The 72,089-nt window shown below is 34.4% G+C and overlaps 1 protein-coding gene across 1 annotated transcript; it reads right to left on the reverse strand.

Moving 5' to 3' along the window:
- Nucleotides 1-36,776: 36,776 nt before the first annotated feature.
- On the reverse strand, nt 36,777-38,746 carry LOC139841947 (uncharacterized). The gene is made up of 3 exons (XM_071832132.1): nt 37,979-38,746; nt 37,642-37,891; nt 36,777-37,525 (listed from the first exon to the last, which is right to left on the reverse strand). Exons 1-3 carry the CDS (start codon nt 38,744-38,746, stop codon nt 36,777-36,779), a joined length of 1,767 nt encoding a protein of 588 aa, XP_071688233.1.
- Nucleotides 38,747-72,089: the final 33,343 nt, after the last annotated feature.

Raw genomic sequence — 72,089 nt, forward strand, 5'->3', positions numbered from 1 at the left:
TTGATAAAAAGACAAGGTATGGGTGTAGCATGTTGAGAGGTGACGCTAAATTGTGGTGGGATGCGAAAATCCAAGTTTATGGTGAAGAACAATGTATGGATTTTACTTGGGACGAGTTTAAGGTGGAATTTTTCTAAGAGTACTGAACTTCGGCCGATCTTACTAGACTTAAGGACGAGTTGCGTTCCTTGAGGCAAGGGTCGATGGATTTGAACACTCTCAAATCCGTTTTCTTGTCAAAAACCCAGTTTTGCCCGGAGTATGTTGGGAATGATAAAATGTTGATGGAAGATTTCTATCGAATCTTGAATGACAAATACCAAGAGAAGATTAGTGTGAACGTGGTAAAGAGTTTTGATGAGTTGCATGATATGGCCAAAGGTTTCGAGTCGCTCATCTTGAGAAAGAGTGGCTTTACCTTAGGCAAAAATAAGTTTGAAACCACTAGTCATTCGAACTTTTCTAACAAGAAACACAAGAGGGGTTCCGAGAGTGTTGCAGTAAAACATGTCTAGACTTATGAATGATAAGCAGGTAATTTCCTAAGGATGATAAGCAGATGATTTCCGACTAGAAATGATAAGCAAAACTTTTGACATGTAGACACGGTCGAAGTCCAGACTCATTAATGCATCCTAACAACTACTAGTTAGACACACTAATGCAAGACCTGGTTCGCTACGACCACCGCTCTGATACCAACTGAAAGGACCCGTCCTAATCCACCTGGACGAAGTCATCAACATTTGGTCCCATTGCGATGATCGGCTCCAAGTAATGTCCTTATATTGAGCAAATGCACAGCGGAAGATTTAATTCATACCTGAGAATAAACATGCTTTAAAGTGTCAACCAAAAGGTTGGTGAGGTCATAGGTTTATCATAACAATCATTTCAATATGTTAATAGACCACAAGATTTCATAATCATAAACATAATACACTCGCAAGTGTATGTAAAGCATTCTAAGTGGTTGAGCACTTGGTAACCATACTTAACATTTAATCAACGTCGCATATTCCCTTTATTATGAAATCTCACTACACCGTACCAAGTGTAGTCACCAAAACGAAGTACTGTGCAACCGTTGAATACTGGTCGTCCAGTCCGGTTGGGGTTGTCAGGCCCGATAGATCTATCAACAGGATTCGCGTTTACAATAACCATGTAAATAGTAGTTACCAAGCTATAGGGAAATATGCCAGTGGTACAACTCAACGTAGAATATATTTTTAAGTACTTGTGTCTATTTTGTAATCATTTATAAAAGCAGCGCATGTATTCTCAGCCCAAAAATATATATTGCAAAAGCAATTAAAAAGGGAGCAAATGAAACTCACTTTTGCCTTGAAGGTATTTAATTCGACTTGGTCTCCGATAGATATCACGAACCTAACCATATATATAATATATCAACATATTTCCTTTTTAAGTAATCGTTACATATATATATATATATATATATATATATATATATATATATACTTTTAATACTTTTAATATTTTCTTAGTACGTAGTTAGCAGTCCGATGTTAGTGGTCCACAATTAGTTGCTTAAATAAAATAAATAAAGACCCCATCGTATTCATATTGATCAGAATTAATCTCGACCCATGGTACCATGTTTTCAAATGACGTGTTGCGTACATAAAGTACCGTATTGTCAAATGACGTGTTGCGTACAATCATGAGGTCTTATGATTAATCTTCTCGTGTTGTTTACGGGTGGTCCTGAAATATATAAAATCAAATCATAAGTAATTATATATAAAATATCATATTAATTAGAAAAGATATGATTAATTTACTTTTTCTCCAAATATTTTCGTAGCTAAACTAGCTTCGGATACCCAATCTTATTTTAGTCGTAGTTTCTTCATTACAACTCCGTTTTTGTTGGTTCAACTTGCCACTTCCTTGGATCGAGTCAAATTTTAAGAATATGAACTGAAAATACCTTAGTTTATATTCGAAATCATAGGTTATAGGTTAAACTTTGGTGAAACTTATGAAAGTGATCATTTTCCATCATAAAAACAACATTTAATGATCATTTTTCTAAAAATACTTACACTTTGAGTTAAACCATGAAATTTTTATTTGTTAACATATTCATAAGAAATATCATTTTTCCAGAACATGAACTTCCAATTCAAAGTTCAAGATGGTTTTTAATTATCCAACCCAAAACAGCCCCGGTTGCACTCCGACGACGTAGATTCAGTTTTTAAGATGTTCTTTGTAAAACCAAGTTATATCTTGTTAGGTTAGTATATCATTATGATATATTACAGGTCTTGAAGTGTTTTAAAAGTCAAGTTAGAAGGATCTATTTAGTTTGCGAACAAGTTTGAAATCATTCAAACTATGTTCTTGTTGTTAAAATTTTATACCACAAAATAAGATAGCTATATGAATATGAATTGAATAAGATTATGAACAAGGTTACTACCTCAAGTTACTTGGACAAAGTTACTGCAAAAGATAAGAAATAATCTTGGAATCAAAGAGTGGTGGAGTTAGATCAAAAGGTTGGAAGTAAACTTCTTCAAATGGGTGGTTATTTTGATGTGTTCTTGAAAGAGTTTTATTATGGTGTTTAAGGCTTGTAATTGAAGCTAAATGATGGGGAAAATGCTTGGAGATGATCAAGTATGAAGTTAGGAGTATTTTGAGAGAGAAATGAGGGTGTAGGTATGAGAAAATGGAGTGAAGAAATGGTGTTCATTTATTAAAACGTTTTTAGTTTATAAAGAAAGAAAATGATTCCTAATTTTGTTTTCTTACTAATAATTTATACTACTTGACAAATTCTAGTTACCTCATATCTAGGGCAGTAATAATGTTGATTAGGATGTTGATTTGATGTGTATATACCAATAGTAAATACGTATAGAAGCTGGGTATGATACGGGTACATATACCCTAGATATACGTATAGAAATCTTGAGGAAACGGAACGAGAATTCAAATATAGCTATCTTTTGTGAATATACTTATATTGTTTTATGTATTTAAGTCCTTAAAAAGTGATTAAATACATTATATATACGATACATGTATAAGCATTATAGATTATAAGTATATATATCAAAGAATATTACGTATAGTTATCGTTTTGAAAACTTAAGTTAGTAGTTTCAAAATATACTTATAACTCATTGTCATTAGTACACAATGAGATGTTAAACTATCCTTAGATCATGTTAAATATAAATAAATACACATATATACACAAACGTATAATTATCGTATGTTATATAGTTCGTGATATCATCGGTCATATTGGACGGTCAAACGTTGTGTAAAACTCTTTTCAAAAACACAAGTCTCAACAATTTGGATTGCTTATCATGTTGGTATGGTTTAATTTATGTAAATATTAATCTTATAAGTATAATTTGGTCAGAAAATTCCGGGTCATTACAGTACCTACCCGTTAAAGAAATTTCGTCCCCGAAATTTGATAGAGGTTGTTATGGATAACAATAAGAAGGTTTTCATGACAAATATAAGGTGATAATGGAGTTTTATCATCATTGATTAATGTAGATAAAACAATTCGATTATGCGAAGAATATAAATGAGACTATCGTAAAAGAGTGAGATGAGTAAAATATATTCGTCTTAACCGATGACGTAGTTATGATTGATTTTCGGGATTTAAGGGATTTAAAGAGAATCTTACGTAATAAGATTTGGTTCTTTGGTGATTAAGAAAATCAGGATCTTCTTTGATTATATGCAATAATCTGTTTCGATTGCTCTGTGAGGATATTTCACTATAAATTCACCCCTTCGTTTCCTTATTTTCCACGACTCACACCTTTTATTCTTTCTCCCTTGATTCTTACTTTAAAGCATTCATCAATATGCTCCATCCAGTCCTAATTCTTGATATACTCCTAACTTTTATATCTGTCATTCTTCTTTTTCATCTACCACCAGAAGAATCTATTTACTTCTACTATACTCTTATGTTTATAGTGTTTCTAATTTTCCCGTGTCTCTATATTGCTATCTGCATCGATATACACGGTTTGTAATTTTGGGGTTATTATCGAAGTTTATATTCTTCATTATTTTTCGGAGCTTCATGCTTTCGTTTTCTCTTCCCGACTTCGAGTCAAGCGAGTAATGGTCCGGAATTCGTAGATATGAAATTCAGAATGAACATAGCTAATGCTCTAAGAAGAAAATGGTAAAAGAACGATTTTAATTTGTTAAATTACCAGAATACCCTGGAGAAGACCGAGTCATCCAGAAAAATATTCTCTTGATATGTTTAGAGATTAGATAGAATGTAAGAGTCGTGTAAATGGCACATGATGATGGTACTGTGAATCATCATGCTTCATTAGAAACTCAGCATGACTTACTGTAATATAATGACGTTGATCAAGTGTCATTATATTATACTAATCCATGCTTTAGTTCCCAACACTACTTCAAAACATTCATATTTTAAACTCGAAGGTTTTAGAATTTAGAAAATAACACAGTTTCTTTTATGTTGCAGATATTACGGAGAGATAAATGATCTCATATAAGAATAGTTGTGAAAATATCGCCAGAAATATGGAGGATATTTATAATAGAATATACGAGAATATCTTAGAATTTCTAATATCAATGGATGATGAAGAAGATTTGTCTGTGAAGGTTTAGAATGAGAAATAAGATGTTTGCTAACGATTTCAGCTGGCACAGAATCATTTGGATTCTTTGAAGGCAAACTTATTCTTTGTGATTTGTCCACGGCTTTCTTCATAGTTTCACATAATCCGCTTTTCGGTACTAAATTTTCTATCGAGTGTTCCTAACACTCCTTTCTTTATCATCAAACTTTTGGCCATTAAGATCATCTACAACATGCTGCTTCGTCAGCATTTTCAAAGTTAACTGATCTGGGTCATCGGTTATCAAACCGAGGTAGTTTCAGGAGAATTGTGTTTTTAGAGTGATTAATCGCTGATGGTAATATTGTGGAATATAAAAGGTTCCCCATTAACAATAAAGAGTACGCATATATATCGCGGTTATAATAAAGTTGTTTCGGATGAAAAGTCGGAGTTGACTTGCTGGAGCTGTGACAAAATTAGCTACTTTGGAAAGGGATTGCAAAACGATCTTCGGTAATAACAATGTCAAAGGAACTAGAACAGATACGTGTCAAACGTTTACTCAGTTTTCGATGGTTTTTTTTTTCCAGGTGCATAACTATATGCATCAATCTTTTCTTCCGTAGATGAAGTGCGGTTGGTTTATCCTCTTGATTGAGGTGTTTTTAAGAATCATGATAGATTTGAACGCTGATTGTAATCGTCGAGATACAATGAGGTTTAAGATGAAATCAAGTGGCAATCTTGAAGAAATGTTTAGTTTCATATGTTATAATCAATATTTTAATTCATTTTAATTGTCCAATGTCATTAGTCCACAGTCGATAGTCCACAGTAACAGTCCAATAATTCATATATAGTTTAATATATAATATACGAATTAATTAATACGTGTCGTAACCCGTATACCTCTCAGACTCGATCACAACTCAAACTATATATATTATTGTAGAATCAACCTCAACCCTGTATAGAGAACTCGATCATTACTGCATATAGAGTGTCTATGGTGATTCCAAATAATATATATAGATGCGTCGATATGATATGTCAAAACATTGTATACGTGTCCCGATATTTAAAGTGCGTAAAATAATTACAGAAATTAAATGACGATAAATAAAAGTGCGATAATTAAATTGCGATAAATAAACTACGATAAATAAAATGTAATCAGTTAGCTAGGAACAGTTAGCTGGAACAGTTAGCGTGGATTCTTAACAAAATTTTTCATAGTTAATTTGTTTGTTTCTAACAGATTTTATTTTGTCATATGTTTTCTTCATATGCCACTTGTTGGATTCTGGGAAGTCAAAATCCAAATATGAAATTGAATGAAAATGGTTATTCTGCGGTGAACGGATACGTATATCGGTGGTTGTAAGTAGGATAGTAAATGACTGTTGAATCAGCTTCGACGAATGTACAATGTAACTTATTAAGATGAAATCTAATTATTCCTCGGGTATTACCTACCCGTTAAAAAAAATTTCACAATTAATATTTTGTACAAAAGACCTTTTAATTACAATCTTTATGAAAACATATATACATATATATTTTCTTCAGGTGAAATCATGAATTTAATGAGTTAATATGATATTAATCTCATTTGCTTTTCGGTTTGAGCTAGAATAAGAAATCTCTAAAACTTTTTGAAACCACATATTCTTCGCAGAATATCAATGAAGTTATGGATCAATACTTCATCGTTCATTATTGTTGGTACTCCTTGGTATCTATGGTGCGTATGATGTTGATGTTTGTGGGACAGATGTTGATGTCGAGACGTGTGATGCGGATGTTGTTTGTTAGTGGTGATGATGGTATTGTTGATGTTATTGATGGTGGTGCTGATTATGCTGCTGGTGCTGCTGCTGGTGTTTGGAACCTTCGCACCAAGTTCTCCAAAGCCGTCAAGCGAGCGCGAAGTTCGTTAACTTCTGCTAGTACACCGGGATGATTGGCGGTTGGATCGAGCGAATGAACAAGATTTATAATATGGGATAGTATATAATCATGACGAGATACTCTAGAAATGAGAGAGAAAATGGTGTTTCGAATAGGTTCGCCGGTAAGTGCTTCAGGTTCATCGCCAAGAGGGCAATTTGGTGGATGGAATGGATCACCTTCTTCTTGTCTCCAGCGATTTAGTATATTACGAACCCATCCCCAATTCATCCAGAATAGATGATGGGAAATTGGTTGATCCATTCCGGTGACGCTGCTTTCGGAGCCCGAATGGAAATCCATATCGGCATAACTGTCGGAATCTGAAGAATTCGAACTAGATGCGGAATCCATCTTGTATAATGGGGAAAATGAATTTTTGGTATGGAATAGATTATAGGAGTTAGATTTGGTACTCTTAAATACATAATTTACATATGTATATATAATACCAAAATCTCGTAAATTACGGAGAATCTTTGAAAAGATATCAGTCAAAGTTCGCAATAACGGATATGCTAAGATAAGAATTCGTCTATACACTATCAATACAGTAAATGCAGTAAAACATGTCTAGACTTATGAATGATAAGCAGGTAATTTCCTAAGGATGATAAGCAGATGATTTCCGACTAGAAATGATAAGCAAAACTTTTGACATGTAGACACGGTCGAAGTCCAGACTCATTAATGCATCCTAACAACTACTAGTTAGACACACTAATGCAAGACCTGGTTCGCTACGACCACCGCTCTGTTACCAACTGAAAGGACCCGTCCTAATCCACCTGGACGAAGTCATCAACATTTGGTCCCATTGCGATGATCGGCTCCAAGTAATGTCCTTATATTGAGCAAATGCACAGCGGAAGATTTAATTCATACCTGAGAATAAACATGCTTTAAAGTGTCAACCAAAAGGTTGGTGAGGTCATAGGTTTATCATAACAATCATTTCAATATGTTAATAGACCACAAGATTTCATAATCATAAACATAATACACTCGCAAGTGTATGTAAAGCATTCTAAGTGGTTGAGCACTTGGTAACCATACTTAACATTTAATCAACGTCGCATATTCCCTTTATTATGAAATCTCACTACACCGTACCAAGTGTAGTCACCAAAACGAAGTACTGTGCAACCGTTGAATACTGGTCGTCCAGTCCGGTTGGGGTTGTCAGGCCCGATAGATCTATCAACAGGATTCGCGTTTACAATAACCATGTAAATAGTAGTTACCAAGCTACAGGGAAATATGCCAGTGGTACAACTCAACGTAGAATATATTTTTAAGTACTTGTGTCTATTTTGTAATCATTTATAAAAGCAGCGCATGTATTCTCAGCCCAAAAATATATATTGCAAAAGCAATTAAAAAGGGAGCAAATGAAACTCACTTTTGCCTTGAAGGTATTTAATTCGACTTGGTCTCCGATAGATATCACGAACCTAACCATATATATAATATATCAACATATTTCCTTTTTAAGTAATCGTTACATATATATATATATATATATATATATATATATATATATATATATATATATATATATATATATATACTTTTAATACTTTTAATATTTTCTTAGTACGTAGTTAGCAGTCCGATGTTAGTGGTCCACAATTAGTTGCTTAAATAAAATAAATAAAGACCCCATCGTATTCGTATTGATCAGAATTAATCTCGACCCATGGTACCATGTTTTCAAATGACGTGTTGCGTACATAAAGTACCGTATTGTCAAATGACGTGTTGCGTACAATCATGAGGTCTTATGATTAATCTTCTCGTGTTGTTTACGGGTGGTCCTGAAATATATAAAATCAAATCATAAGTAATTATATATAAAATATCATATTAATTAGAAAAGATATGATTAATTTACTTTTTCTCCAAATATTTTCGTAGCTAAACTAGCTTCGGATACCCAATCTTGTTTTAGTCGTAGTTTCTTCATTACAACTCCGTTTTTGTTGGTTCAACTTGCCACTTCCTTGGATCGAGTCAAATTTTAAGAATATGAACTGAAAATACCTTAGTTTATATTCGAAATCATAGGTTATAGGTTAAACTTTGGTGAAACTTATGAAAGTGATCATTTTCCATCATAAAAACAACATTTAATGATCATTTTTCTAAAAATACTTACACTTTGAGTTAAACCATGAAATTTTTATTTGTTAACATATTCATAAGAAATATCATTTTTCCAGAACATGAACTTCCAATTCAAAGTTCAAGATGGTTTTTAATTATCCAACCCAAAACAGCCCCGGTTGCACTCCGACGACGTAGATTCAGTTTTTAAGATGTTCTTTGTAAAACCAAGTTATATCTTGTTAGGTTAGTATATCATTATGATATATTACAGGTCTTGAAGTGTTTTAAAAGTCAAGTTAGAAGGATCTATTTAGTTTGCGAACAAGTTTGAAATCATTCAAACTATGTTCTTGTTGTTAAAATTTTATACCACAAAATAAGATAGCTATATGAATATGAATTGAATAAGATTATGAACAAGGTTACTACCTCAAGTTACTTGGACAAAGTTACTGCAAAAGATAAGAAATAATCTTGGAATCAAAGAGTGGTGGAGTTAGATCAAAAGGTTGGAAGTAAACTTCTTCAAATGGGTGGTTATTTTGATGTGTTCTTGAAAGAGTTTTATTATGGTGTTTAAGGCTTGTAATTGAAGCTAAATGATGGGGAAAATGCTTGGAGATGATCAAGTATGAAGTTAGGAGTATTTTGAGAGAGAAATGAGGGTGTAGGTATGAGAAAATGGAGTGAAGAAATGGTGTTCATTTATAAAAACGTTTTTAGTTTATAAAGAAAGAAAATGATTCCTAATTTTGTTTTCTTACTAATAATTTATACTACTTGACAAATTCTAGTTACCTCATATCTAGGGCAGTAATAATGTTGATTAGGATGTTGATTTGATGTGTATATACCAATAGTAAATACGTATAGAAGCTGGGTATGATACGGGTACATATACCCTAGATATACGTATAGAAATCTTGAGGAAACGGAACGAGAATTCAAATATAGCTATCTTTTGTGAATATACTTATATTGTTTTATGTATTTAAGTCCTTAAAAAGTGATTAAATACATTATATATACGATACATGTATAAGCATTATAGATTATAAGTATATATATCAAAGAATATTACGTATAGTTATCGTTTTGAAAACTTAAGTTAGTAGTTTCAAAATATACTTATAACTCATTGTCATTAGTACACAATGAGATGTTAAACCATCCTTAGATCATGTTAAATATAAATAAATACACATATATACACAAACGTATAATTATCGTATGTTATATAGTTCGTGATATCATCGGTCATATTGGACGGTCAAACGTTGTGTAAAACTCTTTTCAAAAACACAAGTCTCAACAATTTGGATTGCTTATGATGTTGGTATGGTTTAATTTATGTAAATATTAATCTTATAAGTATAATTTGGTCGGAAAATTCCGGGTCATTACAGTTGATACCAATTGAAAGGACCCGTCCTAATCCACCTGGACGAAGTCATCAACATTTGGTCCCATTGCGATGATCGGCTCCAAGTAATGTCCTTATATTGAGCAAATGCACAGCGGAAGATTTAATTCATACCTGAGAATAAACATGCTTTAAAGTGTCAACCAAAAGGTTGGTGAGGTCATAGGTTTATCATAACAATCATTTCAATATGTTAATAGACCACAAGATTTCATAATCATAAACATAATACACTCGCAAGTGTATGTAAAGCATTCTAAGTGGTTGAGCACTTGGTAACCATACTTAACATTTAATCAACGTCGCATATTCCCTTTATTATGAAATCTCACTACACCGTACCAAGTGTAGTCACCAAAACGAAGTACTGTGCAACCGTTGAATACTGGTCGTCCAGTCCGGTTGGGGTTGTCAGGCCCGATAGATCTATCAACAGGATTCGCGTTTACAATAACCATGTAAATAGTAGTTACCAAGCTACAGGGAAATATGCCAGTGGTACAACTCAACGTAGAATATATTTTTAAGTACTTGTGTCTATTTTGTAATCATTTATAAAAGCAGCGCATGTATTCTCAGCCCAAAAATATATATTGCAAAAGCAATTAAAAAGGGAGCAAATGAAACTCACTTTTGCCTTGAAGGTATTTAATTCGACTTGGTCTCCGATAGATATCACGAACCTAACCATATATATAATATATCAACATATTTCCTTTTTAAGTAATCGTTACATATATATATATATATATATATATATATATATATATATATATATATATATATATACTTTTAATACTTTTAATATTTTCTTAGTACGTAGTTAGCAGTCCGATGTTAGTAGTCCACAATTAGTTGTTTAAATAAAATAAATAAAGACCCCATCGTATTTGTATTGATCAGAATTAATCTCGACCCATGGTACCATGTTTTCAAATGACGTGTTGCGTACATAAAGTACCGTATTGTCAAATGACGTGTTGCGTACAATCATGAGGTCTTATGATTAATCTTCTCGTGTTGTTTACGGGTGGTCCTGAAATATATAAAATCAAATCATAAGTAATTATATATAAAATATCATATTAATTAGAAAAGATATGATTAATTTACTTTTTCTCCAAATATTTTCGTAGCTAAACTAGCTTCGGATACCCAATCTTGTTTTAGTCGTAGTTTCTTCATTACAACTCCGTTTTTGTTGGTTCAACTTGCCACTTCCTTGGATCGAGTCAAATTTTAAGAATATGAACTGAAAATACCTTAGTTTATATTCGAAATCATAGGTTATAGGTTAAACTTTGGTGAAACTTATGAAAGTGATCATTTTCCATCATAAAAACAACATTTAATGATCATTTTTCTAAAAATACTTACACTTTGAGTTAAACCATGAAATTTTTATTTGTTAACATATTCATAAGAAATATCATTTTTCCAGAACATGAACTTCCAATTCAAAGTTCAAGATGGTTTTTAATTATCCAACCCAAAACAGCCCCGGTTGCACTCCGACGACGTAGATTCAGTTTTTAAGATGTTCTTTGTAAAACCAAGTTATATCTTGTTAGGTTAGTATATCATTATGATATATTACAGGTCTTGAAGTGTTTTAAAAGTCAAGTTAGAAGGATCTATTTAGTTTGCGAACAAGTTTGAAATCATTCAAACTATGTTCTTGTTGTTAAAATTTTATACCACAAAATAAGATAGCTATATGAATATGAATTGAATAAGATTATGAACAAGGTTACTACCTCAAGTTACTTGGACAAAGTTACTGCAAAAGATAAGAAATAATCTTGGAATCAAAGAGTGGTGGAGTTAGATCAAAAGGTTGGAAGTAAACTTCTTCAAATGGGTGGTTATTTTGATGTGTTCTTGAAAGAGTTTTATTATGGTGTTTAAGGCTTGTAATTGAAGCTAAATGATGGGGAAAATGCTTGGAGATGATCAAGTATGAAGTTAGGAGTATTTTGAGAGAGAAATTAGGGTGTAGGTATGAGAAAATGGAGTGAAGAAATGGTGTTCATTTATAAAAACGTTTTTAGTTTATAAAGAAAGAAAATGATTCCTAATTTTGTTTTCTTACTAATAATTTATACTACTTGACAAATTCTAGTTACCTCATATCTAGGGCAGTAATAATGTTGATTAGGATGTTGATTTGATGTGTATATACCAATAGTAAATACGTATAGAAGCTGGGTATGATACGGGTACATATACCCTAGATATACGTATAGAAATCTTGAGGAAACGGAACGAGAATTCAAATATAGCTATCTTTTGTGAATATACTTATATTGTTTTATGTATTTAAGTCCTTAAAAAGTGATTAAATACATTATATATACGATACATGTATAAGCATTATAGATTATAAGTATATATATCAAAGAATATTACGTATAGTTATCGTTTTGAAAACTTAAGTTAGTAGTTTCAAAATATACTTATAACTCATTGTCATTAGTACACAATGAGATGTTAAACCATCCTTAGATCATGTTAAATATAAATAAATACACATATATACACAAACGTATAATTATCGTATGTTATATAGTTCGTGATATCATCGGTCATATTGGACGGTCAAACGTTGTGTAAAACTCTTTTCAAAAACACAAGTCTCAACAATTTGGATTGCTTATCATGTTGGTATGGTTTAATTTATGTAAATATTAATCTTATAAGTATAATTTGGTCGGAAAATTCCGGGTCATTACAGTTGATACCAAAATTTGTCGTTTGTGTCTCCAAAATTTGTGCCTAAACTTAATAAACCGTTAGCTAAGTTAAGTCATCTGGTAGAAGTCGAAATAGCGGATGGCAAGACGGTGCTAGTGGTTGATGTGTATAAAAATTGTGATGTTGTGTTTGGTGCCGAAAACTTTAAAATTGATCTCATCCCGATGACTTTGGGTGATTTTAATATTGTTGTTGGTATGGATTGGCTCGATCGTTATAGAGCCGATATTGCATGCCATGATAAATTCATTCGTGTGAAGACCCCAGGTGGGGGAGAGTTAATTATTCATGGTGATAAGCGAAGAAGACTTGTGCCGATATGCACTTATGCACGGGCACGTCATTTCCTTGTTAGTGGTGGCATAGCTTTTCTTGCCCATGTAGTTGATACTCGTGATGAGCCACCACCCATTCGTGAAATTCCGGTGGTTAACGAATTTGAAGACGTTTTTCTGGATGAGTTACCGGGCGTTCCGGCGGAAAGACAAGTTGAATTTCGCATTGAGTTGGTTTCGGGGGATACCCCATTGCTAAAACTCCATATCGTTTAACACCGACAGAAATGCAAGAGTTGTTAAATCAAACCCAAGAGTTGCTTGAAAAGGGTTTTATTCGACCGAGTTCCTCGCCATGGGGTGCTCCGGTTTTATTTGTGAAGAAGAAGGATGGTAGTACGCGGATGTGCATCGACTATCCGGAGTTGAACAAAGTGACGATCAAAAATCGTTATCCATTACCTCGGATTGACGATTTGTTTGACCAACACCAAGGTGCAACGTATTTTCTAAGAATGACTTACGGTCCGGCTATCACCAAGTGCGGGTCCGTGAGGAGGATATAGAGAAAACGGCTTTTCGAACTCGTTACGGGCATTTTGAGTTTGTAGTTATGCGTTTTGGTCTCACGAATGCACCGGTGGCATTCATGGATCTAATGAACCGAGTGTGCCAACCTATGTTGGACAAGTCGGTAATCGTGTTCATTGACGACATACTTGTTTATTCTAAGAGTATGAAGGAACATGAACACCATTTGCGTGTAGTGTTGAAGACGTTGCGGAAGGAGATGTTGTATGCTAAATTCTCCAAATGTGAATTTTGGCTAAGGGAAGTTCAATTCCTTGGCCACATTGTGAACAAAGATGGTATTCAAGTAGATCCGGGGAAGATAGAGACGGTGAAGAGTTGGGGACGACCTACTACGCCTACGGAAATCCGAAGTTTTCTCGGATTGGCCGATTATTATCGTCGGTTTATCCAAGACTTTTCTAAGATTGCTTCTCCATTGACGAAGTTGACGAGGAAGAACACGAGATTTAATTGGGAGAACGAGCAAGAAATTGCTTTTCAATTGTTAAAAGAGAAATTGCGTCAAGCTCCGGTGTTAGTGTTGCCGGAAGGGGTAGAAGACATGACAGTTTATTGTGATGCTTCTTTAAATGGTCTCGGGTGTGTTCTAATGCAAAGGGGTAAAGTCATCGCTTACGCCTCTCGACAATTAAAGGAACACGAAAAGAGATACCCGACTCATGATCTTGAATTGGCGGCGGTGGTACATGCATTGAAAATCTGGCACCACTACTTGTATGGTGTCAAGTGTACGATTTATTCAGATCATAAGAGTTTGAAACATCTCTTTGATCAACGAGATTTGAATTATCGTCAACGTAGGTGGATGGATGTGGTAAAGGATTATGATTGTGAAATACTTTATCATCCGGGGAAGGCGAACGTGGTCGCGGATGCGCTAAGTCGAAAGAGTCAACATCCGGCAATATGAGTAGAATCGTTACGCATGATCATTACTAACGATTTCCTTGTAAAGCTTGGTGAGATTCAAATAGAAGTGTATTAACTGCAACTAAAGTTTTAAAATCGACAAACCGGTCATTAAACGGTAAAAACCCCCCTTGTTCACAACAAGCATAAGGAACGAATCGTGGGGCAAACGGAGTTCATTACTTTAGGCCCGCATGGTTTGTTATCTTTTCAAGGAAGAGTGTGGGTGCCTAAGATGGGTGATTACCGACGGGTGCTACTTGATGAAGCACATAAGTCAAAGTATTCCATTCATCCGGGCGCAACGAAAATGTACCTTGATTTAAAGAAGGAGTATTGGTGGCCGGGCATGAACCGTGATGTTGTTAAGTATGTTGAACAATGCGTCACATGTTTGCAAGTTAAAGCCGAACACCAAAAGCCGTACGGTAAGTTACAACCATTGGAAGTCCCGAAGTGAAAATGGGAGCACATTACCATGGACTTCATTACAAAGTTACCAAAGATGGCGAGAACCCAATATGATACGATTTGGGTGATAGTCGATAGATTGACGAAGAGTGCTTTGTTTCTTCCCATTCGGGAAATGATATCGTCGGAGACTTTGTCTAAGTTGTTTATCAGGGAGGTGATATCGAGACATGGGGTTCCTATATCTATTGTTTCGGATCGAGATACTCGTTTCACGTCTCGGTTTTGGAATAAGTTTCATGAAGATATGGGTACTCAATTGAAAATGAGCACGGCGTATCATCCTCAAACGGACGGTCAAACCGAGTGTATGAACCAAACGTTGGAGGATATGTTAAGGGCATATATTATTGATTTTGGTGGAAGTTGGGACGAGCACTTACCATTGGTGGAATTCTCGTACAATAATAGTTACCACACTAGTATTGGAATGCTACCTTATGAGATGCTTTATGGGCGTAGGTGTCGAACTCCTATTTGTTGGGGTGAAGTGGGGCAACGAGAAATCGGGAGTATCGATTTGGTCCAAGAGATGAATAGTAAGATTGAGATGATTCGGGCTCGACTTAAGGCGGCACAAGATAGACAAAAATCTTATGCCGATAAAGGTAGACGAACGATTGAATTTCAAGAAGGTAGTATGGTGATGCTTAAGGTATCGCCATGGAAGGGTGTTATTCGGTTTCGAAAGCGAGGAAAGTTAGCTCCTCGGTTTATTAGTCCTTTCAAGGTTTTGGCACGCGTTGGTGAGGTTGCTTATAGACTAGAGTTACCCGAAGAGCTTGCGGGGATCCATAACACGTTTCATGTTTCCCATGTCCGTAGGTGTCTTACGGATGACTCGACTTGGGTGTCGTTAGATGAGATTGCGTTGAACAACAAAATAGAGTATGTTGAAGAGCCGATTACAATTCTTGATGAGAAGGTTAAGATGTTGCGAAACAAGGAAGTTAGAACTTTCAAAGTGTAATGGCGACATCGAAAGGGTTCCGAATTTACGTGGGAATCCGAAGAGTTTGTTTTGGTCTATCTTCCAGCTTGTCATGCGACTTGGATCGCGAGGACGCGCTCCGATTCAAGTGGGGGAGAGTTGTAACATCCCGTTTTCTCCCTACATGTCTTAAGGTATATACTTAACTGTTAGCACGTCTATATTTCGTTGTTATGTGATTAATAAATTTAAATGGTAATTTGATGTGTATGCGTTATGTATATATATAAATATACGTAACGCATGAGAACGTATATGTGCATAAGTATATACGCGGTTAGGAGTGTAGTAAGTCTTGTAAGACTATTTGGTGAAGGCTAGGGAATATAGGAAGCGGTAATGGAATGTACAAGTCGAATAAATCGGTGATGGAGTTTAAGTTGTTGAAATGACCAGCCGCAGGCCTTTGCCGCGCCGCAGAAGTCCATGTCGCGCCGCGACGTTGGACACAAAACAAAGTCAGGAGGCTCGATATTCAGATCAAAAATCACTTACAATGTCGCACCGCGACACTAGGCGCAAACCAATGTCAGGAGGAAATCAAAACATCTCAAGAATTAAGTGAAACACCGCGCCGCGACAAAACAGGATCGCGCCGCGACCATCTGTGCAGTCTGGTTCCGAATTTAGTTTTTAAAAGGTGTAGTTCGAGGGTAATTTGGTCTTTTCGCGTGTAGATCTGATTGGAGCATTTAATCTCCACTACTTATCCATATTATTCATTTCTTTTCCATTTTCTTCTCCATTTACTCTCAAAACATAAAACCCACTTAGATTAAAAGTGAGATTTGAGAGTGAAGAATTTAGAGTTGATCTTTGGAGCAAGAATTAAAGTTGTTCTCCTCGTTCTTAGCTACGAGAGGATAGTGTTGGTAAGTATTAACTCCGTATTTTGAGTTTTAGTTAATTTATGACTAGGGTTTGGCCATTTGGGACTTGTAAGACCCATTTAGGGATTTAATGGGTGGATTTGGGTAAATTTGATGTAAGAAAACCCAAATGGTGTTAACCTAGGGTTTGTTCATGTAATTGGGGTTTTGTAAGTGTTAAATTGAGTTGCTAGTCATTAACACACTTGTAAATGATGAAAGCATGTTAAGGAGATTAAGTTTGACCAAGTTTGTGGGTATAAGTGTTAAAATGGGTCAAATGAGTCATGGTTGACCAATTGGGTGAAATGGGTATGAAATACCCTAAGTTTGTGTTAATTGGTGATAGTAGGTTCTAATCACTAGCTTTTAGTGATTTATGACGAGTCATGGTTATTAATGGGTGGTTTGGTGGGTATGAGTCATTTAATGCGGTTAGGACATTAAATGCTCAAGAGTGAGTAAGGTGGTTAATTCCACTTGTTGTGTATTGAATATGTACTTATGTATTAGGTACCTTGCTTGAAGCAATCGGGAGTAATAAATCACCACCGACGTGATAAGGTGAGTGGAATAATTATATGCGTGCATATACGATGTATTTATTTGTGTGGTATGAGTCGTGAAGTGTCGATGTGTTAAGACACCACTTCTCACGTGGCGAGTGAAGTGTCGACGTGTTAAGATACCACTCGAGAGTGAAGCATCGACGTGTTAAGATGCCACTCCGAGAGATGTAACGAGTGAAGTGTCGATGTGTTAAGACACCACTCGGGGTGAAGTGTCGACGTGTTAAGGCACCACCTGTGGTGAAGTATCGACGTGTTAAGATGCCATCCGTGGGGTTAGTGTATGACGTGTTAAGTGCACTAATGGTTGTTATGAACTCCGACGGTATTTTAACTACCGTTCCCTCGTTCGATTGGTTAACCATGGTTGTGCGTTATATTGTTGCATATTACATTACTCGAGTTATATGCTAACGTTATGCTAGCTTGTGTGGTTGGAAGTTTTGTTATTATACTTGTGATGGTATGATTATTTATATTGCTAGCATGTATGTGGTAAATGCGTAAGTGATTGCAAGTAAGTAGGTTGTGTATGTATTCGTATAATTGTTGCACTCACTAAGCATTAGCTTACCCCTCTCGTTGTTTATCTTTTTAGATGCAGGTGCGGATAGGGGAAAAGGGGTTGCTGGGCACTAGGTGTCCCTTGGTGATGCTTGCTGAAGCTTTTGAAGTTGGCCTAGTGTTTTGGGTAGTTTAGCCCCAAACCATGCTCGAGGTGTTGTTTGGATTAAAACTATCATTTGTGAATGGGTCAAACTTGTATTACATTTGTTAAGGGCCTTCGTGCCATTTGTAAACATTTAATTGTGATATCGTTTAAATGGAATCCCAAAAATACGTTTCATTCATCCGAATGAGGGTTCATCAAACCCGTATGGCCACACAACATAAGTTCTCGCTTACACCCTACAAGTGTAACTAATGATAATTGGACTTGAGGATTTCTGTTCTAACTCGTACGTAGAATGTTTATTTTCGTACTTGTGTTCACTTTGTAAATCGAAACGTTTATGTTTTCTCATCCCAAGTATAAGTATAAAAGAGTAAAAGTGGGACTATGATCTCACCTTGAGTGCACGAATGTAAATGTACTTCACAAAGTAAACGTGTGCGAGAATGAATGCTAGTCTCGACCTAAACAATAGGTTGTATCAATATCGGTAAAGTATAATGTCGGTCAAAGTGTTCAATTAGTCATATGGCTCGTTACGACTCGATTAATATAGCTTGTGAGTCAATTTGTCAAGTTTCATGCATGATATAAGTATAAACGCAAGTTAGAACGATTGCATAAGTGTTTGGTTAAGTTTGACTAAAAGTCATACTTGGTCAAAGTCAAAGTGAAAGTCAACGGGGTCTGGTCGGGTTTCCGACCATTACATATAAAAACGTAGTCATATATAAGCATGTTGGCAAAATTTCATGTTAAACGGAGTTGCGAGTAAGCGGGAACAAAAATTGAAAAATCAAAAAAAATTTGGGACAGAAATATTCTCGCTATAGCGAGATTTTGTACACACCATGGCTCGCTATAGCGAGGCCCCTGGTTTCAGGTGCTGTTGCTGAATTTTCAAGTGCACGAACCAAGCTTCTTTCAAACACAACTAATGAACCGTAAACATTCAAAACATGTATCTTATATCGTTGGAAAGGTAATTTAATGAGGAATATAACTAAACACATTTCATCAAACAAAAAGTTCATTTTCAATAACGGAATTCTCGTCGAATGATCTTTTAAAGCTCATTATTAAAGTTTCAAGTTCATAAAATGCATAAGATGATTCGGGAACTTAATACACACATATAATACACCGTTTCGTAGGTAATTACGTATACAATACTACTAAACACTTACAAACAACATTGCAAGACTTTTAATGTATCAAAAATCACATTAAAGGCTAACAATCATAAAATCCTTAATCATGTTAATGAGGCTTTTTCAAGTCAACTTACATACCAAATTGAAGCTAGTGATGCTAGTAACACATTTAATACATGCACTTTTAACATCTAACAATATATGATCAACCAAATCTCAAGATTTATCAAGCCACTTTTCAACTTTAAGCTAGTTACATCAAAATGACAAGAACAAGCATATAATCACATAATCATGTTAGACTTGAGCCATAGACACTAAATAACACACTTTTAAGTTTTAAAGATCAAGAACAAGAAATTTAGTGTTTTTAGAAAGTTACCCAAATGAGTTGAAGTTGGTATGGATTCGAAGAGGAAGATGCAAGGATTCCAAATATGTAATTTGTTTTGAAGAACGCTTACTAGATCGAATTTAGATGATAAATTTGTGTTTGAGGGTTTGAGAGCATAAAGTGGAAGTATTAGGAGAAAGAGAAGGTGATGAATGAATGGAGGAGAAAGGATTTGACTAGTTGACCTAGTCAAATCTTTGGTCTCTTGGAAATTCTAGTCCCTCGAGTTTAGAAGCGGGTGCGTGAATTATCTAAACGATATATTTTAAAAACGCAAATTAACGGGTGATGTTATATTTAAATAACGGACTTTAAATTAAGTAAACGGAAAGTAAACGGAAAAAGGCGGGTCATTACATTACCTACTCCTTAAAATAAATTTCGTCCCGAAATTTAGGTAGATGTAGTAGGTGTTGCTTCCTTCTCGGGATCTTGCGTTGCCAACTCTACGAATAAATGAGGATACTTTCTTTGCATTTGATCTTGTCTTTCCCAAGTAAACTCGGGTCCCCTTTTGGCATTCGAACGAACTTTGACAATAGGGATTTTGCTTTGCTTTAGCGTTTTAACGGAGTGGTCCACAATCTCAGCCGGTTCTTCCACGAAATGAAGTTTATCATCAATAGTAAGCTCCTTGAGAGGGATGACGAGTTCGGGTTCTGTAAAACACTTCTTCAAATTTGATACATGGAAAGTTGGATGAACGGAGCTCAATTGAGTTGGAAGATCTAAACGGTAAGCAACAGTTCCAATACGCTCCAAGATTTCGAAAGGACCAATATATCGCAGATTTAGTTTCCCACGTTTTTCGAAACGGATTACACCCTTCCAAGGTGCGACTTTTAACATTACACGATCACCCACTTGGAATTTAAGATCCTTACGTCTAATGTCGATACAGCTCTTTTGACGACTACGGGCCATCCTGAGCGTATCTCGGATTTGAACTATCTTCTCGGTCGTTTCATGAATGAGTTCGGGTCCGGTGATTTGTTTTTCGCCTACTTCGGCCGAACAAAGAGGAGAACGACATTTTCGGCCATATAATGCTTTGAATGGTGCGGCTTTAATACTCGCGTGATAACTATTGTTGTAGGAGAATTTGGCGAGAGGGAAATGCTTTTCTCAAGCTTTTCCGAAATCGATAACGCAAGCTCGTAGCATGTCTTCCAAGGTTTGAATTGTTCGTTCGCTTTGTCCGTTGGTTTGCGAATGGTATGTGGTGCTCATATCTAGACATGTTCCCAACGCTTCATGTAAGGTACGCCAAAATCTAGAAACAAAACGGCCATCTCGGTCAGAAATAATCGATAAGGGTATACCATGATGGGATATGATCTCTTTAATGTAAAGTTGTGCAAGTTTTTCCATTTTTTCGGTTTCCTTCATAGCTAGGAAGTGGGCGGATTTGGTGAGACGGTCAACAATAACCCAAATGGTGTCATAACCGCCTATTGTCTTGGATAGTTTCGTGATAAAATCCATCGTTATTCTTTCCCACTTCCATGGCGGGATTTCGGGTTGTTAAAGTAATCCGGATGGTCATTGGTGTTCGGCCTTGACTTTGGAGCAAGTTAAACACTTTCCAACATAAGTAGCGACGTTCTTTTTAATGTTCGGCTACCAATATTGTTCTTTAAGATCGTGGTACATATTGCCGGCACCGGGGTGAATTGAATACCTTGACTTACGGGCTTCGTCTAGAATAAGGCTTCGTAAATCCCCATAACTAGGCACCCAAATTCTTCCGGCGAAATATCGGAGTCCGGTCTCCTTAACTTCGAATCGAGAGGCGAGGAAGTTCAAGCGTTCGAGAGAAATATTTTCATCCTTGAGAGTCTCATATTGGGCTACACAAATTTGATTATTGAGATTTGTGTGGATGGTGATGTTTAAATCTCGGACACAAAGTAGCACCATTCTTTCCTTTCGACTTAAGGCATCAGCTACTACATTTGCCTTCCCAGGGTGATAACGAAGCTTGCAATCGTAATCGTTCAAAGTTTCAATCCATCGTCGTTGTCTCATGTTTAGTTGCTTTTGATCGAAGATGTGTTGGAGGCTTTTGTGATCGGTGAAGATGGTACTTTTGGTTCCATAAAGGTAGTATCTCTACATTTTGAGTGCAAAGACAACAGCTCCGAGTTCGAGATAATGTGTCGTGTAGTTCTGTTCATGGATTTTCAATTGTCGGTAGGCGTAAGCAATAACCTTCTTTCGTTACATCAATACGCACCCAAAACCATGTTTCGAGGCATTACAATATACAATAAAATCATCATTGCCTTTGGGAAGTGACAAGATAGGGGCGGTGGTTAACTTTTTCTTCAAGATTTGAAACGCGGATTCTTGTTCGGTTGACCAAATGAATTTCCTTCCCTTGTGAGTTAACGCGGTTAGAGGACGTGCAACCAAAGAGAAATTTTTGATGAACCTACGATAATACCCGGCGAGGCCTAAGAATTATTGAATGTGAGTAGGAGTGGTAGGTGTTTCCCATTTGCTAATGGCTTCGATTTTTGCGGGATCGACCTTAATACCTTGATCGCTTACGAAGTGACCAAGAAATTGAAATTCCTTCACCAAAATTCACACTTGGAGAATTTGTCATAGAGTCGTTCTTGTTGCAAGAGTTCAAGCACGAATCGGAGGTGTTGTTCGTGTTCTTCTTCACTTTTAGAATAGACCAAGATATCATCGATGAATACAATAACGAACTTGTTGAGATACGGTTTGCACACGCGGTTCATAAGATCCATGAACACCGCCGGTGCATAAGTTAGACCAAAAGGCATGACAAGGAATTCGTAACTACTATAGCGAGTCCAGAAAGTGGTTTTGGAGACATCTTCCCCCTTAACCCTTAGTTGATGATAACCCGAGCGGGGATCGATTTTTGAATATACACAAGATCCTTGTAGTTGATCAAAGAGGTCGTCGATGCGTAGAAGAGGATATCGGTTCTTAACCGTCAATTTGTTTAGTTCACAATAATCGATGAACATTCGTAGGGATCCATCTTTATTTTTAACGAATAAAATTGGAGCGCCCCATGGTGAATTGCTAGGTTGGATAAAACCACGTTCAAGTAGTTCTTGAATTTGATTTTGCAATTCTTGCATTTTGGATGGATCAAGCCTATATGGTGCATGTGCTACGGGTGCGGCTCCTGGAATAAGGACGATTTGGAATTCAACCGGTCGATGAGGTAGAAGACCCGGCAATTCATCGGGAAAAACATCGAAAAAGTCACTAACAATTGGCACATCATTGATATGCTTCTCATCAGTCCCGACTTTCTTAACGTGGGCTAGAATCGCGAAACAACCTTTACGAAGATATTTTTCAACTTTTAAGCACGAGACGAGGTTGAGTCCGGTGCAACTCTTATCGCCATAGACAATTAAGGGTTCACCATTCTCGATAGAAATTTGAATCGCTTTAAGATCACAAAGGATGTGAGATTTCATTTTGGCTAACCAATCCATACCAATTATTACGTCGAAGCTCCTTAGTTCTATAGGTATCAAGTCAATTTCAAACTCTTTACCCATTAAGTTTAACGTACACCCCCGATAAAATTTGTCGGCACTCAATAGTTTCATGTTGGCCACTTCAATGGTATAAGTAGTATCTAGTGGGAGTGGTGGAGTGCAAAAAGAATGAGTCAAATCTTGGATACAAAACTCTTATCGGCACCTGAATCGAATAAACAAGAGACATAAGAATTGTTGAGAAGAAACGTACCCGTGACTAGTTCATTGTCATCTCGGGCTTCCTCGGTGTTAATGTTGAAAGCTCAGCCACGTGCATTGGGGTTAGCTTTCTTCTTTGGTCATGCGTTCTTATAATGACCCGGTTGACCACATTCATAACAAACACCCGGTCTTGGTGCATTGGGCCCCCTTTGAGCGACGGGAGCGGTATTTCTACAATCGTAGGCCACATGGCCACTTCTTTGACACTTAATGCAAAATGGCTTCCCACATTCACCCAAATGATGTTTGTGGCACTTGTTGTAATACGGAAAATTTCCGACATAACCTTTCTTCCCGTCTGAAGTGAAAGGCTTTTTAGTGAAGTTGTTGTTGTTGTAGTTGCTTGATGAAGTGGCTTCCCATTTTCTTTTGTTTCCACCCGATTTATCCTCGGCCTTAGGTGCCGGCACTACGATTTCATCCACCGTTTGAATCAATTGACGGGCCATCTTTAAAACCTCTTGTATGTTAGCGAGTTTGGATGACATTACCCCGTGTTTGATGCTCTTAGGAAGGCCATCCATGTATAGTTCAACTCTTAGGGACTCGGGAGTCACGAGAGCCAGACACATTAAGGCTAGCTCGGCAAACCGTTGATTATAAGCTTTGAGGTCATTTTCGACCGCTTTTAAACTTCTTAGCTCGCTTTCGAGCCTTCAATTCTTTTCGCGCGGGAAGTATTCGGTGATCATCTTTTCTTTTAATTCGGCCCAAGAGATAGCGTGGGCTTCATCGGTACCCACCGATTGTACATACGTATTCTACTATGTGAGAGCGATACTGGCAAAAGTGTGGGTGGAATATTTGACCTTGTCTTGGTCCCGGCAACCGCTTATGCTAAAAACGGCTTCCGTTTGCTCAAACCATCGGGTGAGAGCAACCGGTCCTCCGGTCCCATCGAAAGTGTGAGGTTTGCACCCCATGAAAGCTTTGTAGGAGCATCCCTCGTTTGAATTACCGGCTCCATTGTTGTTGTTGTTGTTGTTGTTGTTGTTGTTGTGGTTGTTGTTATTATTATTGTTGTTGGAGGAGTGACCGGCCATGGCCGCATCTATGGCGGTGGCTATCATTCGTTGAAGAGCTTGTTCGGGAGTTTCATTACGTGGACCTCGGCGTGGAGGCATTGTTCCTTCAAGACACAAGAATATCGTTGATTAGTATTCTCAATAATACTAATCGTGATATGGAATAAAGATAGAGAGAAATTTCCCTTGACTCTCCCTAAATTCTTTATGTTATAATGTCAGAACGTCCAAATGAGTCACCGTAATATAATCCCGACAATTACATTACTCTAATTCATATGTGCATTCGACATTACCTCATAAGGTCAAGATGGCATGTCAATCAAATTAAACAACGTGAGATTAAGATGAAATAGGAGTTAGATACTAATAGAAGAGTTCAAATATAAATGCCCAAGTAGTCAAGCAAGTCCTACTTCAAGTCTATATGCCGATTGTAGTCTAGACTCACCAATGTACCCTATGACTCGGGGTTGACACTAATGAACTCTAAATTCCTACAACCAACGCTCTAATACCATCTGTAGCAACCCGACAAAATCGTCATTGACGGCGCCTTCTACTTAGGTCCCGTTACGTGGTCATAAGTCTTTAAAACAACGTTTGACCAAAATATGTCGCATTCATTTCAAATGTAAGGATGTTTCAAGGTTTACAAAAGTAGTTCAACGACTAGTTACATTGCAACGTTTAAAGTACAAATGAAACCTATGTGACACAATTTAAAGTAAGTCAAAAGACGCTCCATATATGCATGTATACTCGACATCCAAGCAAGTATCAAAAAGTAGAGTGCAGAAGCATGTATCACTTAGCATTCAAGGACCTGAGAAAAACATAGAAAATCTGTCAACGAAAACATTGGGGAAATCATAAGTTTAGTAAGTATATTGTATTGAACCACAAGATTTAGTATAAAGTGATTATCCAAATCGTTTACATTCTAAAAGTTGTTGTTTGTATCACGAGCACCCAATTATTAAGACTTAACTGAATAGTACCTCTGCATCATAGTGTTAGAACCTACACTATATCCTAAAAATACGTTTCATTCATTCGAATGAGGGTTCGTCAAAACCTTATGGCCATACAACATAAGTTCTCGCTTACACCCTATAAGTGTAACTAATGATAATTGGACTTGAGGATTTCTGTTCTAACTCATACGTAGAATGTTTGTTTTCGTACTTATGTTCACTTTGTAAAACGAAACGTTTATGTTTTCTCATCCCAAGTATAAGTATAAAAGAGTAAAAGTGGGACTATGATCTCACCTTGAGTGCTCGAATGTAAATGTACTTCACAAAGTAAACGTGTGCAAGAATGAATGCTAGTCTCGACCTAAACAATAGGTTGTATCAATATCGGTAAAGTATAAAGTCAGTCAAAGTGTTCAATTAGTCATATGGCTCGTTACGACTCGATTAATATAGCATGTGGGTCAATTTGTCAAGTTTCATGCAAGATATAAGTATAAACGCAAGTTAGAACGATTGCATAAGTGTTTGGTTAAGTTTGACTAAAAGTCAAACTTGGTCAAAGTCAAAGTCAACGGGGTCAGGTCGGGTCGGGTTTCCGACCATTACACATAAAAACGTAGTCATATATAAGCATGTTGGCAAAATTTCATACTAAACGGAGTTGCGAGTAAGCGGGAACAAAAATTGAAAAATTAAAAAAATTGGGACAGTAATATTCTCACTACAGCGAGATTTTGTGCACACAGCGAGGCCCCTGATTTCAGGTGCTGTTGCTGAATTTTCAAGTGCACGAACCAAGCTTCTTTCAAACACAACTAATGAACCGTAAACATTCAAAACACGTATCTTATATCATTGGAAAGGTAATTTAACGAGGAATATAACTAAACACATTTCATCAAACAAAAACATCATTTTCGATAACCGAATTCTCATCGAATGATCATTTAAAGCTCATTATCAAAGTTTCAAGTTCATAAAATGCATAAGATGATTCAGGAACTTAATACACACATATAATACGACGTTTCGTAGGTAATTACACATACAATACTACTAAATACTTACAAACAATATTGCAAGACTTTTAATGCATCAAAAATCACATTAAAGGCTACCAAACCGTAACTAACAATCATAAAATCCTTAATCATGTTAATGAGGCTTTTCCAAGTCAACTTACATACCAAATTAAAGATAGTGATGCTAGTAACACATTTAATACATGTACTTTTAACATTGAACAACATATGATCAACCAAATCTCAAGATTAATCAAGCCACTTTTCAAGTTTAAGCTAGTTACATCAAAATGACAAGAACAAGCATATAAATCACATAATCATGTTAGACTTGAGCCATAGACACTAATTAACACACTTTTAAGTTTTAAAGATCAAGAACAAGAAATTTAGTGTTTTTAGAAAGTTACCCAAATGAGATGAAGTTGGTATGGATTTGAAGAGGAAGATGCAAGGATTCCAAATATGTAATTTGTTTTGAAGAACGCTTACTAGATCGAATTTAGATGATGAATTTGTGTTTGAAGGTTTGAGAGCATAAAGTGGAAGTATTAGGAGAAAGAGGAGGTGATGAATGAATGGAGGAGAAAGGGTTTGACTAGTTAACCTAGTCAAATCTTTGGTCTCTTGGCAATTCTAGTCCCTCAAGTTTAGAAGCGGGTGCGTGAATTGTCTAAATGAAATATTTTAAAAACGCAAATTAACGGGTGATTTTATAATTAAATAACGGACTTTAAATTAAGTAAACGGAAAGTAAACGGAAAAAGGCGGGTCATTACATTCAGGTTCCTCCTCATTCTCTTTAGGGTCGGATTCATCATCATCAGTGATACCACAAATATTCCCAAGGCCATCATAGTCGCTATCACCCTCGGGTTTCCCCTCTTCATCTTTGGGTTCTTCTTCCGAAGGTTCTTCCTCTTCCTCCTCTACCATTACCTCATCATCCGATTCCTGAACGTCACTCTTGATGTCACCATCATAAGCCTCATCTTCCGAAGAGGACTCAACCTTGGGTGAGGGAGGTGGGGTAGCTGGGGTATAAGTCGGAGAAGCAGGTGGTGTGGCAGGGGTGTAAGTAGGAGATGTAGGTGGTGAAACAGATGAGAAGTTGGGCGTGCGAACTGACCTCTCGGAGTCGGATCCTTTAGTGTCAGAAATGATGATGGGGTTATGGCTCGACATCCTAAAAAAGAAATGAGATTAGAATGATTCTAAGGAAGACGTAAAGGCACGAAATAAAAATTAAAGGAAAAGCACTAGAAACTAAGACAGGAACGGTTATAGACCTAAAGATTGCTAAGGCACCATAACTAACACATAAGGCACACATATAATGCAATCCTGGTTCTCTATAATAAACTGGTTCTGATATCAATCTGTCACACCCCCTAAATGGGATGGGGGTAACTGTGACTAACCAATACCAAAACACAAGTGTAAAAGCGAGAACGACTTTAAATGAGACATTTTTTAAAAATCTAGTGTATTAAAGCAGCAGAATTAATTCGTCATTACAAATGAAAATCCAAAATGTAAGTTGTAATTTGTTTTAGATGCAATAACATAAATAGTAAATGCGGACTCAATAGCAGCATAGTCCAAGTAGCAAGTAATCTTTAGCAATCATCACCTGAGACAAAACATGCTTCAAGTGTCAACCAATATGGTTGGTGAATTCATAGGTTTATCAATAGTAACCAAGTTTTTAGACCACAAGATTTAGTTAAAAAAGTTGATATTAGTGCTGAAGTGTATGATATCGAAACTAAACAAAGTTACCCTATGACACCTTGAACTGTCAGTGTCGTTGAAATCATTAATATGTATCCATTGACCGACGGTCACCTGGATAGAGACGTCACTCTCAATAGGCCTACTCACAATAACTAAGTTTGCGTTATGCATAGTAATTAACGATATCATGACAGAATTTAGCATGAAACATAGCATGGCAGCACAGTTATAGTTAGAGTACTTGTGTCTAAAGCATAAAACAGTTTAAAAGCAAGCATGTGTCTCACCCTCAAGTTTATTAACAGTTAAGAAATAGTAAAAAGTAGGGCTATGAAGTTCACCTTAGTTAGTAGTTGAAGTTTCCACGAAAGAGAAGAATGAACGGGAGTAAACGACCGGGATCTCAACCTAGAGATATAAACTTGGTCATTAGTTTGTTCAATCTAATGAGTAAGTGTTCATAGGAGTTTTATGAGTTGTTGAAATCAATTTATGTCCACTATAATCAAGTTTAGATATTGTACAACTTACACAAACCTCGGTGCTATCAAGTAAGTCTAAAGATGACCAGATGCGGGTGTCAGGAACTTTCAGTTGGACATAGTCTACAACCTTTCATTTAATCCAAAACCTCATTCCCATAAGCACTCTACGACATCATCTCGTGATCGTAAGTAGCGGTGAGATTCGTATAAGCCATACGTTATTTGTATAATTATAGTTTCCACGTTTTAGGTGCGTATAGGAATATGGCATGTTAATGTATTATTATTATACTTTATAGTTTTATTAATTAGTATAATATAATATACTAATTAATATTAGTTGAATTATAATATTAATTTTTATGTTTATTATTATCATTAGAATTTTATTATATTATTAAGTTTAAGTAATCTAGATAAGTCTAACTTTTATCTTACCTCATGTATTTTTATCATTATCACTTTATTATTAAACATAATTATCTTTTACATTTTCACCTCTTTAACTTATCAATTAAGTATTAGTTAAAATCTTATTATTCATCTTTATCACATTATCATCTTAATACTTTTATTTATAATCTAATTATCCCTTTTTTACTTTATATTAATTCAAGTACTATATTTATCACAATACTTTATCATAAAAATTAACTAATCCTTATCATGATACATATACTTTAATCATAATTTTTATGTTACCAATTTATATATCCTCATGATCAAGTTTTAAATTCATATCATACATATATCATAATCATTATACTAATATTAACCATGATTATAATCATTATCTTTTAACATTCATAATTATATTACAACTATATTCATAACTCATATTATTTATCATCTTCATGTTCATGTTTAAAGCTTTATTCATATTCATAAACACTAAGATATAACTTAAACAAATTAACCAAATAAAAGTATTATTAGTTAGGGTTGTAGGATACCTTAAAATATATTATAGGCAAGAAAATGGTGACTTGTGGTGACAATGAAAAGAGCAGCAGCAGCACACAGATGGCAGCAAAACAGAAAAAAGTATGGCAGTTTGGTGGTGTGTTCACAGCGAACAACAACAGCAATCTAGGAGCTGCAGTAGGCGACTTGTAGACTGTTTTGGGTGACAAAAAATTGTAGAAAAACAGCAGGAGAGTGGGTGTATTGGTGGCGGTTTGCAGCTGCACAGAAGCAGCCTGTTTTGGCTCGAAAAGGGGAGTAAAAACTGCTGTAATGGCGAGCAGAAGTAGCATAATGCTGATGTAAATGGGCGATGGTGGGAGGCTGCAGACAGCAGCAGAGGGTGGTGAATGATGGATGTTTTGATGGTGATGGGGATCGGCTGCAGTGGTGGTGATGGTGATGGGTAAACTGCCAAACAAAAGAAAAGGAGAAGAGAGATTGTGTGATTTTTTGTGATGCAATTTGTGAGCTAGTTTGGGTCTCTTTTTATAGAACACAAGATTGGAGTCATAAACACATTAGGACTTCTAAATGATAAGCTTAGAAAAGGATTGGGATTGTATTCAAATTAGGATAAGAATTGAGGAGGTGGTGATTAGATTAGGATTAGGAGTCTTGGTGTTTATCTTTTTATTGCATTTGTTTTTATTTTTTATTTTTTTTATAATCCTAGCCGCCATTTTTCTTTTATTAATATTATTATATATTTTTTTCTCGACTGTAAACATATACACATATATTTTATATATTTTTTTATATATTAAGTATTATTACTTTTATTTAACTAGATCTATCCTTTAATTAATTTTAATTGGACCCATTAGTTTAATAGTTTAGAGAAATGCCACATTTTAATAATTACCTAAAGTTACAATATCTATATTATCACATAAATGCATAAACTTTAATTTAACAGAGAGTGTCGACAAAAAATTTACCATTTGGTCAACGTTTTGCTAAACAAAGTTTATGAGCACAAAATATCCTAAGGGCAATATAGTAAAAGTAGATGTGGAAAAGTGAGGGTCGTTATATATTAAATGATATTTTTATCAATTATTTTTTTCTTTTCAAATCCCCATTCATATATTACCATCATTTATTTGTTTTTATTTTGTATTTTTTAATTAAAATTAATATTAATATTAATATAAAATAATATTAATATTATTTGTATTCATCTCATAGAATTAATATTAATATTAATATAAAATAATGACATCATCATTACAAAAATTAAAGGGTAATTAGTAAAATGATGACATTATCATTTTAGAGCTTTATATGAATATATAGAATAGATAACATAAGATAAAATAACTATTAGAATCAACTCCAAATTTACTTTTGTCTATTATAACTAAAATTTTGTTTCTTAATTTTTTTTAGTGAAATTAAGTAAAATTAATATTTATTTAACTTATCAAAAATTCATTAATGGAAAATGAATAATGAACCGTCTTCGTGGTCCAATGGTTCAACCTCAATACCTTTTGTATTGGGCACGGTTGGGGTTAAGAGTCCGATCTCTGATTCTGTAAAAAAAACACGTGAGGGAGGTTTTACCGACCCATACGCAGGAATTCTGCCCGATTCACATGCCCGTATGGATTGACTGATCAGGTTCTGTCACACCCCTAAATATGGACCAGGGGTAATTGTGACCAATCATATCATAACACAGTTGTATAAGCGAGAACGACTCTAAATGAGACGTTTTATTTATTAAATAAACAACGAAAGCATTATTCAAAGTTTTACATCATAAGAGTACAGTAAATGGAAAATGTTTTAAACAAAATGATAAATATGAATGATGGACTCCATGCAAGCAGCAAAGCATACATCAATCATCTAGTAGCAAGTAGCAGCTAGCTCAATCATCACCTGAGACAAAACACGCTTAAAGTGTCAACGAAAAAGGTTGAGTGAAATTCATAGGTTTATAAATAATATCCAAAGTTTTAGACCACAAGATTTAGTTTAAAATTGATTGATATAGAAATATCAATCTAAAAGTGTTGCTGCATTTTGTAATATCGCTACTAAACAAGTTTACCCTATGACACCTTGTACTGTCAGTGTCGTGGAATCATTATTATGTAACCAAAGACCAACGGTCGAATGGTTAGAGACGTTACTCTCAATAGGCCTACTCACAATAATTAAGTTTGCATTTAAACGTAGCAATTAACGATATTACGGTAGGGATTTAGCATGAATCAAAGCATGACAGCATAGTTAACAATTTAGTACTTGTGTCTAAGCGTAAAACAGTTATAAAGCAAGCATGTATCTCACCCCAAAAGTTATAAAACAGTTATGAAACAGTAAAAAGTGGGGCTATGAAGTTCACCTTAGTAGCACACGAAAGAATTGAACGGAAGGACGTGACCGAGATCTCAACCTAGAGATAGAACGTATGATCAGACATTGCCTAACAGACAATAGTATATAGTACTATATTGATAGTAATGGTTCACTAAAGAATTTTCATTTTCGGAAGGTTACTATTTATAGAAAGTTTCCACTTATAGTAATTTTCCAATTTCAGAAAGTTCGGGTTAATCTTTAGCAAGATGTTGTACAACTCTACTCAAACTTCGTTGCTATCAAATAAGTCGGGAATGACCAGATGTAACCGGGGGCCCAGGATTCTTGACCAGAATCTAATTCATGGCATTCGAGATCTATAAGCTTACCCATAAATGGCAACCTAGACATCATTCACTTACGACCGTGAGTAGCGATGAAGTTCACATGAATTATACATTATCTTTGATTAATCTTCACTTTAGGTGTATACACACAACGAATTATTAATGTACTTAATAATTATATATGTGATAATATAACCTAAGTTTTATTTAATATTTAGTTATTATACCTTAGTATGTCTTATATATATAAAATATAATTACCTTAAATAAATACCTAAATTACTTCAAAAATAATAGTGTTTTATTAATCGAACATTATTCAAAAATGTCTAAATAATAAATTAAATATCTAAAAATTACATACATAATTTTTATAGTCTTAGTTAATCATATAGATTAGTAGAAAAATTTAAGAAAACATTTTTATTATATTTTTGTATTTATTTTTGTTTTTACCCTTAATGTATTCACAAAAAATTTTAATTCTATATAATTACTAAATAAACCCAAATAATTATTTTTATAATTTTTATAAGTTTCTATCAGTCTAATAACCTGTAGAAAAATATTTAAAAAAATATTTTTTTATTATTTTATCTTTATTCTTAATTTACCTTCGAATTACATAATAATAGAGTTTAATTATATAATAAATACCAATTCGACCCAAGTAATTTTTTTTATAATTTTTTCAGATCTATATAAGTTTTAAAAACTCAGAAAAAAATTATATATATTTTATTTTTGGTTAAAAGTATTTATTACGAATTTTACATTGTTTTTATGTTTAAACACTACATAATTCGTATTTAATTATAAATAATATTCTATAAATTATCAAAATTATTTTTATGCATCATAACACTTATAATACTAATTATAACATATAAACATAATTAATTTTGAATTTTACAAAGAATATACAATAAATATAAATATAAATAACAATATTGAAAAAAATTAATAAAAATAGAAAGTACCTCAAATTTTCTTCAAGGTTTTGAGAGAATAATTTAAGTTTTTGTGTTTGGCAAGAAAAAATGAATGAGGAGCCATGTATTTATAGGTAAAAAATGGTTGGTGAAAAGAAAAAAAAATAATAAAATAAAGGTGCCAATTTTGACAAAATAATAAAAACATGTTAAAAATGTTTTTAATAAGTTTTTGTTTTTGAAAATATTTAGTCAAAATTCATGGGCTCATTATTTAATTTTTAAAAAAAATCTTATTTCTTTTTTTTATATAAGCTAAAAATATAAATAATGATTAAAATAACTTATCATTTAATTAATAATTATGTTACATATAGTTTTATATATAATACACATTAATATTAATATTAACTAAAGTTATTTTATATAATTAGTATAAACTTTAGTTAACAAAACGTGTCGACAAAAAAAAAATATTTAATCAACGTCGAATTTAATCATATATTAAGTATGGATAACAACCCTAGGGGTAAATTAGTCAATTCAAGTATGAAAATATGAGGGTTGTTATAGGTTCATATTATCTAGTTTGGGTGTTCATCTGAAAACACGTGTGTACGTAGAAAATGATCGAGTCAGTGGTTCATATCCCCGTCAATAATTTCAAACGTGACTTTCTAAAAAAATGAACAACGGACAATAATAATAAAACCGGTCTTTTAAAAAACTTTTGTTCAAAGATCTTATACATATACAATTACCTTAATACATTTACATTTTTAGTTTCACAAAATAATTACTGATAAAATTAGTAATTCATTAAATCTTTAAGGGTTATACATGTAGGTTAGAATGAACGTTATAGGGTATGTTTGGTAAGAAGCTTTTAAAAGCTTTTTGAAGCTTTTAGCTTTTAGCGTTTAAGAAAAAGCTCCCATCAAATAAATAGCTTTGTTTGGCTCAACAAGCTTAAAGCTTTTGGTTAGTTGAAAAAGCTCTTAATTAAAACGCTTCTTGATGTAGCGTTTGATTTTGGAGAGGAGCTTTTTGGTGTATTATTTTACTTAAATAGCCTTTCAAATTATTAGTAAAAATTATCATCGAAAAAATTACGCCGGTAGTACCTGTGGTTTGCACACTTTTGCCCCGATACACCTAAAGTTTTTTTTTTTTGCTTGGTTCATACCTATGGTTTGCAAGAGTAACGCATGTGGTACCTTAGAATAACATCCGTCAAATATGTCAGTTTAAACCCTCACATGTGCACTGCATGTGAGGGTATTTTCGTCTCATCAAACAATTGACTGATTATTAAAAAAACTCACAGGCACCTAATCGACGATTATATCATTCGCATAAAAAACCCTTATCCCTAAACGAGTATAAACCCTAATCGTTTCAAATTGGAAAATAAAAATGGTCGATTGCAGGTTTATATGTCCATTTGTGTGTTTGCCCGTTTATTGATTGGTGCTCGTTCGGTTGTTGTGATACGAGGTTAGTTGAAGATGAAGATGAAGATGATAATATGTTTTATTTTGGTTATATTTGTTATGTATCTTTTTGTTTGGTAGAAGTCATTGAATTCCAATCTTTATTTGTCTTTTTCGTTTAGGTTGTAACCTTTTGGTTATAATGAATGGTTGTAATGGTTGATTTTAATGAATTCTAAGTTAATTGAATGTTATTTTAATTGAATGTTTTGGTTGTGAAATCTCATTTGTATGCATTGTTTTAGTTGAAGGATTTATTGACTGCAATCGTGTAGTGCAATATGTGGTCATTCTGGCCCATTACATGTGCAGTGAATGTTGATTAATTACCCTTGTTAAGTTCTTGGCGAAACAGATAATGCCTAGTCTTTCTTGGAGAACGTTTGTGGTACCTGATGTTGTGTTGACAATGAGTGCTCAAAATACAAATTCTAGTCACATTTAGTCACATTTAGTCACATTTAGTTGTGACAAAATTATCGAGTTGTTGGATCAAAATTAGTCACATTTAGTCACATTTAGTGACCAAATACAGATTCTAGTCACATTTAGTTGTGACAAAATTATCGAGTCACATTTAGTCAGATTCTAGTCACATTTAGTTGTGACAAAATTATCGAGTTAGATAACAGTCCAAAATGGGTTTGAGTCAAATGGTTTACCCATCAACACTTGTTGGATCACTAACCTTTTTCAGAATTATTTTTATGGTACTGAATATTATTGCAAAACCATTCGACCTGTTTGACCCGTTCCACTTTGAACCTGAATATTGTCTTTTATTCTTTGACTCATTGTGTTAACAGTTCTACAAGCTTGTGTTAGAAACTTAGAATATGTACCTTATTATCTTTTTTACCTTAATCTGTATCTACTCTATTAAAGCATACTTGTTAAAAATATAAATGGTCATTCTGACCCATTAAAACAGCATCAGTCAACCCAAAAGCATTACTACATAAACCCTAAATTATTAGTGTACTGTTTTTAAAATGGTTAAACCCTAAAGCATTAATACCTAAACCCTAAAGTAATAAGTGCATACAGATAGTCTTTTAGACCCATTAAAGCATACTTGTTAAAAATATAAATGGTCATTCTCACCCATTAAAACAGTATCAGTCAACCCAAAAGCTTTACTACATAAACCCTAACGTATTAGTGCACTGTTTTTAAAATGGTTAAACCCTATACCCATTACATCAGTCAACCCTAAAGCATTTAACCATAAGTGTTAAAAATTTAAATGGTCATTCTGACCCATTACATCAGTCAACTGTTTTATACCCATTAAACCATACTTGTTAAAAATATAAATGGTCATTCTGACCCATTAAAACAGTATCAGTCAACCCTAAAGTATTAGTGCACTGTTTCTAAAATGGTTAAACCCTAAACCCATTACATCAGTCAACCCTAAAGCATTTAACCATAAGTGTTAAAAATTTAAATGGTCATTCTGACCCATTACATCAGTCAACTATTTTATACCCATTAAACCATACTTGTTAAAAATATAAATGGTCATTCTGACCCATTAAAACAGTATCAGTCAACCCTAAAATATTAGTGCACTGTTTCTAAAATGGTTAAACCCAAAACCCATTACATCAGTCAACCCTAAAGCATTTAACCATAAGTGTTAAAAATATAAATGGTCATTCTTACCCATTAAAACAGTCTCAGTCAACCATAAAGCATTACTACATTAACCCTAAAACATTATTATCAAAACCCTAAAATTGTTAAACTAAATTATCAGTCAATATCAGTCAACTACATAAAAACATTAAAAAATATAAATAAAACCACAAAATTTGCCTTCATTTAAAAAGATTCAAAACCATAGAAAATAAAAGATTCATCAGTCAAAATAGAAAATAATTCAAAAACTACAAAATAAAAGATTCATAACCATAAGTGCATACAATACATCATAAAGATAAAAAAAAAACACATATTTAGCCACTGCTTGCACCAACATTCAACTTTGTCTTCTTAGTTCCACCACTTTGTTTCTTTTTGCTCTTTGATCCACTGTTTCCTCCAACACCACCACTATTTGTGCAACTTCTTTGATTATGCCCTAATTCACCACATTTTCCATAACGAGTAGTTTTACCTTGTCTGGACAACTTACCACCTGAATTCATGCTTGCCTGTTCATCTAGACCCTTTCTCCTATTCTTTTTTGGTCTACCAGCTGTAGCCACAATTAAAGGTGGAAGTAGTTTACTAGTCACCAATGATTTACGCCACAGATGCATACTATTCAAAGGATTAATTTTGAAATTGTAAGTGTTCCTCCAAGTTTCTAACCAATGTACACGATGAACCCAACTTTCTAGGTGACCAACACGTGCACCAAATGCACCCATATGGTACAATGCAGCTACTGCATGTTTACATGGCATTGCAGTGATTTCCCACTTTCTACAAGCACACACTCTTGCATTCATATCAACAACACATTGATCATTGTGTGGACCACTAACTTGGTACAAATGATCACCATTCCACATCACAGTGTATTTTTTAGCTTGCTTCTTGATACCATCAAACACTTTAGTTGCTCCAGGGGTTAAAGGACCATCAGATTTGGATATCATATTATTGACTGTCACAATCCTTTTCATCAAGTACTCCCTAATATACTCTAAAGCAGTTATGATAGGCTTATCTCTTGCATCAACTAACCACCTGTTTAGAACTTCACACATATTGTTCAAAAGTACATCTGTCATTGCCCTACTTGTTTTAAAAATATAAAAGTTGTAATTAGGAGAATGTATTCAGAAAATGTTTAAGATTTAACAAGATGCATACCTGAAAAGTGACTTCTTGCCCAATGATGAGGTTGTATATCAGCTAAATATTTGTAACAGCCTTCACTAAAACCCTTCAATTTTTGCATTTCTTGTTCAAAATGTGGCATTGTTGTTGCTATTGCACATTTCCATAGCATTTCTTTATAGGCAACACCACTATAATTTTTCTTCATGTTTTCATGTATGTGCCTCAAACAGTATCTATGCTCAGCAAACGGGTACAACCTTTCAATTGCTGGTAATAAACCCTGTAATTTGAATTACTATTAATTTAATAAACATTCTGATAAAATATATACTAAAAATAAATTATGAAATAATTAAAGGTAACATACCTTTTGTCTATCACTTATGAATGTAAAGTTTGATCTTTCATTTAGATCCAAATTTTCACCTAAATTATTTAAGAACCATAACCAAGAGTTGTATGTTTCTTTCTTAACAATTGCATAAGCCACAGGATATACCTCATTGTTTGAGTCAACACCAACAGCAGTGAGTAGTTGACCTCTAGCTGGCTCTTTCATAAAAGCCCCATCTAAACCAAGCAAATCCCTGCCTAAAGCTTGAAAGCCACTTTTCAATGGTCCTAAACATATATAAACTCTTTTAAAGATCATACTTGTTGCATCTTCATCAGATGGTTTTGTTCCAACCTTTACAGTTGTACCTGGATTAGCTTTTTTAAGTTCCACTAAATAATCCCTTAAGTGAGCATATTGTTCAGCATAATCCCCTTCCACAATTGTTCTTGCCTTCTTTAATGCTCTGTATGCCTTCATCTTTGACACTTTCATTCCATATTGTGTTTCAGCCTGTACCTTAACTGCCTTTGCTGGTAATCTTGGATTTGAGGGAAGTTGTTCAACTAACTTTGTTGCAAGAAAGTCATATGTGAAATGTGTAACATCTCTAGACCAAGCACATATGTGTTTATCCTTAAATGTTACCACTTGCCATGTTTCTGAACCACTTCTCTTTGATACATGAACTACCCACTTGCACTCCACATTGTTAAGTTCTTTATTTCTCCAAGATTTATTACCCTTCTCTTTCTCAGAATCAACAATTACATTCTTGCCTTTCTGTTTATTATTACTCATTATTTTTTCCTTTGTTTCATTCACTTTTACAACATCTGCTTTAACCCTCTACAGACTGCTCTAACCCTCCTATTATCATTGTATTTAAACACAATATCCCTCTGAGTTTCAATGGCATGCAACCTTGTACATTCAATAGCTTCATCTTTTGTCCCAAATTCTTGACCCAAATACAGATTATTCTTTGTCACATCCAACACCTGTTTTTGTTGCAGACTTAATTCTTTTAACTTTTTCTTCCTGTTCCCTTCAATATCATGTTCATACTCAAGTTCACTATCAAACTCATCATCATTCAACCTTTCAATAGTAACTAAATGTTGATCAGTGGGGCATAAATCAATAGTTTTAGAAGCATTTCCCATGAATTCAATATCTTTGTCAATGCTACAATGAAAGTCATTCATATCAACATCAAAATCTTGTACTTGATTATCTTCATCAAGATTAAAATCAATATCATCATCCACGCTTTCTTCTTTACCTGTCTTATCTTCATCAACATTCAAGTCACTATCATCATCCTCACATTGTTCTTCTCCTATGTTATTCTCAATCAAAATTGTCACTATATCATCAACCTTTGTTACTTCATGTTCAACAAACAAACTTATCTCTTTATTTAACCCCACATGCTGCTTCAGATTGTTAATATCATTTTCTGTACTTAATGGTTCTAATCCATAATCCAAATTCGAATCAGGTAAACAAAAGTGGTATGACTTTTAGAATTGCAATCATAACCGAGATCTATCACCATTTTTGTTATCTCTTTAACACTAAATGTATCACTTGCAACTAAGTCGAAATAAGTTCTCTTACCATTGACATAATCCCTACGTGGAGGATGAGTAAATTGGCCACCATGATGTAATTTAATTGTAAAAATTCCAGGATATTCAACTAAAAAAAAAAAAAAAAAAAAAAACAAAATGATGAATATAACATCTTACCATATAATTCGCTTAAATCAATGGAGTCTGATTCGTTTCGCATATGATATAAACGAGAATCCATCTCGTTGGCAAATAGGGTTACTGGGTTTTTTTTTTTTTTTTTTTTATGATGAACGTAGCAGAAGGAATAACAAACTGTCGACTATATTTGTTGCTGGTAACTGCACGTATTGTGTGTATTGTACTAGGGAAACATTTGTATTGATGGGACGAAAATACCCTCACATGCAGTGCACATGTGAGGGTTTAAGCTAACATATTTGACGGATGTTAGTCTAAGGTACCACACACGTTACTCTTGCAAACCATAGGTATGAACCAAGCAAAAAAAAAAGTTTAGGTGTATCGGTGCAAAATTGTGCAAACGACAGGTACTACCTGCATAATTTTTTCATTATCATCCGTAAATTAAAGATATCTGGAGCATTAACTTTTGAATATATCCAACTGAGATATTTATCTATTATAATAATAATAATAATAATAATAATAATAATAATAATAATAATAATAATAATAATAATAATAATAATAATAATAATAATAATAATAATAATAATAATAATAATAATAATAATAATAATAATAATAATAATAATAGATAGATAGATAGATAGATAGTAATGATAATGCAATAGAGATAGGGATAGAGTATATAGATCCAATAGATTCACGTTAGCCGTGAGTATATATATATATATACACGCAGGATCAATGGGGAAGTAACAAATCGGGGGGAAACGGGTACAACCTTTCATTTTTTTGGTATTTTTTTTCCGGCATCAAGATCACACGAAAATATAGAAAAGACACTTCGTGATGAATGTTATTATTTAAGTGGGAAAATGATCGAAAAAATAACATTCAAGATAATATTGTTCGTGAAGAATGTGAACGTTTTTTTTCTTCATGTTTTGTGAAGTAAAAATTTTGCCCGATTTAGAGTTTAGGGTTTAGGGTTGGAATAAACCCAAAACACTAAACCCTAAACCCTAACCCTAAACCCTAAACTTTAAACCGTTCGTGTTAAAAACTCACTCTAAATCCTAAATCTAAACCCTAAATTGTAACAACCCAACCCATTATCCAACCGTAAATAGCAAACAAATTTTTTTTTATACAGAGGGGTGCGCAGCGCGCAACACCCCTTGTGCGCGGCGCGCACAAGCTGCTTCAGCTTCTGTCCGGCTTTTGCATTTTTCGTTTAATGATCTCCCACTTCCCGACATATTTAGACGAAACGCTTTTCATAACACATAAATATAAGTAAAACTAACATGTTTCAATAATAAAACTAGTTTTACGACACCGGGCCCACATATGGCCGTATTACGAGTTTCGTACAAAATATAAGTTTCGACCACATTAGTTTCAATTCCAAACGACACTTTGAGCATGGTGTTTGGGGGTTAAACTACCCAACTCTTGCTCAAACTTCAAAAGCTAAACGTCCCAAAAAGCGTCTCCTGTCAACACAAAGCGGGATCACTAGTACAAACGAATACACTTTCCCTTGTCCATGCCGAAGCCTATAAAAAGGCAAACAACGAGAGGGTAAGCAAATCGCTTAGTGAATGCAATAATTATACACATACATATATAATCTACTTACTTTCAATCACTTACACAAATACCTCATACACGCTAGCATTTAAATTAGCTTACTACCTCAAAGTACAACGCTAAATTCCCGATATCACGAGCTAGCACAAACGATAGCATATAACACGAACAATATATTATGCTATACTACAACACATAACCATGGTTAACCAATCGTACAAGGAATGGTACTTGAATTTCCCATCGGTGTTCATAACAACCATTAGAGTACTTAACACGTCGTACACTAATCCCACGGGTGGCATCTTAACACGTCGATGCTTCACCTCGGGTGGCGTCTTAACACATCGACACTTCACCCGTGATAGTTCTTGGAGTGGCATCTTAACACATCGATACTTCACTCCGAATGGTGTCTTAACACGTCGACACTTCACTCTTCATATTGCTTGGGGTGGCATCTTAACACGTCGATACTTCACCCCGAATGGCGTCTTAACACGTCGACACTTCGTCCGTTACTTTCTTCGAGTGGCATCTTAGCACATCGATACTTCACTCTGGGTGGCGTCTTAACACATCGACACTTCACCCCGGGTGGCGTCTAAACACGTCGATACTTCACCCGTCATATTACTTTGAGTGGTGTCTTCGCACATCGACACGTCACTCGTCACGTGAAATGTGGTTTCTTAGCACATCGACACTTCACATCTCACGCTACAACAAATAAATACATTATACACCTACGCATATAATTATTCCACTCACCTTGGTGCCTTGAACAATGCAATACCAAAATCCGCAATCGTCAATGGAAAGTACCTATTCCATTAATCAAACAACCACAATACAATTAGGGTGGATTTACAAACCAACCCAATTTGACTCTTAGTGCAATTTCGACCCGTTAACACTTACTTCCAATTTGACTACGTCAAATCTCGCCCAAAACACCCATAATCGCAATCAACTAGTGATTATGCTCTAACACCACATTTTACTCAATGTTTCATCATCAAAACACCTTGCTTGCATCATTTAACACAAAACCCATTTTTGACTTAATCTCAAGTCAAAACACCAATTTGGCAAGCTTACACCTTAAATGACTTATAACCTAAGTTAACTAGTGATAATACACCCGAACATGATTATTGACTAATCAAATTCATCAACCAACCCAAAACCCACCAACAATGGTCATCAACACCATTTACTAGCTTATATACTTATTTATCAACTAGTGGGTTTACACAAGAACACACAATTCCAAACCCCAATTGTGAACAATAATCAAACTATGAAAACTAGGAGTTTGAACTTACCAACACTACCAAAACGTAGCTAGGAGCGAGATGAGCAACTTTAACACTCGAGCTTTTGATCGATTCAAGCTCCTTCTTCTCCAAAACTCCAATTCTCTCTCTAGAACTCTCACACACTCTCTCTCTCTCTAAGATCGATGAGAGTGTTTGTGGATGTGAAAAATGATCCAAAACTAGATCCAATTCTGGTGTTAAGGCTACAGATCTGTCCTCCAGTGAAAAGACCAAAATGCCCTTCATTTAACTCAAATTAGAAAAAGCAAAAATCTGTCGTCAGGCCAAGTGCGCGGCGCGCACATTTTACCTTACGCGGTGCGCACACATGTCTGATCAGTTTCCAAGCTTTTCTTTTTACACCACAGTTCACACACCTTATGTACATCCTTTATACTCCATGTACAATAAATAATCGGGTCTTACAACTCTCCCCCACTTAGATTGGATCACGTCCTCGTGATCCGCACCAAATACTAGAAGTTAAGCACTTCTCCCTTGAACATTTTCGCCTCCGACGCGGAGTCACACATGTAGTAATCGCGCATCCGAATTCTCGCTTCGTACCCTAATGCATCATATTACAACAACCGTGCTTCACATTTCCATTCGACCAGAGTTCCCACCGACTTACTCGGAAGTACACGGAGAAAAACCCCATATCATTTTTCCAATGACCTTATCATTCCATCAATTTCGACGATATCGGGTAATCAACCCACGAGATAAAGCAACCGCAACCGTTTGCTTCAATACCAAGTATCTAAACTCGTACAAAACACTTCACAACTGTCCTAAAGTAGAACAATTCACTGACAATCATCGTCGTTACGCCTTTCAATCGTGGACTACTCGGGAATCATCCCGACATTTTCTGAAAATCTCTCGTATCCACCGTCCGGGAATTTCGCCATCCTGACTCACGTCGCTAATTTACCTTCACAATTCATTCCAAAGCCCAACTTAGGACTTTTCCGAAGACCATCAGAGTCTTCCTTGTCTAAGACACCCGTTCGCTCATCACGTTTACTAGATAGGGATTATTCCGCAATCCCCGGTACTTAACTCCCCCACTTAGGATTCTAATCTCGTACACCCACCGCCATAGGTGATAACATTTCACGGAATTTCAACATTCCACAACCCACATGACCGGTCTCGCCGTTGGTCATACTCAACGATTCTTCGCGGACCTATAACAAGGTACTCGAACCTCGATTCTCCAAATCGGTCAAACGCTAACGCTCACTAAATACCGCAATAAACCGCAATTGTATCTTCGGATTTCTCACCGGTCCCCAAATACAAGGTAATCACACCATCGAAGTCAAAAGTTACACTAGCAGGTATAATGAGGCACCTGACGCTGTGTTATCCAACTCCAATTACTAACACCGAGTAATCAAGAGCTCGACCCTTACGGGGTCTACTCTCGGTGTCATGCGTCTTCTGACTACTCGAAGTCACCCAATTTCCAATAACCTTACAGCTCAATGCCCATAAATTCTAGAGACACCCACTAGCCACAATTTCTTCTAGGTCACATAGCTAGCCTATTAACCTTTCAACTCATCACTAAGGAGATGCTTGGAAACACCAAGGCTTATACTCTTCCAACTTCGTCCTATCCATCATCAAGGTTTCCTTCTCACATCAAGTCTATGAACACTCGCTACACGTACCGCATCGAACCACAATCGTGGCTAACGAAGAGCGAGATCTTATGGAATCACTCACCACCTTGTACCATGTAGCCTTCAAAAAGCCGAATCCCTATGCCGGGATGTCACCCGACACTTTACTCACCGAATCAATAATTTAATGCGTAGATATAAATCTACAAGTCAATATCATCAACATAAATTTGCATTCTGGCTACTCCTTACACGGTTTCATCACCGTACGTTTAGTTGTTAAACTCATACACGAGCAACAGTACACGACACAATCTACAAATCTTACGGGTCTCACTCGTACGAGTTTAACGACCCTACGCCACAACGCAAGAAGTCTAAACAACAAAATGCTCATACAACAGAGTCGAGACATAACACGCCAACCTATATGACCAACTCCCTCATCTATCATAGCCTACGAATTTCTCACGAATTCATTTTACCAAAAACCAACGTTCACTGTTGTAGTGACCCGAACTTTTCCATGTTTATATATATTAATTGAGATTGATATTTACATGATTAAATGCTTCCAACATGTTAAGCAATCAAACTTGTTAAGACTTGATTAATTGAAATATGTTTCATATAGACAATTGACCACCCAAGTTGACCGGTGATTCACGAACGTTAAAACTTGTAAAAACTATACGATGACATATATATGGGTATATATATAGTTAACATGTTTTTATTATAAGTATGTATCTCATTAGGTATTTTAACAATGAGTTATATACATAAAAATGAGACTATTAATTTAAGAAACTCGAAAACGATATATATAACGATTATCGTTATAACAACGCCTTACTAGGTACATATGAATCATATTAAGATATTGATACACTTGGTTAATTATGTTAAATGATAAGTAAATATATTATTAAGTGTATTAACAATGAAATACATATGTAAAAATAAGACTACTAACTTAATGATTTCGAAACGAGACATATATGTAACGATTATCGTTGTAACGACATTTAACTGTATATACATCATACTGAGATATATTATATATCATAATATCATGATAATATAACAATTTAACATCTCATTTGTTATAATAAATAATGGGTTAACAACATTCAACAAGATCGTTAACCTAAAGGTTTCAAAACAACATTTACATGTAACGACTAACGATGACTTAACGACTCAGTTAAAATGTATATACATGTAGTGTTTTAATATGTATTCGTACACTTTTGAAAGACTTCAAGACACTTATCAAAATACTTCTACTTAACAAAAATGCTTACAATTACATCCTCGTTCAGTTTCATCAACAATTCTACTCGTATGCACCCGTATTCGTACTCGTACAATACACAGCTTTTAGATGTATGTACTATTAGTATATACACTCCAATGATTAGCTCTTAGCAGCCCATGTGAGTCACCTAACACATGTGGGAACCATCATTTGGCAACTAGCATGAAATATCTCATAAAATTACAAAAATATGAGTAATCATTCATGACTTATTTACATGAAAACAAAATTACATATCCTTTATATCTAATCCATACACCAACGACCAAAAACACCTACAAACACTTTCATTCTTCAATTTTCTTCATCTAATTGATTTCTCTCAAGTTCTATCTTCAAGTTCTAAGTGTTCTTCATATATTCTACAAGTTCTAGTTACATAAAATCAAGAATACTTTCAAGTTTGCTAGCTCACTTCCAATCTTGTAAGGTGATCATCCAACCTCAAGAAATCTTTGTTTCTTACAGTAGGTTATCATTCTAATACAAGGTAATAATCATATTCAAACTTTGGTTCAATTTCTATAACTATAACAATCTTATTTCAAGTGATGATCTTACTTGAACTTGTTTTCGTGTCATGATTCTGCTTCAAGAACTTCGAGCCATCCAAGGATCCGTTGCAGCTAGATCCATTTTTTCCCTTTTCCAGTAGGTTTATCCAAGGAACTTAAGGTAGTAATGATGTTCATAACATCATTCGATTCATACATATAAAGCTATCTTATTCGAAGGTTTAAACTTGTAATCACTAGAACATAGTTTAGTTAATTCTAAACTTGTTCGCAAACAAACGTTAATCCTTCTAACTTGACTTTTAAAATCAACTAAACACATGTTCTATATCTATATGATATGCTAACTTAATGATTTAAAACCTGGAAACACGAAAAACACCGTAAAACCGGATTTACGCCGTCGTAGTAACACCGCGGGCTGTTTTGGGTTAGTTAATTAAAAACTATGATAAACTTTGATTTAAAAGTTGTTATTCTGAGAAAATGATTTTTATTATGAACATGAAACTATATCCAAAAATTATGGTTAAACTCAAAGTGGAAGTATGTTTTCTAAAATGGTCATCTAGACGTCGTTCTTTCGACTGAAATGACTACCTTTACAAAAATGACTTGTAACTTATTTTTCCGACTATAAACCTATACTTTTTCTGTTTAGATTCATAAAATAGAGTTCAATATGAAACCATAGCAATTTGATTCACTCAAAACGGATTTAAAATGAAGAAGTTATGGGTAAAACAAGATTGGATAATTTTTCTCATTTTAGCTACGTGAAAATTGGTAACAAATCTATTCCAACCATAACTTAATCAACTTGTATTGTATATTATGTAATCTTGAGATACCATAGACACGTATACAATGTTTCGACCTATCATGTTGACACATCTATATATATTTCGGAACAACCATAGACACTCTATATGTGAATGTTGGAGTTAGCTATACAGGGTTGAGGTTGATTCCAAAATATATATAGTTTGAGTTGTGATCAATACTGAGATACGTATACACTGGGTCGTGGATTGATTCAAGATAATATTTATCGATTTATTTCTGTACATCTAACTGTGGACAACTAGTTGTAGGTTACTAACGAGGACAGCTGACTTAATAAACTTAAAACATCAAAATATATTAAAAGTGTTGTAAATATATTTTGAACATACTTTGATATATATGTATATATTGTTATAGGTTCGTGAATCAACCAGTGGCTAAGTCTTACTTCCCGACGAAGTAAAAATCTGTGAAAGTGAGTTATAGTCCCACTTTTAAAATCTAATATTTTTGGGATGAGAATACATGCAAGTTTTATAAATGATTTACAAAATAGACACAAGTACGTGAAACTACATTCTATGGTTGAATTATCGAAATCGAATATGCCCCTTTTTATTAAGTCTGATAATCTAAGAATTAGGGAACAGACACCCTAATTGACGCGAATCCTAAAGATAGATCTATCGGGCCCAACAAGCCCCATCCAAAGTACCGGATGCTTTAGTACTTCGAAATTTATATCATATCCGAAGGGTGTCCCGGAATGATGGGGATATTCTTATATATGCATCTTGTTAATGTCGGTTACCAGGTGTTCACCATATGAATGACTTTTATCTCTATGTATGGGATGTGTATTGAAATATGAAATCTTGTGGTCTATTATTATGATTTGATATATATAGGTTAAACCTATAACTCACCAACATTTTTGTTGACGTTTTAAGCATGTTTATTCTCAGGTGATTATTAAGAGCTTCCGCTGTCGCATACTTAAATAAGGACGAGATTTGGAGTCCATGTTTGTATGATATTGTGTAAAAACTGCATTCAAGAAACTTATTTTGTTGTAACATATTTGTATTGTAAACCATTATGTAATGGTCGTGTGTAAACAGGATATTTTAGATTATCATTATTTGATAATCTACGTAAAGCTTTTTAAACCTTTATTGATGAAATAAAGGTTATGGTTTGTTTTAAAATGAATGCAGTCTTTGAAAAACGTCTCATATAGAGGTCAAAACCTCGCAACCAAATCAATTAATATGGAACGTTTTTAATCAATAAGAACGGGACATTTCAGTTGATATCCGAGCGTTGGTCTTAGAGAACCAGAATTTTGCATTATTGTGTCTTATCGAGTTTGTTAGGATGCAATAGTGAGTCTGGACTTCGACCGTGTTTACTTGAAAAATGATTGCTTAACAAATTTTGTTGGAAACTATATATTTTTAACATGTGAATATTATGTGATATATTAATCTCTTAACGTGTTTGATATTATGTGATAGATGTCTACCTCTAGAACAAGTCCCATTGACTCACCTAATAATAATGAAGAGTCAAATGTAAATTGGAATGATTCGTGGACTGATTCACAAGTTCCCGAAGAGGAACCGGAAGAAGAGTCGGAACCGGAAGAAGAATCGGAACCGGATGAAGAAGTAGAACCGGTGGGGGAAATAATAAAACGGTTAAGTAAAAGAAAATCCTCAACCAACCGACCAAGGTTAATTATGGTCAATGGTGTTTCCGCCAAGGAAGCAAAATATTGGGAGGATTACCAATTCTCCGATGAATCGGATTCCGACGAGAATTCCGATGATGTTATAGAAATTACCCCAACTGAATTTAAAAAGGCAAAAGAAAATAATAAGGGAAAGGGCATAAAAATAGAGAAATCTAATTCCAACCCCGATGAACTTTATATGTATCGTCAACCCTCGAAGTCCTTAAGTTGTAACAATGACCCGGGAACCTCTAAACCACCAGGTTTTTCTAAACCGTTGTGGAAAATGACAGTTAGTATTAGGGGAACATCATATATCCCTAGAAACTTGGCAAAACGAACCAAAACCGAAGAAGAAGAAACGAGCGAGTCAGAATAAGATAGTTGTATTCGTGTGGTGTAATATATGTAATATAGTGTTCTTATGCTTTATGATATATGTAAAAATTGCTTGTATTAATAAGTATTTTTTTATGAATCTAACTCTTGTCTATTTTACAGTTTAAAAACACAAAATGGATAGACAACCCAATATTTTAAGAGACCTACCCGGAGACATGATTGATGAAATCTTGTCTAGAGTCGGCCAGAATTCCTCGGCACAACTATTTAAGGCGAGATCAGTTTGTAAGACATTCAAAGAACGTTCCAAGAATGTCTTGGTTTATAAGAGACTTTCGTTTGAAAGATGGGGGATATCACATTGGGAAACCCATAAGTTACGATGTGTTTACTTTGACGCATATATTGCGGGGAACCCAAATGCTATTTTACGCAATGGGTTAAGAAATTATTTTGACTCAATATATCCGAATATTGGACTTCGTGATTTAGAAAAAGCGGCTAACATGCAACATAAAGAAGCATGTTATGCTTACGGATTAGTAATGTTCGCTTCTCACCAAAGTGAGAACAAGAACATCGGGCTACAACTATTAAACAAAACATTCCCACAAGTGACGGAGTCGGTAATTGGGGTAAGAAATGAGGTTTTTAGATTATTACGGGACTGTTGGACATTACGTAACCCTCGTCCCTTTGACGACGTTACAACACGCTGTCTTATCAACGGCCATAACGGTTATGTTCCACAAGACCAAGGATGGGAAGTAGTCCTAGTAAAACCAGAATGCATGACTTGTTTCTGGACGTATGAATTACGTGTCTTTATTGCCTTTGCTGAACGACTTGTGTACTAGCTAGAATTATCTTCACAACTATCTTGTATCAAAGTTATTGTGTGCTATATTTCATGCTTTATGTAAAATAAGCGGTATTGTAAGTTTGTAAAATATTGTATAAAAGTTTGAACGCGAAATATTATTATAATCAGTTTTTCATATAGAATTGTAGTAGTTGAATTGTATATTAGCTACTAAGCATGAACTTAACGGGTAGGTACTACCCGAATTTAAACTTATAAAACGCTAATATGAAGAAAAAGCTTTTTATAAATGAGTTCATATTATGCTACGAAATACTATTAACTACTCTTAATATTCTGTATGATTAACTTGTTCCATTTGACTATTTTGAAGGAAATGGCACCGACTACTCGACACACCGTGAATATGAATGAAGAGGAATTCCGTACTTTTCTAGCTTCAAACATAGCCGCAGTACAGGCTGCGCTACATACCAACAATAACCTTGGATCTAGCAGTACAGGAAATCGTGTAGGATGCACCTACAAAGAATTCACTGCCTGCAAACCTTTGGAATTTGATGGAACCGAAGGACCGATCGGATTGAAACGGTGGACCGAGAAGGTCGAATCGGTGTTTGCCATAAGTAAGTGTACTGAAGAGGACAAAGTGAAGTACGCTACGCATACCTTCACAGGTTCTGCGTTAACATGGTGGAATACCTATCTAGAGCAAGTGGGACAAGACGATGCGTACGCACTACCGTGGTCAGCATTCAAGCAATTGATGAACGAGAAGTACCATCCCAGAACCGAGGTCAATAAGCTCAAGACAGAACTTAGAGGGTTACGAACCCAAGGATTTGAAATTACCACGTACGAAAGACGATTCACAGAATTGTGCCTATTGTGTCCGGGAGCATTCGAAGATGAGGAAGAGAAGATCGACGCGTTTGTGAAAGGATTACCGAAAAGAATCCAAGAAGATATAAGTTCACACGAGCCCGCCTCTATACAACAGGCATGTAGAATGGCTCACAAACTAGTGAACCATATTGAAGAAAGAATTAAAGAACATACTGCTGAAGAGGCCAATGTGAAGCAAGTCAAAATAAAGTGGGAGGAAAACGGTGATAAGAATCACCAATACAACAACAACAGCAATTACAACAATAATCGCAACAATTATCCCAACAATCGCAACATCAATCGCAACTACAACAAACGGCCCAACAACAACAACAACAACAACAACAACAACAACAACAACAACAGCAACTACAACAATCATCCCAACAACAATAATAACCGCAACAACAATAACAATCAGAAGCAGCTATGCCAAAGGTGTGAAAAGTATCACTCGGGGTTCTGCACCAAATTTTGCAACAAGTGTAAAAGAAATGGTCATAGCGCGGCGAAGTGTGAGGTCTACGGACCAGGGGTTAATAGAACGAAAGGAACAAATGGTGTCAGAACGAGTAATGGTGGAGCAAGTAGTGTCGGAGCAAGTTATGCCAATGTAGTTTGTTATAAATGTGGAAAACCGGGCCACATTATTAGAAATTGCCCGAACCAGGAGAACACGAATGGACAAGGCCGCGGAAGAGTTTTTAATATTAATGCGGTAGAGGCACAGGAAGACCCGGAGCTTGTTACGGGTACGTTTCTTATTGACAATAAATCTGGTTACGTTTTATTTGATTCGGGTGCGGATAGAAGCTATATGAGTAGAGATTTTTGTGCTAAATTAAGTTGTCCATTGACGCCTTTGGATAGTAAATTTTTACTCGAATTAGCAAATGGTAAATTAATTTCAGCAGATAATATATGTCGGAATCGAGAAATTAAACTGGTTAGCGAAACATTTAAGATTGATTTGATACCAGTAGAGTTAGGGAGTTTTGATATGATAATCGGTATGGACTGGTTGAAAGAAGTGAAAGCAGAGATCGTCTGTTACAAAAATGCAATTCGCATTATACGAGAAAAAGGAAAACCCTTAATGGTGTACGGAGAAAAGGGCAACAAGAAGCTACATCTTATTAGTAATTTGAAGGCATAAAAACTAATAAGAAAAGGTTGCTATGCTGTTCTAGCACACGTCGAGAAAGTACAAACTGAAGAAAAGAGCATCAATGATGTTCCCATTGCAAAAGAATTTTCCGATGTATTTCTGAAAGAATTACCGGGATTACCCCCACATCGATCTGTTGAATTTCAAATAGATCTTGTACCAGGAGCTGCACCAATAGCTCGTGCTCCTTACAGACTCGCACCCAGCAAGATGAAAGAACTGCAAAGCCAATTACAAGAACTTTTAGAGCGTGGTTTCATTCGACCAAGCACATCACTGTGGGGAGCTCCTGTTTTGTTTGTCAAGAAGAAAGATGGTACATTCAGGTTGTGTATCGACTACCGAGAGTTGAACAAACTTACCATCAAGAACCGCTACCCACTACCGAGAATCGACGACTTATTTGATCAACTACAAGGCTCGTCTGTTTATTCAAAGATTGACTTACGTTCCGGGTATCATCAAATGCGGGTGAAAGAAGATGATATTCCAAAGACTGCTTTCAGAACACGTTACGGTCATTACGAGTTTATGGTCATGTCGTTTGGTTTAACTAATGCACCAGCTGTGTTCATGGACCTTATGAACCGAGTGTGTGGACCATACCTTGACAAGTTTGTCATTGTTTTCATTGATGACATACTTATTTACTCAAAGAATGACCAAGAACACGGTGAACATTTGAGAAAGGTGTTAGAAGTATTGAGGAAGGAAGAATTGTACGCTAAGTTTTCAAAGTGTGCATTTTGGTTGGAAGAAGTTCAATTCCTCGGTCACATAGTGAACAAAGAAGGTATTAAGGTGGATCCGGCAAAGATAGAAACTGTTGAAAAGTGGGAAACCCCGAAAACTCCGAAACACATACGCCAGTTTTTAGGACTAGCTGGTTACTACAGAAGGTTCATCCAAGACTTTTCCAGAATAGCAAAACCCTTGACTGCATTAACGCATAAAGGGAAGAAATTTGAATGGAAGGATGAACAAGAGAAAGCGTTTCAGTTATTGAAGAAAAAGCTAACTACGGCACCTATATTGTCATTGCCTGAAGGGAATGATGATTTTGTGATTTATTGTGACGCATCAAAGCAAGGTCTCGGTTGTGTATTAATGCAACGAACGAAGGTGATTGCTTATGCCTCTAGACAATTGAAGATTCACGAGCAAAATTATACGACGCATGATTTGGAATTAGGCGCGGTTGTTTTTGCATTAAAGACTTGGAGGCACTACTTATATGGGGTCAAAAGTATTATATATACCGACCATAAAAGTCTTCAACACATATTTAATCAGAAACAACTGAATATGAGGCAACGTAGGTGGATTGAATTGTTGAATGATTACGACTTTGAGATTCGTTACCACCCGGGGAAGGCAAATGTGGTAGCCGATGCCTTGAGCAGGAAGGACAGAGAACCCATTCGAGTAAAATCTATGAATATAATGATTCATAATAACCTTACTACTCAAATAAAGGAGGCACAACAAGGAGTTTTAAAAGATGAAAATTTAAAGGATGAAATACCCAAAGGATCGGAGAAGCATCTTAATATTCGGGAAGACGGAACCCGGTATAGGGCTGAAAGGATTTGGGTACCAAAATTTGGAGATATGAGAGAAATGGTACTTAGAGAAGCTCATAAAACCAGATACTCAATACATCCTGGAACGGGGAAGATGTACAAGGATCTCAAGAAACATTTTTGGTGGCCGGGTATGAAAGCCGATGTTGCTAAATACATAGGAGAATGTTTGACGTGTTCTAAGGTCAAAGCTGAGCATCAGAAACCATCAGGTCTACTTCAACAACCCGAAATCCCAGAATGGAAATGGGAAAACATTACCATAGATTTTATCACTAAATTGCCAAGGACTGCAAGTGGTTTTGATACTATTTGGGTACTAGTTGATCGTCTCACCAAATCAGCACACTTCCTGCCAATAAGAGAAGATGACAAGATGGAGAAGTTAGCACGACTGTATTTGAAGGAAGTCGTCTCCAGACATGGAATACCAATCTCTATTATCTCTGATAGGGATGGCAGATTTATTTCAAGATTCTGGCAGACATTACAGCAAGCATTAGGAACTCGTCTAGACATGAGTACTGCCTATCATCCACAAACTGATGGGCAGAGCGAAAGGACGATACAAACGCTTGAAGACATGCTACGAGCATGTGTTATTGATTTCGGAAACAGTTGGGATCGACATCTACCGTTAGCAGAATTTTCCTACAACAACAGCTACCATTCAAGCATTTTTGAGATGGCGCTGTTTGAAGCACTTTATGGTAGAAGGTGCAGGTCTCCGATTTGTTGGAGTGAAGTGGGGGATAGACAGATTACGGGTCCGGAGATTATACAAGAAACTACCGAGAAGATCATCCAAATTCAACAACGGTTGAAAACCGCCCAAAGTCGACAAAAGAGCTACGCTGACATTAAAAGAAAAGATATAGAATTTGAAATTGGAGAGATGGTCATGCTTAAAGTTGCACCTTGGAAAGGCGTTGTTCGATTTGGTAAATGAGGGAAATTAAATCCAAGGTATATTGGACCATTCAAGATTATTGATCGTGTCGGACCAGTAGCTTACCGACTTGAGTTACCTCAACAACTCGCGGCTATACATAACACTTTTCACGTCTCAAATTTGAAGAAATGTTTTGCTAAAGAAGATCTCACTATTCCGTTAGATGAAATCCAAATCAACGAAAAACTTCAATTCATCGAAGAACCCGTCGAAATAATGGATCGTGAGGTTAAAAGACTTAAGCAAAACAAGATACCAATTGTTAAGGTTCGATGGAATGCTCGTAGAGGACCCGAGTTCACCTGGGAGTGTGAAGATCAGATGAAGAAGAAATACCCGCATCTATTTCCAGAAGATTCGTCAACACCTTCAACAGCTTAAAATTTCGGGACGAAATTTATTTAACGGGTAGGTACTGTAGTGACCCGAACTTTTCCATATTTATATATATTAATTGAGATTGATATTTACATGATTAAATGCTTCCAACATGTTAAGCAATCAAACTTGTTAAGACTTGATTAATTGAAATATGTTTCATATAGACAATTGACCACCCAAGTTGACCGGTGATTCACGAACGTCAAAACTTGTAAAAATTATACGATGACATATATATGGGTATATATATAGTTAACATGTTTTTATTATAAGTATGTATCTCATTAGGTATTTTAACAATGAGTTATATACATAAAAATGAGACTATTAATTTAAGAAACTCGAAAACGATATATATAACGATTATCGTTATAACAACGTCTTACTAGGTACATATGAATCATATTAAGATATTGATACACTTGGTTAATTATGTTAAATGATAAGTAAATATATTATTAAGTGTATTAACAATGAAATACATATGTAAAAATAAGACTACTAACTTAATGATTTCGAAACGAGACATATATGTAACGATTATCGTTGTAACGACATTTAACTGTATATACATCATACTGAGATATATTATATATCATAATATCATGATAATATAACAATTTAATATCTCATTTATTATAATAAATAATGGGTTAACAACATTCAACAAGATCGTTAACCTAAAGGTTTCAAAACAACATTTACATGTAACGACTAACGATGACTTAACGACTCAGTTAAAATGTATATACATGTAGTGTTTTAATATGTATTCATACACTTTTGAAAGACTTCAAGACACTTATCAAAATACTTCTACTTAACAAAAATGCTTACAATTACATCCTCGTTCAGTTTCATCAACAATTCTACTCGTATGCACCCGTATTCGTACTCGTACAATACACAGCTTTTTGATGTATGTACTATTAGTATATACACTCCAATGATCAGCTCTTAGCAGCCCATGTGAGTCACCTAACACATGTGGGAACCATCATTTGGCAACTAGCATGAAATATCTCATAAAATTACAAAAATATGAGTAATCATTCATGACTTATTTACATGAAAACAAAATTACATATCCTTTATATCTAATCCATACACCAACGACCAAAAACACCTAAAAACACTTTCATTCTTCAATTTTCTTCATCTAATTAATCTCTCTCAAGTTCTATCTTCAAGTTCTAAGTGTTCTTCATATATTCTACAAGTTCTAGTTACATAAAATCAAGAATACTTTCAAGTTTGCTAGCTCACTTCCAATCTTGTAAGGTGATCATCCAACCTCAAGAAATCTTTGTTTCTTACAGTAGGTTATCATTCTAATACAAGGTAATAATCATATTCAAACTTTGGTTCAATTTCTATAACTATAACAATCTTATTTCAAGTGATGATCTTACTTGAACTTGTTTTCGTGTCATGATTCTGCTTCAAGAACTTCGAGCCATCCAAGGATCCGTTGAAGCTAGATCCATTTTTTCTCTTTTCCAGTAGGTTTATCCAAGGAACTTAAGGTAGTAATGATGTTCATAACATCATTCGATTCATACATATAAAGCTATCTTATTCGAAGGTTTAAACTTGTAATCACTAGAACATAGTTTAGTTAATTCTAAACTTGTTCGCAAACAAAAGTTAATCCTTCTAACTTGACTTTTAAAATCAAATAAAAACATGTTCTATATCTGTATGATATGCTAACTTAATGATTTAAAACCTGGAAACACGAAAAACACCGTAAAACCGGATTTACGCCGTCGTAGTAACACCGCGGGCTGTTTTGGGTTAGTTAATTAAAAACTATGATAAACTTTGATTTAAAAGTTGTTATTCTGAGAAAATGATTTTTATTATGAACATGAAACTATATCCAAAAATTATGGTTAAACTCAAAGTGGAAGTATGTTTTCTAAAATGGTCATCTAGACGTCGTTCTTTCGACTGAAATGACTACCTTTACAAAAACGACTTGTAACTTATTTTTCCGACTATAAACCTATACTTTTTCTGTTTAGATTCATAAAATAGAGTTCAATATAAAACCATAGAAATTTGATTCACTCAAAACGGATTTAAAATGAAGAAGTTATGGGTAAAACAAGATTGGATAATTTTTCTCATTTTAGCTACGTGAAAATTGGTAACAAATCTATTCCAACCATAACTTAATCAACTTGTATTGTATATTATGTAATCTTGAGATACCATAGACACGTATACAATGTTTCGACCTATCATGTCGACACATCTATATATATTTCGGAACAACCATAGACACTATATATGTGAATGTTGGAGTTAGCTATACAGGGTTGAGGTTGATTCCAAAATATATATAGTTTGAGTTGTGATCAATACTGAGATACGTATACACTGGGTCGTGGATTGATTCAAGATAATATTTATTGATTTATTTCTGTACATCTAACTGTGGACAACTAGTTGTAGGTTACTAACGAGGACAGCTGACTTAATAAACTTAAAACATCAAAATATATTAAAAGTGTTGTAAATATATTTTGAACATACTTTGATATATATGTATATATTGTTATAGGTTCGTGAATCAACCAGTGGCCAAGTCTTACTTCCCGACGAAGTAAAAATCTGTGAAAGTGAGTTATAGTCCCACTTTTAAAATCTAATATTTTTGGGATGAGAATACATGCAGGTTTTATAAATGATTTACAAAATAGACACAAGTACGTGAAACTACATTCTATGGTTGAATTATCGAAATCGAATATGCCCCTTTTTATTAAGTCTGGTAATCTAAGAATTAGGGAACAGACACCCTAATTGACGCGAATCCTAAAGATAGATCTATCGGGCCCAACAAGCCCCATCCAAAGTACCGGATGCTTTAGTACTTCGAAATTTATATCATATCCGAAGGGTGTCCCGGAATGATGGGGATATTCTTATATATGCATCTTGTTAATGTCGGTTACCAGGTGTTCACCATATGAATGACTTTTATCTCTATGTATGGGATGTGTATTGAAATATGAAATCTTGTGGTCTATTATTATGATTTGATATATATAGGTTAAACCTATAACTCACCAACATTTTTGTTGACGTTTTAAGCATGTTTATTCTCAGGTGATTATTAAGAGCTTCCGCTGTCGCATACTTAAATAAGGACGAGATTTGGAGTCCATGTTTGTATGATATTGTGTAAAAACTGCATTCAAGAAACTTATTTTGTTGTAACATATTTGTATTGTAAACCATTATGTAATGGTCGTGTGTCAACAGGATATTTTAGATTATCATTATTTGATAATCTACGTAAAGCTTTTTAAACCTTTATTGATGAAATAAAGGTTATGGTTTGTTTTAAAATGAATGCAGTCTTTGAAAAACGTCTCATATAGAGGTCAAAACCTCGCAACGAAATCAATTAATATGGAACGTTTTTAATCAATAAGAACGGGACATTTCATCTGTCACCCGTTGGCGTCAATTAAGCAACAACCTAACGCCAACATAACTCGTACCTCGTATATCAAGAAAGCCGCTACCCCCAGGGTAGATTTTCTTTCCAAACAGTGGGTTTACTCGACCCGTTGTTCCCGAAATTGTTCAACCGACAATATACCTATGCTTCTCCTCTGGAAAAAGTGAACAATGTTATCGTAACAATCGCGTTACTCCCCTCTTCGCCATCAAACATCATCCTTGTCTTGTTAGACCATAAAATTCGTGTCCGCATCTCGTTAAGGGGATGAAATCTACCAGTCTAGTATCTCATGATTCGTACGTCACATCACACTGTTCCGTTCGTCCGATGCAACCAGTCTCACGACTAAATGACTTCAATCACAACCGGTCTATGAACCCTACAGTTCTTCAACTTTCGACACCACAACGAGCACGCGTTATCCACCAAACACTAATGCCCATTCCTATAGGTTGGTAAAACCAAACCCTTCACTCAATGGTACGAATTGCTTAGAGAGATTAAGCCTTACGCCCTTTGTCTATAAATCCAAACGTCAATGTAGGGTAATTCCATTAGGAATGCTACCCATAATAATACTACGTATTTACACACTTCATTTGAACTAGGTCAACTCTCACGAGTCAACGACTCAAGCATCACCCCAGTGCACCGCCATCGAAACAACTAACAAATCAAATCGTCACCGGGTTCACTAACCATGTACCCGTATGGGTGCTACATACATACACATTCACTCGAGACTAATTAGATCTCGAGACGAGATTTAAGTCTCTAACACATACCCGAATCCATCGGCACACCATAAATAATCCTAAGGCATATTTGTATCGAAACGAAAGTACCTGAAGCAGCATCGTTGGACTTCTGTGCTTCACTACCCATCAAGTAGTCGCGCTCTAACCTCTTAACCCGATCGATAAACGATTCGGAACACTCCGACTTTCGGTGTCCCTCCTTCTAGAAAATAAAGCACCTGATCGTGTTTAAAGGTTTACCCATACAATCATGTGCCAAATGACCTCGTTGTAGACAATTATAACGCGTAGGCACGAAACCTCCCAACATCTTAGTCTGATTTCTAACCAAATCGGGACACTCAGACCTTTGGTTCCCTTCTTTTCGACAATAAAAACATACAGTCTTACCTGACGGACACTCACGAGACTTATGTCCCTCTTGCCCACAATTGTAACATTTAGACCTACCGGAGCCCGACACTCCCTTCCTCATGCTACCCGCGCTCTCCATTACACCTTTACTTTGATCATTAAATGACTCGGGACACTCCGACTTGTGGTTTCCATCTTTCCGACAGTGAAAACATGTGTCGTTGTTTGAAGGTGCATTTGTGCAATTACGCGACAAATGACCCCGTTGTGCACAATTATAGCACGTAGGTACGTAACCTCTCTTACTCCTCTTTTTCACGTTTCCGACGCCGTCAGGCGCACTTCTCGTCCTCTTACCACGAGCACTTGACTCTAACCTTGCAAGTACTTCTTCATCACCACTACCTCGAGGTTCGGAAAACCTCTTCTCAAACTCTTCCCTTACAATCTTAGTCACTTGGTCTCGGACCATTTCGGTTACTCATCCTTCGATTGACTCCATGACTACTTGTCTAACTTCGTTGGCCAAACCCGAGACATAATGTCCGAGCATGGCCTCAACCCTCACCGTTAACTCATCCTTCCTTTCATGAGTAGGCGCGTCCGTTCTGATTCCATCCTCCGTCTTCATTCTAAAGAATGCATATAGATTAAATAACGAAACGAAAAGGAAACGACATATATATATATATATATATATATATATATATATATATATATATATATATATATATATACACACACACCTCACCGCCCCATCTTGCTCAACAATCATCGTACATCGCTTGTTTGACACGATTTGAACCCGTAACAATGGTAGCTAGTCATTGTTACGCGAGCATGTCGCGTTAACTTGCTAGTACAACGTCTATCTCGCTTGATGATTGCAAACACCACAAAAACAATTAGCGCAAGGTTAGTTTACATAAACCTAAGTACTAACCAAATCCCGGTCCGACCCGTCTCCTAAAATTCCTGCATAAAACGCATACACAATTTAAGTCTAAGTCTAGGCACCTATCTCAGGTCCCCTAAATCCCTTAGACCGTGCTCTGATATCACTTGTAACAACCCAACCCATTATCCAACCGTAAATAGCAAACAAATTTTTTTTTATACAAAGGGGTGCGCGGCGCGCAACACCCCTTGTGCGCGGCGCGCACAAGCTGCTTCAGCTTCTGTCCGGCTTTTGCATTTTTCGTTTAATGATCTACCACTTCCCCACATATTTAGACGAAATGCTTTTCATAACACATCAATATAAGTAAAACTAACACGTTTCAATAATAAAACTAGTTTTACGACACCGGGCCCACATATGGCCGTATTACGAGTTTCGTACAAAATATAAGTTTCGACCACATTAGTTTAAATTCCAAACGACACTTTGAGCATGATGTTTGGGGGTTAAACTACCCAACTCTTGGTCAAACTTCAAAAGCTAAACGTCCCAAAAAGCGTCTCCTATCAACACAAAGCGGGATCACTAGTACAAACGAATACCCTTTCCCTTGTCCACGCCGGAGCCTATAAAAAGGTAAACAACGAGAGGGTAAGCAAATCGCTTAGTGAATGCAATAATTATACACATACATATATAATCTACTTACTTGCAATCACTTACAAAAATACCTCATACACGCTAGCATTTAAATTAGCTTACTACCTCAAAGTACAACGCTAAATTCCCGATATCACGAGCTAGCACAAACGATGGCATATAACACGAACAATATATTATGCTATACTACAACACATAACCATGGTTAACCAATCGTACAAGCAATGGTACTTGAATTTCCCATCGGTGTTCATAACAACCATTAGAGTACTTAACACGTCGTACACTAATCCCACGGGTGGCATCTTAACACGTCGATGCTTCAACCCGGGTGGCTTCTTAACACATCGACACTTCACCCGTGATAGTTCTTGGAGTGGCATCTTAACACATCAATACTTCACTCCGAGTGGTGTCTTAACACGTCGACACTTCACTCTTCATATTGCTTGGGGTGGCATCTTAACACGTCGATACTTCACCCCGAATGGCGTCTTAACACGTCGACACTTCATCCGTTACTTTCTTCGAGTGGCATCTTAGCACATCGATACTTCACTCTGGGTGGCGTCTTAATACATCGACACTTCACCCCGGGTGGCGTCTAAACACGTCGACACATCACCCGTCATATTACTTTGAGTGGTGTCTTAGCACATCGACACATCACTCGTCACGTGAAATGTGGTGTCTTAGCACATCGACACTTCACATCTCACGCTACAACAAATAAATACATTATACACCTACGCATATAATTATTCCACTCACCTTGGTGCCTTGAACAATGCAATACCAAAATCCGCAATCGTCAATGGAAAGTACCTATTCCATTAATCACACAACCACAATACAATTAGGGTGGATTTACAAACCAACCCAATTTGACTCTTAGTGCAATTTCGACCCATTAACACTTACTTCCAATTTGACTACGTCAAATCTCGCCCAAAACACCCATAATCGCAATCAACTAGTGATTATGTTCTAACACCACATTTTACTCAATGTTTCATCATCAAAACACCTTGCTTGCATCATTTAACACAAAACCCATTTTTGACCTAATCTCAAGTCAAAACACCAATTTGGCAAGCTTACACCTTAAATCACTTATAACCTAAGTTAACTAGTGATAATACACCCGAACATGATTATCGACTAATCAATTTCATCAACCAACCCAAAACCCACCAACAATGGTCATCAACACCATTTACTAGCTTATATACTTATTTATCAACTAGTGGGTTTACACAAGAACACACAATTCCAAATCCCAATTGTGAACAATAATCAAACTATGAAAACTAGGAGTTTGAACTTACCAACACTACCAAAACGTAGCTAGGAGCGAGATGAGCAACTTTAACACTCGAGCTTTTGATCGATTCAAGCTCCTTCTTCTCCAAAACTCCAATTCTCTCTCTAGAAATCTCTCTCTCTCTCTAAGATTGATGAGAGTGTTTGTGGATGTGAAAAATGATCCAAAACTAGATCCAATTCTGGTGTTAAGGCTACAGATCCGTCCTCCTGTTAAAAGACCAAAATGCCCTTCATTTAACTCAAATTAGAAAAAGCAGAAATCTGTCGCTAGTCCAATTGTGCGGCGCAAACACTTTACCTTGCGCGGCGCGCACACATGTCTGATCAGTTTCCAAGCTTTTCTTTTTACACCACAGTTCACACACCTTATGTACATCCTATATACTCCATGTACAATAAATAATCGGTCTTACATAAATCTAAACCCTAAACCCTAAATTTCTAAACCCAAATATCTAAACCCTATAAACCCTAATATCTAAAACCTCAACATACGCTCGAAAAACACGATAATTGATATATTACTTCTTCGAGCGTTTTCCCACCAAAATAAAAACATTTATCACAAAGTGTCTTTATTAAATGTTCATATTTTCAACCAATCTATAATGTTCGTGAACAAAGTTTTTTCAAAAAAAGAAAAAAAAAAGTTTTGCTTCCCCCGCTTCCCCCCGATTGGTTACTTCCCTCTTGATCCCACCACTATATATATATATATATATATATATATATATATATATATATATATATATATATATATATATATATATATATATATATATATATATATATATATTACAATAAAGATATATTTTTTATTAAGTGTTTTTTTTTCTCGTGTCTATTTTTGTCATTTTATAATTTTTATAACAGCTTCATCTACTTTGTCAAACAAAAATATATATCTGAAAAGGTTCAGCTACTAGCTACCAGCTTTCAGCTAACAACTAATATCTACCATCTTTCAGCTTCAACTACCAGCTACTTCTGCCAAACATGCCCATAATTTGTAAATATGTAGGGTTCATAAACTATATATTTGAACATCAATTTTTTGAAAAAATCTCGCTACACAATCATATGATATGTAAATATTAATTAAGTTATTTATGATAGATCTTACATATTTCACTAAGTAATCGATTTAGGTATCTTAGCTATATCTCATTTACATTTTAAGAATCTAAGAATTATATATATATATCATTAAATGATGATGTCATTAATAAACATTAAAATTTAAAAATAAATAGAAAAAATATAAATCTCCCATGATTATGTTATTAAAATAATTAATTGTATTTAAAATATTAACATGTTAATTGTATAATATATGAAGCAGTATGTACAACCTTATAATAAAACACGTCATGACGATATGTACAATATTTAAAGCATTATTTACAATCTTATGGTAAAACACCCTCATAACCATATGTACAATATTTGAAGCATTATGTACATACTTATAATAAAACACTCTCATTACTATATGTACAAACTTTAAAACAAATTGTACAATCTTTTACAAAACACCCCTTGAACACATGTACAAAGTTTGAAGCATATTGTACAGTCTTCATATAATAATTGTATTTTAATTTTAGGAAAAAAAATGTCAAGAGGCATTTGTTATGGGAGGTGATTTTCACATATCACTTTTTAATTCATGTACACTTTTGTCTCATAAATATACAGTTATGCCCCTAAATTAATCTAGGGTGTTGAGCTTATATTATTATTATTGTTATAAAATATCTAGATTGTGTTATAAAATATCTAGATTGGATGTTAATTTTATTATTATTATATTTCTTGCATAGTAATATTTTATACTATAAATAGACATGTATGGTAACCATTTAAGGTGCACCATTTCTCTTGAAATATCAATATCAATATTTCTTCTCTCCTTCTTCTCTCTTTTTCTCTCTTTGTTCTTATAACCATTAAAGGTAGTTATAAGCCTACTGAATTATAACACGTTATCAGCACGAAAAGCTTAGTGTAATTAAAAGATATCTCAAACGATCACGAATCACTAATCAAGGTATGAAATTATTAATAATTTTCAGACTCGAATATATCAAATTTTGGACTACTAACATTTATATTTATGTTATTTAAGTTATATATGGTCGGTTATACCACCTGAATTATATTTCTGTAATCTAACTTTTACTAACTTCACTAACATTTATATTTATGTTATTTAAGTTATATATGGTCGGTTATACCACATGAATTATATTTCTGTAATCTAACTTTTACTAACTTCACTAACATTTATATTTATGTTATTTAAGTTATATATGGTCGGTTATACCACCTGAATTATATTTCTGTAATCTAACTTTTACTAACTTCACTAACATTTATATTTATGTTATTTAAGTTATATATGGTCGGTTATACCACCTGAATTATATTTCTGTAATCTAACTTTTACTAACTTCACTAACATTTATATTTATGTTATTTAAGTTATATATGGTCGGTTATACCGCCTGAATTATATTTTCTGTAATCTAACTCTTATTAACTTCACTAACATTTATATTTATGTTAATAAGACCTCATGATTGTACGCAACACGTCATTTGACAACACGGTACTTTATGTACGCAAGACGTCATTTGACAACATGGTACCATGGGTCGAGATTAATTCCGATCAATACGAATACGACGGGGTCTTTATATGTTATCTAACATTTATGATTACTTATGCAATTAATCATTATTTATTTCATGCATACTAATGTTTATTCTTAAATTTATAATTTTAAAAGTTAAAATAAAAAAATAGTTTGTATTTTTAATAAAAGTAAATCTTAAAAGTTAAAATAAGAAAAAGTAGTTTGTACTTTTATTAAAAGTAAATCTTAAAAGTTAAAATATAAAAAGTAGTTTGTATTTTTATTAAAAGTAAATCTTAAAAGTTAAAATAAGAAAAAGTAGTTTATATTTTTATTAAAAGTATATCTTAAAAGTTAAAGTAAGAAAAAAAGGGGATGGTAAAATGGAATAGTTTTTGTCAAAAATGAAGTATTGAAAATGAAGTGGTCTCCTTCTATAACTAAAAAAAATATATATACTTTTATCAAATGAATTTTTTTGTGGCTGACAATTTCAAACACGAGTCCGTGTTTAGTTTATCAAGAATATCTCTTGCTTTGGTGAAAGGTCACGATCACGATATCAGGTGTTGTGAAAGAATTAAAAAATTGGTCAAGTGGCCTTTTAAAAACTAGAAAAAAAAATTTAAATAAAAAGTTTTTTTTATATATTTATAATTTACGGGTAACGTAAAAAAAAGGAAGTTTTTTTTTAAAAAAAAAAACAAAGAAAGTGTTTAAATGAGTTTTACAGAAAGGGGGAAAGCAAAGTAAAAGAAAAAACTTTTTTCCAAACAAAGGTAAATGAAAGTAGGACTTAATACAAGAAAAAAGTAAACATCTCCTAGACGTGATAAAATCTATCAATGATAAGTATTAGACTTGATGAGCTAAATGTGACAAAAATGTTTCAACATGTCTTATGTTAATTTTCTAAAATAAGTTATTATTATTCCGAGTTTAACACATATACATATGTTAATTAAAAACAACCTTTTTGTTCTTATGTAGTGTTGGGTTGCAATTTTGGTTGTATGCCATAATTCCATCCAGTAGAGTGACAATAGAAAACTTTTGATGATAATCAATAAAAAACTTTTTTCCAAACTTGTCAAATGTTTTGTTAAAAACGTGACCGTTGAAAAAAGGAGGTTGAATAATAAAACTTAAAAAACAAATTATTTTTTTAAGAGTGTGCATCAAAATGGCCCGTTTAATAATGGGGAGTAAAAATATAGTCAAATTGTTTCAACGAACAAGGGTTCAATTGGATGTCTCTTAAAAAAAAATCCGCGGGTACGGGTGATGGATCCAATGGATCCGCATCCACGACCCGCGGGTGCTATCCCTAATTGTGACAAGTACAAATCAACTAAAAGTCTAAAAAATAAATGCTCTTATAGGGACCAAATGTTCACAATAATTGCCTAAGCTAGATATGAAACAAATAGTTCATAAAAAAAAAAAGGTCGTTGTGCGTTTTCGAGATGATAGCCGAAATACACTTACAAAAGTAGGTCAGCCGTCAATTCTTTATGGCCATATCAACGTAGATCAATAAAATCATTTATGGTTTTGATAAAAGATTAATTAAAAATTAATTGTTTTTTGGTCTTGGATTCTCGGTAACAAAAGCAAAGGTTGTTTTTGGTTGCCACAACAAACAAGACAGAAGTTGTTGACTTTTGTTGTTAAACATGGCACAAGTGAACAATAACAATAGATTATTGTTTTTGAAAAGAATAATGATGCGTTAATTTTATTGTATAAAATAAAATTAAAGAAAATGGTTTTCATTGATGACTATGAACAAACGCAAACAAAGTGTTTGTGGTATTTGGTGATTAAAAAAAAAAGTGCATCTAAAGCTTCTACTGAAAATAATATGCATCTAAAGCTTCTACTGAAAATTAATGTGCAAGGTACAACGTATAACTATATGGTCAAATTCATTTGAGCCTTCGGAGTCACAAGTATATGATGTATATATATATTACTCAATTAACAAAATAGTAAATCTAAATTAATTCATATGAATAGTAAAACGAAATTAATTAATTTACTATTCACATAAAAAAGCGCATATGATAAAAAGCGCATTGCATATGATAAGCGCATATGATAAAAAGCGAATATGATGAAAAGCACAACGCATATGATGAAAATCGCATATGATTAAAAGCGCATATGGTGAAAAACACAGCGCATATGATTAAAAGCGTATATGGTGAAAAGGATATATGATAAAAAAAAAACACATATGGTGATTTATAAAAAAAAAAAAAAAAAAAAAAACACATATGGTGATTAATGGAAAGCACATATGGTGATTAATGAAAAGTATATTGTGAAAAAGAATCACAAATATTTCTTGAAAGAATTCAAGGTAAGATATATGAACCAATTCATCCATCATGTGAACCATTTTGATATTTCATGGTTCTAATAGACGCATCTAGCGGATGGTCTCATATTTGTATGTTATCAAGCCGTAATATGGCATTTGCAAAGTTTCTTGCACAAATTATTAAATTGAGAACACATTATTCTGATTACACCATTAAAAGGATGAGACTTGATAATGCTGGTGAGTTAACATCTCAAGCATTTAATGATCATTATATATCTACAGGGATTGTTGTTGAACATCCAGTTGCTCATGTGCATACACAAAATTGGTTTAGCTGAATCAATAGATAAACGCTTACAGCTAATAACTAGACAATTGATAATGAGTACAAATCTCTCAATATTTATATGTGAACATGTAAATTTACATGCTGCGACATTAATTCGCATTATACCATGTGGAAGTCGTAAATATTTTCACTTAATACTTGATTTTGGCCAAGAGCCAAATATTTTCTACCTTAAAACATTGGTTATGCAGTGTATGTTCCAATTGTATCACCACAACACAATAAAATGGTTCTTCAAAGAAAGATGATAATATATTTTGGATATAAAACATCTTCAATCATAAGATATATTGAACCCATGATGGGTGATGTTTTTACAGCACGTTTTGCTGATTGTCATTTTAATAAAACATTGTTCCCTAGATTAGGGGGAGAAATAAAAAATAAAAAAATAAAATGATGCTTCATGATGTGAACATCAATTAAGGTATATTGAACTCGCACAAAAGAATGTGAAACGAAAGTTCAAAAATAATGCATATGCAAGAACTTGCAAATTAATTACTTTATGCATTTACAGATATAAAAAAAGTGACTAAATCATATATACCAGCGATAAATGCTCCAGCTCGAACTGAAATTCCAAAAGCTGGCAATAATGTCACTGATGAGTCTTTGCCACGCATCAAACGTGGATCAATTGGTTCCGAAGATAAAAATCCTCGAAAAAGAAAATCAGCTGATAATGAGGTAAGAGAAAGTGTTCAAGAAGAACCACAAATCAATATTCCTTCTGCAGAGGATATTGATAAATGTAAATACTAAAATTGCGATAAATTATGCAATATTATGGAACCGAAATGAAACTAAAATCTCTATGAGATATTTTCATATAATGTTACAATGACATCATGAATAAAGATGATGATCTGGAACTAAAATCTGTCATTGAATATACAAAATGGACATGATTGAGCTCAATGGAAAGGAGCAATAAGAGCTGAATTAGAATCGCTCGATAAAAGAAAAGTTTTCGGATCAATCGTTATCACTTTTAAAGATGTGAAACGTATGGGATACAAATGAATTTTTATCCGAAAAGAAATGTGCAAATGAAGTTACAAGGCAAAACTAGACTTGTAACTCAATATTTCCCACAAAGACCAGAAATGAATTAGGAGGAAAAATTATCCTCCTGTAATGGATACAATTACTTATTAGATACTTAATCAACTTGGTAGTTATTTAAATGCATCTCATGAATGTTGTTACTACTTATCTGCATGGATCACTTAATAGTGATATATATGAATATACCTAAAGGGTTAAGGTATCATAAGCATCTAATGTAAAACCCAAGGGAATATATTCCATTAAATCACAAAGATTTCTAAGTGGGTTTATACAAACGGGACGTATGTGGTATAACCGATTAAATGACTACTTGATAAAAAAAAGGTATAAATATAAACTTATTTTGCACGTATGTTTTATAAAAACAATGTTCGGATATGAGATCGTAGTTGTTTATGTCAATGTTCTTAACATCATATGAACAAATAAAGAGATCTATGAAATCATTCAACTTCTAAAGAATTATTTTGAAATGAAAGATCTTGAAAAAACCAAGTATTACCTTGGATTGCAAATTGAGCATATGCCTAATGGTTTACTTGTACATCAAACAACTTATACCGAAAAGATTTTAAAACATTTTTTTTAAAGACAAACTCATTGTTGTTAGATCACTCAATATTGACACTGATCTATTTCATCCCTGCGAAGATCATGAAAATTTTAACAGATCGGAAGTTCTATATTTTAGTGCAATTGAGGTTCTTATGTATCTTATAGATTATACAAGATCTGACATTTCTTTTGCAGTTAATTTGTTGACAAGGTTCAGCTCAGCCCCTACCAAAAGACATTGGAATGGGATCAAACAAATAGTTTGATACCTTCGGGGAACTACTGATTTATAATTATTTTATTCTAACAACTCGAAACAAGATTTGTTTGGTTATACAGATGCAGATTATTTATCCGATCTACATAAAGCTAAATCTCAAACTGGATATGTATTCTTAAATGGAGGCACCGCAATATCATGACGTTCTCAAAACAAACACTTGTTGCAACATCATCAAATCATGCCGAAGTGATTGCATTACATGAAGCTACTCGGGAATGATTTTTAGTTAAGATCAATGATACAAATCATTATTGATTCTTGTGGACTAGAACGCTATAAAAGCGTAACAACTATCTATGAAGATAATACAGCTTACATAATACAAATGAAAGAAGAGTATCAAAAATGACAGAACAAAACATAAATGCTGACGAGGCGCTAAAGCTATAAACGGTCATAAGTTTGATGGAAAAGAATGGTATATTGGTAAGGCTCAGAAAAAGACTGAAAGGGAATAGGAACTGAAACAACGGTTTGAACAAACCATGAAGGAGACTGTAGACAAATCACGAGGGCCAAACTTGTACATAAAAGATTTAGATGATACAGTTTCAGATGAAAACCTCAGATTTTTCTCATATACTCAAGATATCGTAAAAGACAACCAGATTAAAATGAGATACGTTCAATCAACAACTCTGCTGATCTTTATACCAAACCACTGCTAACTGCTATTTTCAGAACACACGTTCATAATATTGGCATGAGGCATGTTCAGAAGATGTAACAACTCAGGCGTTGCCTACTTGAGGGGGAGTCAACTTTATACTGCACTCTTTTTCCCTTAGCTAAAGTTTTATCCCAATGAGTTTTCTTTAGCAAGGTTTTTAACGAGGCAGTACTAGTTATTCTCTAATAAAATTGTCATCCAAGGGGGAGTATTATAAAATATCTAGATTGTGTTATAAAATATCTAGATTGGATGTTAATTTTATTATTATTATATTTCTTGCATAGTAATATTTTTTACTATAAATACACATGTATGGTAACCATTTAAGGTGCACCATTTCTCTTGAAATATCAATATTAATATTTCTTCTCTCCTTCTTCTCTCTTTTTCTCTCTTTGTTCTTATAACCATTAAAGGTAGTTATAAGCCTACTGAATTATAACAATTGTAAGTATAATTAAGGGTAAAATAGGTAATTAGGTGCACGTGGATTAAAAAGTGATGTGTGAGGATCACCTCCCATTTGTTATTACTAATAATTACTATTAAAAATATAAATACTCATTTTTTAAACAAACTTCATTATTATAATTATAGTTATAATTATAATTATAATTATTATATTATTATTATTTTTCAAATATGAATTCTCTTTACAGAATTAATTACGTTACATATGTATGCGAAATACATGTCTTAATAAAAAGTTGTACTGTAGGTTTTTATAACAATGAAAATAGTAATTGTGATGAAAATTATAAGAGTGTGGTGGGAGAATAAATGTAGTTCATTTATTCTGAACAAATTAGGTATATAAATATGTTTGTAAAAACAACGACGAATTTCTTAGTCAGATTTACCTTCACTTAATATCTAAAACATATCATTAAACTGTTTCGTTTTAAACAAACTCGTGGTTCCACGAGTCATTTCACTAGAATATATATATATATATATATACATATATATACATATATATACATATATATATATATATATATATATATATATATATATATATATATATATATATATATATATATATATATATATATATATATATATATATATATATATATATAGTGATGATCCAGAGAGAACCAATGGTAGGAGAGAACTCAGAGAACTTACAGACTAAACTCAATCTGTAGTGCAGATTGACTCGATCTTTGTGCATATTGACTCAATCTGTGTGCAGATTGACTCAATCTGTGAGTTCTATGGTTCTCTCACCCTTAGTTCGCTCTAGATCCCTTCAATATGTATATATATGTGTGTATGCGCGTATATATATTACAATTATTATTATTATTACTTCAAAAGGTATGAATATTTATATAATATAACGGATTACTTTAGAAAGTTTGAAAATATTCTCTTTTTAATTCAACTTTTATATTTGTGTTCACATTACATCTCAACTTTTTCTTCGTTCATACCAAATTCATATTAGGATTCTTTATGTTTTTTGACGTATTATAATTTATATTTATAATTATTATTATTATTATTATTATTATTATTATTATTATTATTATTATTATTATTATTATTATAAAACTAATTTGCTACATTAGTTTTGTTTGACATTTAATCTTGTTACATATATTATATGTTGATTGATAGTTACTCGGATTTTAATTTAAACTTTTTTGTTCTATTGGTCTTTAAGAGCACTATGAGTCGTGGGTTTTTTTCATCGTTATGCCAATTTAACGCCGGGGACAGTGGTAATGTCGACTCCCCGCCAGCGTTTAACCAGCGTTAACCCTCGTCTTCGCCTCCCACCGTTACACAGGTAACACTGTTATTTTTTTTTTCTTTTTTTCTTCTTTTACTCCGTATCATTTTTATTTTTCATTTTTTTATAATTGATTTAACACTGAACGATTTTCTCTGTATTGGCTTTAATGTTAAATCTCAGTGGCCTCAGTGTTAAATCTCAGTGTTAAAGTGGCATCGGTGTTAAATCTCAGTGTTAAATCTCAGTGTCACG

This window comes from Rutidosis leptorrhynchoides, chromosome 4 (genome assembly GCF_046630445.1).
Source record: "Rutidosis leptorrhynchoides isolate AG116_Rl617_1_P2 chromosome 4, CSIRO_AGI_Rlap_v1, whole genome shotgun sequence".
NCBI lineage: Eukaryota > Viridiplantae > Streptophyta > Magnoliopsida > Asterales > Asteraceae > Rutidosis > Rutidosis leptorrhynchoides.

Excerpts from the sequence above, each read along its gene's own strand:
- LOC139841947 (XM_071832132.1), bottom strand. The coding sequence starts at position 38,746 with ATGAGTAATAATAAACAGAAAGGCAAGAATGTAATTGTTGATTCTGAG. Across the intron at positions 37,892-37,978 it reads TCATAAGTGATAGACAAAAG|GGTTTATTACCAGCAATTGA; the intron begins GTATGTTACCTT and ends TTCAAATTACAG. Across the intron at positions 37,526-37,641 it reads GGCAAGAAGTCACTTTTCAG|TTCTAAACAGGTGGTTAGTT; the intron begins GTATGCATCTTG and ends ATATGTGTGAAG.